The sequence below is a fragment of the Lactuca saligna genome, chromosome 7 (genome assembly GCF_052625555.1).
Source record: "Lactuca saligna cultivar CGN05327 chromosome 7, ASM5262555v1, whole genome shotgun sequence".
Taxonomy (NCBI): domain Eukaryota; kingdom Viridiplantae; phylum Streptophyta; class Magnoliopsida; order Asterales; family Asteraceae; genus Lactuca; species Lactuca saligna.
This window is the reverse complement of record NC_136423.1, coordinates 32536447-32608535: the sequence shown is the minus strand read 5'-3', so window position 1 is coordinate 32608535 and position 72089 is coordinate 32536447. Positions and strand designations below refer to the sequence as shown.

The 72089-nt window shown below is 35.3% G+C and overlaps 2 protein-coding genes, 1 long non-coding RNA gene and 1 pseudogene across 3 annotated transcripts; 1 reads left to right on the top strand and 3 right to left on the bottom strand.

The window, feature by feature from the left end:
• Positions 1-31286: 31286 nt before the first annotated feature.
• On the bottom strand, positions 31287-32293 carry LOC145006127 (protein GOS9-like). The gene is made up of 3 exons (XM_078965216.1): positions 32191-32293; positions 31858-32070; positions 31287-31778 (listed from the first exon to the last, which is right to left on the bottom strand). The coding sequence occupies exons 1-3, from the start codon at positions 32191-32193 to the stop codon at positions 31545-31547; spliced, it is 450 nt and encodes a 149-aa protein (XP_078821342.1). The 5' UTR covers positions 32194-32293; the 3' UTR covers positions 31287-31544.
• Positions 32294-41284: 8991 nt separating this feature from the next.
• Positions 41285-42281, bottom strand: LOC145006430 (uncharacterized). The gene is made up of 3 exons (XR_013662899.1): positions 42217-42281; positions 41872-42084; positions 41285-41777 (listed from the first exon to the last, which is right to left on the bottom strand). It is a non-coding gene; the product is annotated as an uncharacterized LOC145006430 (long non-coding RNA).
• Positions 42282-44362: 2081 nt separating this feature from the next.
• Positions 44363-47943, top strand: LOC145006812 (zinc finger protein BRUTUS-like; annotated as a pseudogene).
• Positions 47944-65332: 17389 nt separating this feature from the next.
• Positions 65333-66887, bottom strand: LOC145006810 (protein GOS9-like). The gene is made up of 3 exons (XM_078965855.1): positions 66780-66887; positions 65666-65878; positions 65333-65566 (listed from the first exon to the last, which is right to left on the bottom strand). Exons 1-3 carry the CDS (start codon positions 66885-66887, stop codon positions 65333-65335), a joined length of 555 nt encoding a protein of 184 aa, XP_078821981.1.
• Between the last annotated feature and the right edge of the window lie 5202 nt (positions 66888-72089).

Below are 72089 nucleotides of genomic sequence, written 5' to 3'. Positions count from 1 at the left end.
GGAAAGGTCGAGGGAAGAAGAGGAAGAGCTCTTCGAAGGGTACCAAGGCTAGGACCCTTGATGGCTCTTCTTCAAGTGGAACCAAGAAAGGTTTCGTCACTCCTTCTTCTTAGCCAAAAGAGGCTGAATGCTTCTATTACCATGAAAAATCACATTGGAAGTGGAACAACCCAAAATACCAGCAAGATGTGAAGGATGGGAAAGTTAACCCCAACCATGCAGGTATTTACATTATCATTTCTAATAACTCACCCCATTCTAAATCTTAGGTCCTTGATATCAGTTGTGGTATTCACATTTGTTGTGACTTGCAGGGACTAAGAAGAAGTGAGAATGTGGAGCAAGGAAGAATAAATTAATCATGGGGAATAGGAAAGTTACACCTGTCACCAAGATTAGAGTTTATACTTTATCGCTAAGTAGTGGGTTAAATTTAGATTTGAATAAATGTTGTTATTCGTCAGAAATGGCAAGAAATATTATTTCCTTTCATGCATTGTATAAACAAGGTTTCACCTTTTCATTTGATAATGAAGTTGGTTCGATTAATGCTTTCTTTAATAATGTTCTTTATTTTAAAGCATTACCTTGTGATGGTGTGTATGAAGCTGTATCTGTTATAGATATCTTAGGAAATAATGTTTTGTGTATTGATTCTCTTAATAATAACTTGGATAAAGCATCATTATGGCATTGTCGTCTCGGACATATAAGTAAGAAACGCATAGGCCAACTCCAAAAGGATGGAGTCTTGGATTCGTTTGACCTAAAGTCAAATGATAGTTGCAAATCATGATTACTTGGAAAAATGACAAAGTCACCCTTCACAGGCTTGTGTGAGAGGGGTGAAGGTTTGTTGGACCTTGTACACACGGATGTGTGTGGCCATTCAAACATGCCACAAGGGATGCTAATCGTTATTATTTGACTTTTACTGATGATTACAGTAGATATGGATATGTCTACTTAATCAAGCATAAGTCAGAGACTTTCGAAAGGTTTAAGGAATTTAAATAGGAAGTCGAGAATCAATTGGGCAGGAACATTAAGATGCTTCGATCCGATCGAGGTGGTGAGTATCTTAGTTCAGAGTTCCTCGACTATCTAAGGGAATGTGAGATTATCTCACAATTGACACCTCCCAGGACACCGCAGTTGAATGGTGTGGCTGAGAGGCGTAATCGAACCTTGTTAGACATGGTTCGTTCCATATTGAGTTGAGCTTCGCTACCAATCTCATTCTGGCGGTATGCCTTAGAGATTGCCGCCCATATCCTTAATCTAGACCCTACAAAGAAAGTTGCCAAAACTCCTCACGAGATGTGGACTGGTAAAGTACCCAAACTAGACCACATCAAGATTTGGGGTTGTGAGGCTTTCGTGAGATGCGAGACTCATGATAAGCTCGAACCTCGAAGCGAGAGGTGTATTTTCATTGGCTACCCACAACAATCCTTTGGTTACCTCTTCTACAGACCTAGTGATAATGTGGTCTTTGTAGCAAGAAGAGGAGTCTTTCGAGAAAGAGAGTTTATAAGCCAAGGAGACAGTGGGAGGCAAATTGATCTTGAAGAAATTCAAGAATCAAGTGGTGAAGGAACTACAAACTCTAGCCCTCAACTTGAGGAGGAAACTCCTGTTGAGCCAATTGACAAATCTGTACCTCTGAGACGTTCCACGAGAGTTAGGAGTGCACCTGAGCATTACTATGGATTCCATATTACTGCAGAAGGTGAGACACTTATTAGTGATGTGACACTAGTAAGCCAAGATGACCCTAACGGCTACGAGGAAGCCATGGTAGGCCCCGAGTCTGCTAAATGGAAAGAGCCTATGGATAGCGAGATACAATCCATGTATGACAATCAAGTTTGGAACTTGGTTGAGAATGTACCAGGTCGTAAGACAGTAGGGTGCAAATGGATCTTCAAGAAGAAGACCGACATGGATGGTAATGTACACACTTATAAGGCTCGACTGGTCGCAAAGGACTTCTCTCAAATTCCTGGAGTGGATTATGATGAGACCTTTTCTCCAGTAGCCAAGATTAAGTCTATTAGGGTTATTTTAGCCATAGCCGCATTTCATAACTATGAAATTTGGCAAACGGATGTCAAAACCGCTTTCCTTAATGGAAAGTTGGCTGAAGATGTTTACATGAGTCATCCAGAAGGTTTTGTCAGTAGCGAGTACCCTAATAGAGTGTGTAAGCTTGAGAAATCCATTTATGGATTAAAGCAAGCACCTCGCAGATGGAATCTTTGCTTTGATGAAAAGGTCAAGGAATTTGGCTTTTCTAGGAGTGAAGATGAATCTTGTGTGTATGTCAAGGCTAGTGGGAGTATAGTTAGCTTTTTGGTATTGTATGTGGATGACATACTACTCATAGGAAACGACATCCCAACCCTGCAGGAAGTAAAGTCCTGGCTTGGGAAGTGTTTCGATATGAAGGACCTTGGTGAAGCTGCCTATATTCTAGGGATAAGGATCTTGAGAGATCGGAGTAACAGACTAATTGGACTTAGTCAGAGTACCTACTTGGATAAGGTGCTGAAGAGATTCAGCATGCAGGACTCCAAGAAAGAAGAGTTACCCATCCAGAGTAACGCCAAATTGAGTAAGACACAAAGCCCTAGCACTGAGGCTGAGATAGCAGAAATGAGTCAAATACCTTATGCTTCGGCTGTAGGATTGATCATGTATGCTATGATGTGTACTCGACCTGATGTAGCCTTTGCCCTGAGCATGGTTAGCAGGTATCAGGGGAACCCTGGCAAGGCACACTGGACCGCGGTAAAGAATATCCTCAAGTACCTACGAAGGACTAAGGACTGGGTCCTTACCCTCGGTGGGAGTGATGACTTGAGAGTTGTAGGGTATAGTGATGCTAGCTTCCAGACTGATAGGGATAATTTCCGCTCTCAGTCGGGCTGGGTCTTTACCCTAAACGGAGGAGCAATTTCTTGGAAGAGTTCCAAGCAAGAGACAGTGGCTGATTCAACTTGTGAATCAGAGTATATTGCAGCAAGCGTGGCGGCAAAGGAGGCTATATGGATAAAGAACTTCATCAGAGACCTTGGAGTTGTACCAGCTATTAAAGAGCCAATGGAAATTTTCTGTGATAGTGAAAGTGTTTTTGCCTTAGCCAAGGAACCAAGGGATCACGGGAGATCCAGGCACATCGACAGAAAATACCATTTTATTAGACATCGAATAGAAGAAGGACTCCTTGTGAAAGAGGGTATCATCGGATGAGAACCCAGCAAATCCCCTCACGAAGGGAATGACTCGGTTAAGCATCTCCAGCATGCTCGGAGCATAGGGCTGAATGATGATATTAGATTTAGTAGTTAGATAACCTCGAAATTTGTAAAGTGTAATTGACATTAGATGATGAAAAAAAGGTGTTTTATTTATGAGTAAAGTGTTGCTACCTCTTGTTAATCGTTTACTATATTTCTTTTGCATGTTTTGACTTCCAGAATAATTTTGTTTGGTGTAACATATTATTCAAACCTCCATAGTCGGTCATATGTCGGAAGTAGGTATGAATCAAGACTGTCATGATTGGTTGCAGAGGTTTAAGGTGTTGGACAAGGCTACAACAATCATGAGTGCTCATAAGTTCTGAGCATTGGACTCAACCCACGCTCACTGGAATCACTTCATGGAATTCTATCTCGAGTGATCGTGAGACGGTATTATCATATAAGTCTTCAAACCTAGAGATATGATTTGCTACTTACAAGTTGGTTATGCATTGATTGTACGAAAACGCATTGGTAACTCGATGTTATAAAACGTGCTTTTGTGTATAATTCAATGAGTGGTAGAACAAACATATGAGTCGAAGTTTATCTGTTCCTTCATGGATTAGAAGCTGATATCTGGGCCCCTCGATGATTTTGTTTTGACCTATGTACCGGGCCCGGTCAGAACTAAGTTGATGTGTTCAATTAAGTTCTTTGTCAAACAAATCGGAAATCGGGAAACAAACTGTTGGACAATAAGTAAGACATTGTTCCATGTATTTGTCCGATTGATATCTAGAACAGAGGATTATATGATCACTTATCTTAAATGGCGTACCATCATCTTCTCAGTTCCGAGAAACCTTGGAAAGAGCTACGACTGTCGATCGATTCCTGAAGTCATACTTGTAGTAATAGTTATTAGACTTATCCAAGTGGGAGACTATTGGATAAGGTGTCTAAGTCCATAACTATTTCTGGTATGTACTTGACCCGACCCGGCATGGTCCATTTGGGTTGCATGGCACCATGCAATTGGATTGACTAAATGAGAGAAATAACATTTGGAGATTATTAATATATTATAAGTTCTAATATATTAATAATATTATTTGATTAGTTTGATCAAGAATTAATTTAGAATTAATTAAGTGATCAAAAGATAACTAATTAAATATATGGGTTGATTATGTAAATCATCCATATCTTGTATAGTGGGCTAAGAGGCTCCATGGATTATCAAGTTGTGTTCCACCCATAAGATGCTCCATGGTAGTTACAAACCCATGGGTCATGGAGATGAAAAGTCATGACACATTAGGGTTTACATGGTGTAACCCTAGATGTGTCAACACTATATAAGGATCCCATTCTCCACCAAAATCGGACACACATATGAAACAAGAGGGCTAGGCCGATTTCTAGTAGTGTGCATTCTCTCAAAAGTCTTTCCAAGAGCATTTGGTGTTGTGTGAAGCATTTGAGGCATCACACTTGGGGTGCTAGGCTCACAAGGTTTCAAGGAACATAAGCAACAACAAGGTAAGTTATTCTATCTATCATTCAAGTTAAAAATTGTTCCCCATGTATGCTAGATAGGAAGATAGCCTTGGAATTCAACTTTGCATGATAATTAGACAAACATAGATCCAAGGTTATTAGGGTTGCATGTACACTTAGGAAGTGTTAGAATGCTCAAAACCCATCACAACCATTACCGAGCATTCCAAAGGAGATCAGCTCCTTGGAAGCATCCTTTTTGCATTAAGTTTCCTAATCTTACACAGATTGAATAATTTCTAACTTTGAAACATTTCGAGATTCCATTTTGACTTTCACTTCTGAACAAGAGTTGCCTCCTTATAGATTATGTCAACTTGGTCCTTCCAGAATCATCACTATACTTCCAACTGTCCTTGAGCAACCAATCCTTGGTAAACCTTAGATTGTCTTCGACAATTGTTTAATCCTTTTAGTCATATCCAATTCTCGACCTTTTCCCTTCTTAATGCCCCAGGCATTTGGAAAATTTTAGAAAGGATGAATATTATAGCACATGCAATCGATCCTATATCTGAAGCGTATGGTACACGATTCAAGATGTCTCGCATAAAGACTAAACCAATATTTTGCTATAATATTTCCATTTTAATTTGTCAAGTTCTCATAATTCAGATTATGAAAAGGGATGCCTTAATCATAATTGAATTTTAGAACGCTAATAATGGACCTATATATAGAATTTTTCACATAAAGACTAAATTTGATTAAAATCTCAATCTAAGCTTTTAGAGTTGACATGAAGTATAATTTCCTCTCCCTTAATTATAGCAAAACAACTTTTTTTTTTCAATTGAGACGTTTTGTTTTCTATAATTAACATTGCTAACTTGCAACCATTATCATAATTATCATGCTCCCACTAACATGATGATTATTAGCATAACACTTAGGCTCCCAATAGCTTTGACATGTACTCAGAAATCATATGGACTTCTAGAAATCAATACTTTATTGACTTTCTTACCGAAGTTCAGATTTCAAGTACTAGATTGCTTCGATAAAACTTTATCATAATCATACACCTTATCTTAAATAGCTCACAAGTGTGTCTAAACAATTTTAAGAACTATCAAAGGGAATGTCATAATCATAGTCTCGATTGTTTAGACCTTTGCCACTTCTCACAAGTCCATGTTAGTGTGCCGGTAAACCACACACGCTCCACTAACGACTTTGAGAATGCAAATATCACAATTTCTATCTAGCTAAAATCTACTTAGTGAAAGTGTTTCCTCACCATCATTTTCATGAATCGGAGAGAAACCTTATAACACTTAGATTTAATGGTGTATGTGTTCTTATCCATGAATTGTCAAAACCATAGTCACAAGACAAGGATAATGACAAATCCAAACTCATATGGAATGAACTCAATCTTAATTTCTTGCCATCTAGCAACTCAAGGGCCTGCCATTGCTTCCAAGTTGTTGTGCAACCAATTGAGAACTCTAAGAACTCATATGTAAAGCCAACTTTAATTGGAATGGGCATAGAATATGTCAACACGATAGGTTATGAACCTCAATTCGTGTGCTAGTGAAGAACTTCAGGTTTTATTCTTGATTAGTTTGAGACTTTCAAGACCTTTAAGACTCCCACTGTCCTCTTGACATATAAGATTTTCTTTTCAGATATTCAAGAGATAATGTGGATTCTAATCAAGACAAACACTTCACACAATTGTCCTTAGTTGGTCATTGTTTTATCCAAAACATCACAACTTACCAATTTCAAATATACAAGAATAGAAAACTTTTACTCTTACATTTGACAAGTGTTTTAAACCTTCTTTAAGACATGTCACTTGTGACATCCCCAAAATCACGGCTAGAAAAGACCGGTTTTGTTTATACTTTATTTCAAAATCAGAGTAACCTTTTAATAAAAGAGTTGCGGAATTTTTCCCAAAACAATACTATGATAAAGAGTTATCAAAAGCATTTCCTTAGAAATGTATTTCATTACAAGACTTGGGACGTCATGTTCGATACAGTACATAAGCATAAACAATACAATATAAGCCTTACTACATTATTTCATATCTACAGGCCTATATCCGTAATCCCTCATCCCAACACATCACAACTATGCTCGAGCGCCACTACCTGGAATACATAAAACTGAGTGGGTCAGGCTTGGGAGCCTGGTGAGCACATAGGGTTTTCAACAAACAATAAATAAGTTTATTAGTTTCATCGACCAACAATAACCCGATGACACGTTCCCGTTATCCTCACATTACGTCCCTAAACACCTATCATAAGGGACCTATCCTAAGGATCATCATCGGGGTGGACACTACTGCTAAGGGGGTTCCTCAGCAATAAATGTCCTAAAGGCAACCATGAGGGGGATGGAGTACACCGGTGAAGACATCGTTCACAAATACCTACCGGTTGCGAGCCTGCCAGCGTTCCACTGGACTGTCTAGAAGAGTCCGTGGTCGTCATCTATACTCCGCTAGATGACTGGCTCAACAACAACAACATTGAGGCCTCTCATTAATTTATCACAGATCGTCTTATTACATCTACACATGTTTTACCCCAACATTTTTGTAGATATAAAATACATATAAAGTTTAAATCATTTAAAAATTGTATAAAAACATTCATCCAGTATAGATAGCAAGTATACAGATAATATGCACACATAGCACATAATATATAAAATACTTCATATCTATGTGTAAGATGAAAGTAACTATGCACTCACCTGAAAAGGTGGTGAATCCGAACTCAGACAGCGCTTCGCTTCTTAAAAATAATTTCCTTCGACGAAACCTAGTATTATTACCACTAGAGTTTAGTCTATTATTCGCCGAGACTAATTAATAATCTAGCTATTATTACTACTATATAAGCGTCAAATAATACTTATATAACCCATAATAATAGCCCAAGTACTTATTATAAGTTGCTAATAACGTTACTATAATTAAATAAATGATATATTAGAAATAGCGTAGACGTAGCTCACTTACAGCGAGTTTTATAGAAAACTGGGCTTTGCTTGGAGCAATGTTCCCGAGCCGAAAAGATCTCTCGGAGCCGTCGAGCAATCCGGGGCTTCCGCCTCGTGCTATGGAGGTTCCCTAGGCTTTTCGGGGGGTTTCGGAGCTAGAGAGAGGTTCTAGAGAGAGAGAGAGAGAGAGTAAAGAGAAGAAAGAATAGGAAAGGTGTGAAGAAAATGAGGGTGGGAGAGGTGGTATTTATAGGGTGAAATGTGGCTGAAATTGGTGCCACATGTCACCATCTGGTGGCAAGCCTTGGTGAGAAAGCAATGGCCAAGATTGTGCCACATCACCCATTTTCGCACAACACACTTCCGACTTCTAAAATCCATAACTTTCAAATACAACCACCATTTTTGATGTTCTTTATATCCACACGTAGGTAATAATAAGATCTACAACTTTCCTTTTGACTCCGTCGGCTAATTCTCGACCAATCTTAAATTTAACAGTACAAGGAGATTATACTGTTAAACGTCCGCGTAAAATTCTTAACTTCTACATACGGACTCTGTTTCTGTCTGTCTTTTGACCGTTGATTTCCTATTAATGAGATCTTCAACTCTCGTTTAGTTCGCGTAAGCCAAAAACCGCTCGATCTAAAATTCGAGTTTCGGGTCGTGTACTACTAAGCCGAATTTTAGAAAAATCATAACTTCCTCATACGGAGTTAGATTTGGGCGTTCTTTTTATGGATGTTCTCGGTTTAACATATACTATGAATTTGGTTTAGATCACTAAGGCTAAAAAGTCATTTATCGTAAATTCACTATTTATGTCTCCCGGTGTCGTGCCGGTTTTACCGTAAAACTTCGGCGAGCCATAACTTCTTCGTTATGACTCGGATTTTGGCATTCTCTATATCCCTGAAATCCTTGTTTCGGCCACTACAAATTTATATAAATATATCGGGCTTATCTCATACTTTAATTTTGACGCATATTTTTATTCTTTATTAATTATACATTTATAATTAAATAATAAGCACATAAATACACATAATTCACATAATACTCAAATGTTTCATCTTTATTACTTCAAAAAGAGTTACAATAGTTGATCTAGACTATTACATTATCAAAAATACTTAGCCCTGAAACCTGGACGTTACAATTCTCTCGCCCTTAGGATGATTCCATCCCAAAATCATGCATCAACAAACATATGTGGGTAGCATCTCATCATGTCACTTTCTGTTTCCCAAGTGAGATTCGGCCAGTCGAATGTTTCCATCAGATTAGCACTAAATCGACCATCTTTCGTCGTAACTTCTTAGTCTTACGATCAACAATTGTCTCAGGCTCTTCGATCAACCTTTTATTCTCAACCATCCTTAATTCTGAGATTGGAATTATGTCTGGAACTTCTCCCGTGAATTTCCTCAGATAACACACATGGAAGGTGTTATGTATACCATCAAGTTCTTCGGGTAATTCCAGCTTGTAAGCTTGGTTCCCAACCTTCTGAAGAACTTTGAACGGTCCAATAAACCTTGGACTCAACTTTCCTCGTTTCCCGAATCGTATAAGTCCCTTCCATGGTGAGACTTTAAGCAAAACCGAATCCCCAACTTCGAAGGTTATCAGTCGTCTTTTCTTGTCAACATAGCTCTTCTAACGATCTTGGGCTGCTAACATCCTTTCCCTAATCACCTTCAACTTCTCAGCAGTCTCATGGACTATCTCGGGGCCCATAAACTTCTTCTCTCCAGCTTCAAGCCAACAAGACGGTGTACGACAATTATGTCCATACAAGGCTTGATAAGGTGCCATCTTGATGCTCGAGTGGAAACTGTTGTTGTAGGAAAACTCTACCAGAGGTAAATGCTCGTCCCAATTCCCTTGGAACTCAAGGGTACATGTTCTCAGCATATCTTCCAGTGTTTGAATCGTTCTTTCGCTCTGACCATCAGTTTGCAGATGGTAAGCAGTACTCAAACACAAATGTGTACCCAACTCCTCTTGTAGACTCCTCCAAAACATCGACGTGAAACGACTATCATGATCTGATACAATCGTAAGAGAAACACCGTGAAGTCTTACAATTTCCTTCACGTAATCATTTGCGAGCTTATTCATAGAACACTTCTCGTTGGCTACTATGAAGTGTGCACTCTTGGTGAAACGATCCACGACCACCCAAATCATGTCGTGTCCGCTCTTTGTCCTGGGTTGTTTAGTCACAAAATACATGGTGATGTCTTCCCATTTACCCATGGGTACATGTAAAGGTTCTAAACTCCCATACGATTTATGATGTTGTGCCTTAACTCTTGCACAAGTCATGCACTCAACCACATGCTTCGCAACATCGAGCTTCATCGGCGGCCACTAGTAGTAGGGTTTTAGGTCCCTATACATTTTATTGCTACCGGCATGAATCGAGTACATGGTATTGTGTGCTTCTTACATCAGAAGATCTCTTATTCCTCCCATCTTAGGTACCCAAATCCGATCTTGGAATACCTTCAGTCCTCGATTGTTTGTACCGAACACTAACGTTTTGCCCAAATGTTCTTCCTTTCGGTCATTCTTCTCTAAAGCTTCTTCTTGGGCTTTCCTGATACTTTCCACAATCGTCGAGACGACTTCAATCCTCAATGCTCTTGGCCTTTTCCTTTAAAGGTTGACTTTCCGACTGAGAGCATCAACAACAACATTTGCTTTACTGGGGTGGTAAAGTATTTCACAGTCACAGTCCTTGATTAGTTCTAGCCAGCATCATTGCCTCATGTTTAATTTTTTCTGATTAAAGAGATACTGGAGACTCTTATGATCAGTGAAAAGCTTGCACTTCGTGCCGTAGAGGTAATGCCTCTATATCTTTAAGGAAAATACTACCGCTGCCAACTCTAGATCATGAGTGGGGTAGTTCTTTTCGTGCTCTTTCAATTGTCGAGATGCGTTTGCTATCACCTTTTCTCTTTGGGTCAGAACACAACCTAACCCGACTCCAGATGCATCACTGTAAATCGCGAAGTCTTCAACTCCATCGGGTAGAGAAAGTATCGGTGCTTCACATAACTTCTTCTTTAGCTTCTCGAATGCCTCATCGTGTTTCTCATTCCACGTATATGTAGCTCCTTTGTGAGTCAAAGTTTTCAATGTAGCAGCTATCGAAGAAAAGCCTTGGATAAATCTTCGGTAATATCCGGCTAATCCTAGAAAGCTTCGAATCTTTGTGGGACCCTTTGGATGTTCCTACTTCATTACAGCTTCGATTTTTGCTGGGTCAACCATTATTCCCTCCTGGTTAACCACATGACCCAAGAATTGGACTTCTCGGATCCAAAAATCACACTTGGAGAACTTAGCGTAAAACTTCTCCTTCCATAACACTTCCAACACTTCCCGTAGATGCTTTCCATCCTCCTCTTGGCTTTTCGAGTAGATCAGAATGTCGTCGATGAACACTATCATGGATTTATCAAGGAATGGTTTACAAACCCTGGTCCTCAAATCCATGAATGCTGCAGGAGCATTGGTTAGTCCAAACGACATAACTAAGAACTTGTAGTGTCCATATCGAGTTCTAAATGCAGTCTTCTCAATATCCTATTCTCTCACCTTCAGCTGATGATATCCCGACCTAAGATTGATCTTTGAGAGGTAGCTTGAACCTTGCAGTTGATCGAATAGGTCATCAATACTCGGCAATGGATACTTGTTCTTCACTGTTGCCTTGTTCAGCTCTCGGTAGTCTATACACATTCTCATACTTCCGTCCTTTTTCTTCAGGAATAATACCGGAGCTCCCCAGGGTGATGAACTAGGTCGAATGAAACCGTTGTCCAACAGCTCTTGAAGTTTCATCATAAGCTCCTTCATCTCCGTCGGTGCTAATCGGTAAGGTGCTTTTGCTATCGGTGTTGTACATGGTAACAAGTCTATCCGAAACTCTACTTGCCTATCAGGTGGTAACCCGGGAAGATCTTCGGGAAAGACTTCCGGATAATCACATACAACCGGTATATTGTGCACCTCTTTATTTTCTTTCTTGGCATCGATTACGAATGCCAAGTATGATGCACATCCTTTGGACAAACATTTCCTGGCTTTCATCATGGAGATGATTCTAGAATTCACTCTGCGTTTGTCCCCGTACACCATAAATGATTCCTTTCCGGGTGGGTTTACCCTTACTATCTTCTTTCAGCATAATATATCGGCATCGTTGCCACTAAGCCAATCCATACCCAAAACGATGTCGAAACCGTTTAACTCTATGGGTAATAGCTCTTCATGGAATTCGTTTCCATTTAGGTCGATGACGACGTTCCTAATACGATTACTAGCAGGTATGAATTTGCCACTAGCAACTTCTACAATCAAGGCATTATCAAGTTTTTCTACAAGCAATGCTAATTTCCCACTAAATTTATTCGATACAAAGGAGTAGTTGGCTCCGGAATCAAATAGTATATTTGCAGGCAAACCATTTACAAGAAAGGTACCTAAAGCGACATCTGTTGCCTCCTTTGCAGCCTTGAGAGTCATTTGGAAGGCTCTCGCCTTTGACTTCGGTGGTATGTTGGGTCTTCCCGTCTCCTTCTTCTTCGGGCAATCCTTTGAAATGTGCCCCTCCTCGTTGCACTCATAACAGACCTTCTTAGTGAACGTGCATTCGTTGGCATAGTGCTCAGGCTTTCCACATTTGAAACAATTGATCCCTCCGTCACACTTCCCAGAGTGCTTTTTCTTGGACTTGTCACACCATTTCTCTTCTGATCCTCCTCCTCTTAAACCAGACATCGAGAATCTACCTTTCTTACCGGACCTCGAGGATCCGTCAAATTTCCTTTTCTCTCCCACTTCCGCTCTCTCCAGACCCTTCTCTTGTATCTGGGTCTCCACATTCTTAGCAGCCTAGATGGCAGATTTCAGTGTGGTAGTTTGCTTGACCATTGGACCGAAGTCCACTGGTAATCCGAGGGAAAATTTGTTAACCTTGGCGAGTTCAGTTGGGACGAGGTGAGGAACAAGCTTCATTTTCTCAGTAAAGCTTGCAGCATATTCAGTAACGCTCATTCTTCCCTTCTTCAGATTCTGGAACTCGTTGTTGATCTCTAGAAGATCCTGCACAGAGCAGTATTGCATCTTCAACTATACCAGAAAATCCTCCCACGACATCTTGCTTGCTTCACCTTTGGGCATTGAATCATCTAGTAGCTTCCACCAGCTTAGTACTCCACATTTCAACAGAGGAACCACGAGAGCGGTCTTCTGCCTATTGCTTCACTCGCAACTCTCAAACATCATCTCCATCTCAGAGATCCAGTTCATGACTTCCACCTGCGTCGGGCTTCCAGATAGACTCGGTGGTTTGGATGCCATGAAATCCTTGTATTTGCATCCACGTCCGTCATTTCCTCCATCCTGATGGTTTTGCCTAACTATCGGTGGGTTGGCTTGACCAACAGTCCCATTGTAGTTTCCTTCCTCAGTCTGCCCTTCATTAAACTTAGGTTGTTCGATCTGTATGGTTGCTTCCTCTCAATTTTGCTGGAGCAAACGCCTGGTTTCCTCCATTTGACGATCCAACATCGCCTGGACCATCGCTTGCACTTCGGCCATCGTTATTGGCCCGACAGCGGCTTCCACAAATTGTATTTGCTCAATCACTGGAGGTTGGTTTATGTTCCCATTTGCATTCACGTTTCCGCTACGGGTCCTTTCCATCTTGATCTATACACCGAATAAGGTGGATTTAGATCTTTATTTAGGACTAATGTTTAAATCATCCTTATCTCTCCGAAACGTTTACATGCTAGTTCTTATATCGTAGTCGTACGTTTAGAATACTAAACACATAAGGTTTCCAGATCCGGTCGGCAACAGACCAAAGATCCGAATAAATAACAACATATAAGGCACAAAACAGTTAGCACATAAAAGCATTTTAGGCATAATTCCTAAAATAAGCTAGTGCTCACACCTCACAATCATTTCTTAATATTCTAAGTTTACGTCTAGAAATCGTACAAATTCCTAGTTCACTTAAACTAATGCTCTGATACCAACTATGACATCCCCAAAATCACGGCAAAAAAAAACCAGTTTTGTTTATACTTTATTTCAAAATCAGAGTAACCTTTTAATAAAAGAGTTGCGGAATTTTTCCCAAAACAATACTATGATAAAGAGTTATCAAAAGCATTTCCTTAGAAATGTATTTCATTACAAGACTTGGGACGTCATGTTCGATACAGTACATAAGCATAAACAATACAATATAAGCCTTACTACATTATTTCATATCTACAGGCCTATATCCGTAATCCCTCATCCCAACAATCACAACTATGCTCAAGCGCCACTACCTGGAATACATAAAACTGAGTGGGTCAGGCTTGGGAGCCTGGTGAGCACATAGGGTTTTCAACCCATAATAAATGTTTATTAATTTCATCGACCAACAATAACCCGATTACCCGTTCCCGTTATCCTCAAATTACGTCCCTAAACACCTATCATAAGGGACCTATCATAAGGATCATCATCGGGGTGGACACTACTGCTAAGGGGGTTCCTCAGCAATAAATGTCCTAAAGGCAACCATGAGGGGGATGGAGTACACCGGTGAAGACATCGTTCACAAATACCTACCGGTTGCGAGCCTGCCAACGTTCCACTGGACTGTCTAGAAGAGTCCGTGGTCGTCATCTATACTCCGCTAGATGACTGGCTCAACAACAACAACATTGAGGCCTCTCATTAATTTATCACAGATCGTCTTATTACATCTACACATGTTTTACCCCAACATTTTTGTAGATATAAAATACATATAAAGTTTAAATCATTTAAAAATTGTATAAAAACATTCATCCAGTATAGATAGCAAGTATACAGATAATATGCACACATAGCACATAATATATAAAATACTTCATATCTATGTGTAAGATGAAAGTAACTATGCACTCACCTGAAAAGGTGGTGAATCCGAACTCAGACAGCGCTTCGCTTCTTAAAAATAATTTCCTTCGACGAAACCTAGTATTATTACCACTAGAGTTTAGTCTATTATTCGCCGAGACTAATTAATAATCTAGCTATTATTACTACTATATAAGCATCAAATAATACTTATATAACTCATAATAATAGCCCAAGTACTTATTATAAGTTGCTAATAACGTTACTATAATTAAATAAATGATATATTAGAAATAGCGTAGGCGTAGCTCACTTACAACGGGTTTTATAAAAAATCGGGCTTTTCTTGGAGTAGCGTTCCCGAGCTGAAAAGCTCTTCTTCTCGGAGCCGTCGAGCACTCCGGGGCTTCGGCCTCGTGCTAGGGAGGTTCCCTAGGCATTTCAGGGGGGGGGGGGGTTCGGTTCTAGAGAGAGAGTAAAGAGAAGAAAGAATGGTAAATGTGTTAAGAAAATAAGGGTGGGAGAGGTGGTATTTATAGGGTGAAATGTGGCTGAACTTGGTGCCGCATGTCACCATCTGGTGGCAAGCCTTGGGGAGAAAGCAAGGGCCAAGATTGTGCGACATCACTCATTTTCGCACAACACACTTCCAAATTCTAAAATTCGTAACATTCACATACGACCTCCGTTTTGACTTTCTTTATATCCACGCGTAGGTAATAATAAGATCTACAACTTTCATTTTGGCTCCATCGGCTAATTCTCGACCGATCTTAAATTTAACAGTACAAGGTGATTATACTGTTAAACGTCCGCGTAAAATTCTTAACTTCTACATACGGACTCTATTTTCGTCTGTCTTTTTACCGTTGATTTCCTATTAATGAGATCTTCAACTCTCATTTAGGTCGCATAAGCCAAAAACCGCTCGCACTAAAATTTGAGTTTCGGGTCGTGCATTGTTAAGCCGAATCTTAGAAAAATCATAACTTCCTCATACGAAGTCAGATTTGGGCGTTCTTTTTATGGATGTTCTTGGTTTTACATATACTAAAACTTTGGTTTATATCACTAAGGCTAAAAAGTCCTTCATCGTAAATTCATTATTTATGTCTCCCGGTGCCGTGCCGGTTTTGCCGTAAAACTTCGGCGAGCCATAACTTCTTCGTTATAACTCGGATTTTGGCGTTCTCTATATCCCCGGAATCCTTGTTTCGACCACTAAAAATTTATATAAAGATATTGGGCTTAGCTCATACTTTAATTTTGACGCTTATTTTTATTCTTTATTAATTATACATTTATAATTAAATAATAAGCACATAAATACACATAATTCACATAATACTCAAATATTTCATCTTTATTACTTCAAAAAGAGTTACAATAGTTGACTTAGACTATTACATTGTCAAAAATGCTTAGCCCTGAAACCCGGACGTTACATCACTCAAGTTACAATCTTGGAGTATGACTCTAAGACTTGTATTGGAACAAAGTATGACTCATCTTCTTGATTTAACCATTCCAACAATTCAAGATTCCTCTTCTTAGTCGTAGGAATGCACTAAGATTTCCTTAGAGAACTAATTGTGATTTGGTTTCTTAATCATTTAGATGATTACAACAACTGATACTAAAGTACTCTCCCATCTTTCCAAATTTGAGAAGCTTTTATCCTTTGGCCTAATTTGATTCTTCTTATTCGCTCTGTCATACATTGGAACCTTTTCCAATGTCTCAGAATTACACTTAAGCTTGTAAATATAACCATATTTATTGAGCTTTAGTAAATTATGATGAATAATCTTATCGATCTTTTGTGGTGGACTTGACCAGTGCACAAGAATGTGTACTCAATCCCTTAGTCCTTCACTTGACTCACATATAAATGTGAACAAGGAACTAGTCTTAATTTTACAAAGATGAAAAATTCTCATTCATCATGCTATACAACTTGCAGGATTCCAAGTTTTGGTCCAATTGAAACTTGGGTGATGAGGATCTTTACTTATTTGGTAAATTTAGACATTGCCACAAATGAAAGAATCAATTTAATATTTCCACTCTTGCTATTAATGGAATCATATAAGCAACAATTTTTTTCACAAACTCCATTGTAAGGATACATAAAATAAATAAAAGCAAAATTTTCCTTTTATTTTTTAAAACTTTGCGGAAAAACTTATCCTTACAATCCATATGAAAACTTGTTGTTATCTATTCCTAAGCAATATCTCATAACTCCTAAGAAGTAGCTCAAGAATCCGATCTTCAAACTATGCGATAGAAATCCATCTACGCAATCAGATTCAATATATTCTTTCTTTAAGTTTCTTCACTTTTCTTTGATTCTTAAAACATCACCATGTGACCCAATTACATCATGTATCAAGAATCTCATAATAGAAACTTAGCAGAGTTAGAGAGTGGACTTTACCTGAAGTAGTATCAAACTTATTGACTTTAACACCCTTAGGTAAATTGGCAGCTTTGCAACCAATGCCCCCTCCTTTGGAAATTTAACACATGGACGCTTTCATAATGGAACATGGGACTATCACATACTTAGCCTTTCTCTTTACCATTTGGTTAACCGGGTTGACTATAACCAATCCCTTTCCAATGGGAAGAGATAGCTTTATTGGATATCCAATGTCATTATTGTCAATGTCCATAAAGTTTTGGTAGTTGATCTTAGCAAATAGATAATATCATTAAGGGTCTTGTCATAGTCTATTTCATAGGAGTCCCAGAGTAACTCACTATGTGGCTTAGAAAGTGGTTGAGCCACCAACTTTCTCAAGACTTTGACACCCAACTCTCTCGGCTTTTCAATATATGACCACATCTCCAAGATGTGATCACACATAGACCTTTGCTTGCCAATAGGGCTTGAGTGACCTTAAATTTTTCAAGAACTTGTGGGTTAGGAAGAATAATTATAGGAGGTGAAAGAAGTATGATATCCATGGGACATCATCTTCATTTAGGAAAGCTTGTTTCAAGAGATTTGGGAAGATCATAAATGTCTAAACTAGACATCTTTTGGGACATATTCAAGATAGTTGATTTAAAGTCCTTAATATGACACCCAATATGAAATATTAAGGCTAGGACCCAACACAATACTTTTATAACTTGGAAGAGGGATGTCGTTATCCAAGCTATAAAATATTTGAAGGTAGGTGAATGACGATTCACCAATTTCCACCAAGATAAACGAAATGTATTATTAAGTTTTAGTTGGATTTGAAACTCCTAGATCTTTTAAGATTCATTGAAATTTTGAATGGCATGTTTCAATCTCGAGTGTGCCCTTCAGGTTTTGTGACTGGGAAGCCGAGGATCACAAAACAAGGTGTGAAGTAACCATGCAAATATACTTGTTACCCTTAATAGTTAACCCTTAATCAATGTGTTGGTTACCCACACACGCTCCACAGATACTATGACAAATATTAAGTTACCATTTGCCTACCTTGTTAAGTCTAGGTTAGTGTGCTGGTTAACCACACACGCTCCACTAACGACTTCGGCAAAGTGCAAAGTGTAATTTCATGGGTTAGCACAAAATTCAAATTTTCCTAAGTAACTAAGATTGGGTATTTATAAAAGGTTTAGTTACTTAGTATTTATCATTAATACTTTTAATGAAGGGAGAATTCTAGTCCTTGTCCTACCCGTTCGGCTAACGACCCTCCAACGATCAAGGAAACGGTGGGTGAGAGTGGACACCCATTAAACTGCCATTTTATACACAGTAACCTTATACCCCGCTTATAGACCGATTTTGTGAATGAGGCATACTAACGGTAAGACTGACTTTACTCTTATACATAAATATAAATATTATTAACTTATAATATTATAAAGTATAAGGTTTGAATTTTAACTTTTAAAATTCTAAGGGCTAACTTGGAATTAATGTATTCATAAGTGAAAACTTTTCAAATTCCAAAACTTGAGGGCAAGTTTTGAAACTATTCAAAACTAATTAATTCCATAACTTATGAGTTTAAAGTAGTTTTAATTAAAAGACTCTTCAGGTTCCATAACTTGAGGACAAGTTATGGAAGACTTTAAACTAATAAAAGAATGTAACTTTTTCTTTATTTTGTAACTTATGGAATTAAGTAAGGTTACACATTTTGATACTTAATGAAGTGACTCTTGAACCTCCATAACTTGAGGACAAGACTCTTTATTTTTGTAACCATTGCCAACTTTTATGAGTTTTATGAAACTTAAATGTGACTTTTCATATAACTTGAGGACAAGTTACAAAAACACATTTTAGAATCAACTCTTAGATTAAAATGGATTGAAAACACATAACCAATTAGCTTTTCTATTAATCTAAGCAACTCATAAGAACAAGATAATTCAAATCAAACTTTTTCATGTAATTAGCCTAATCACTAAACTAATGCAAAACATGAATCTATTAACAATTATCTTTGAAATTGGATTAGTATGAACATTACCACATCAAAAACAAGTTTATAAGTTCAAAAACAGCTTAGAGTAATGTTCCTAGTCCATTTCTAGCCAAAAAAAACTCGAAAATATGTTGTCTGGGGCTCCTACTCGTCGAGTGTATCAACATACTCGACGAGTAGGATGATTTTATTCATGGAATCGGCGAGTTCATCAGTGGACTCGGCGAGTCCAGTGCCCAAAAAGCTAGAAAATCAATTTTTTTTAGCATTTTTCAGCAATTTGCATCAAGTATAATTGAAAACAAACCTGGGATCTGATACCACTGTTGGTTTTTGAGCATTCTAACACTCCTAAGTGTACATGCAACCCTAAAAACCTTTGATCTATATTTTCTCTATTATACATGCAAATATGAACTTTCCAAGGTATTCATCCTAACTAGCATAATAACATTGATTCATATGAATATATTAAGATAGAATTACATACCTCTTTGATGTAGAATGTCTTCATGAATCTTGAGTGCCTAGTGCCCCAAGTGTGACACCTCAAATGGTTCACACAACACCAAATACACTTAGAATAGATTAGAGAGAAATCCACACTTCATAAAAATCGGCTAGCCCTTACTATTACCCATAGTGTCCTATTTTCTCCAAGAATAAGATCATTATATAGTTAGGGTTACACCATGTAAACCCTAATTGTCATGACCTTTCATTTCCATGATCCATAGGTACAAATACACCATGCAGCATCCATGGAGCATCTTATGGGTTTTAGCCCAACTTGACAATCCATAGAGCATTAGCCGACTATATAAGTATGGATGATTTACACAATCAACCCATATATTTAATTAGTATTCTTTTGATCACTTAATTAACCAACCTTAAGTGTTATTTCTCTCATTATAGTCTATCCAAATGCATGATGCCATGCAACCCAAATGGACCATGACGGGTCGGGTCAAGTCTCACAATTATAGTTATGCACTTAGACATTAATCCAACAAGGGCGGCCTACACAACCGTGGTAACGGGGGTTGGGAATGATTCTTGTAACAGAGTTGCCATAAGATATAGTGGCGGGCTGTCGGAATCCGGTGTCGCTTCGAAGGGCAATGGCAAGTCACCAGATGTTGGTGGTATTTCGGATGTTTGTGGATGACCACCGGAAGACGGTGCCGCCAGAGTGTTTGTTACCTCCATCGACCCCATTGGTTGTATCGGGCAATGTGGTGGCTCTGATGGCTCACCCATCGTCTTCTTCGTCATGTGTGATTACGAGAAACAAGAAGAAGAAAGGGTTTGTGTATCTACTGTCACACAAACGGATGGCGCCAAATGATGCGACCTAGCTCCGAACCACCTAAGCTATGGATGAACGACATCCGGCTGGAACCTGAGAGGTCACAGAGAAAAAGAAGGCGTTAGCCTCTCTCCAGGAGGAGGTTCCGGAAAGACACTCTGACGATCAAGTTAGTGAGGTGAATATGGAGTAGGAAGGTAAGTGATCAAGGTTGAATAACTTACCTATCAAGTCAGAATGATTGGCCTTTTATACTGAAGATCTTCCTTGGTCTGTACAAGGGACAAAGGTTGCGGTTCTGACAGGATCTGCGGCTCTTATTGGAGGATTAGCTACTAAATTGATAAATTAGTTTTCCATCCCTACAAGCCCACTGATCCCTCATCATCTAAACACACCGAAATACTACAAACCCAAATTAATGGGAAGCAAATCAACACATAGTCCTCATCGATAGAAAACTCACCGCCATCGCCACCCAACGTCGAGAAAGGTGCATACTGCTGATTTTTGGAACCCATTTAATATCTTATTATATCGATAATGTTGAATACAAGAATTTAATTTTTGATCTCATAATACTCATGGGTGCATATTATTGATATCGAAACTCATTTTGGAACTAGTCATTCCAGCTTAAGTGCTTTTTGTTTATTTTGTTTATTTATTTGTTGTTTTTGTTTATTTACCTTAATTTCGCAATCTATGTGTATAAATAATCAAGTGTGTTTGGTGTTAATATGAAATGTAGATTTCCGTACTATATATTATCACACTCCCGAACCGTCATAAAAAACAATGGCGGAAATGTACGGGGGTGGCGACGTCATACGTAGTATCACAACAATCGTATCATAGTAATCAAAGTAAACACAACCATTACATTACAATATGAATATTTACATCTTTTTGAAAACAAAGTTTGTACATTACATTATACAACGAAAGATAAAGATGAGATTCCAAAAATGCTCCGTCTTCTCCAAAAGCTGATAAGGTACCTGTCTATCGTTGCCCTAAGAATACAAGCGGTTTTGAAAAAGTATCAGCATAAAGCTGGTGAGTTCATAATCATGTTTTTGTATTGAAAACTACTCACTCAATTTGTATAAATGTTTTCTTTCCATTATAAGTAAATATCGTTTGTATCGAAAGCCGTTGTTACCAAGTTCTGAAATATGTACGCATGTTTACCAAGAAAATCCAATATTTTCTAACATGTTTGTTGTTTTCTGTATGAAAGGTACGTTCTGTCTGAAAACTTTGGCTACCACTAGTATGTAATGTATGATCGTTTGGAAACCATGGTTACCACCAGTATGTATAGTAGTTTTATTACTTAAAACAAAGCTACAGCTTTTGTCCCTGGAATACCCTCCAGTAAGTACATAAGTAGTTTTATTACTTAAAATAAAACTATAGAAGAAAGAAATCCCATAAACAATGTTTAGTTTATAATTATTTGAGTCGTACAACCATACTAATTTGACCTGTGACCTCCTTGACGTTCTTCAGGCATCGTACGATTACAAAATTTGTCACCCCAGGCGTGCCCGCCTAACTGTAGCTAACAGTTCAGGTGTGGGATTGTCGGTCCCGAATAGATCTATTCACAAATTCCTCGCTCTCCCTCCAAGAGACTCTGGTTATACTACCGGTGAGGATTTATTGGTACCCCGAAGGGGAAAAGTGAAGATAGTCTCATAATCCTATATTAACTAGTTTACGTGTTTATTTGGTTGTTCTCGAGTTTGAAATCGTTTGTAACGTTGTAGAGTATATATAATTATACATAAAATAATTATTTAGCATGATACTTTAGTTTTGTATTCGTAATAATGGATAAACTAAATCTGACATAGTTTATATGTTTGACTTTGCATGAAGTTTGAATATGTAAGACTGGTAATGAAATCCCAAACTATACCTATTATAGTTTGAATGGTTTTTACGCTCGTGTATGGTTTTGAAAACTATGCAATTATAATTAGAAAACATCCCTTATGCTCTGCATATTACAAAAGGAATAATTGTATCTAAATGTTGGTTAGAAAATAGTTGTAATTGCATCAGTTTTTAAGTTATGAAAACCTTTATGTTTAGCTTGTATTCCCCCTGAAAACATGAAAAAAACTAGGAAAAGTGTAGGGGTATGAACTCACAATTTATCGTAGTATCCGAATGATCGATTGGTTATGAGCGTCGAGTGTCAACCGATGATTTGTTCGCGTGTGGACCCTATTAACATATATCGCACATATATGTATTAAATTAAGTATTCCATGACAAACCATGATGGGAAACCACCCTAAAGACTTGGAATCACTATAACTAAGTGTTCTTTGTCCCATACTTAGTGATCTTTACAAGTTTAAGGCCAAATATGAGCATTAGAGTGGGTGTATGGCCATAAAGGTGAGTGTGCGGCCAGTGTGTGCGGCCAGACAATGTGTGCGGCTGTACAAAGGGTGTGTGCGGCCGTACACAGGAGTGTGCGGCCGTACACTCCTTGTTTCAGCACGAAATGTCGATTTTTGAGGTGTTTCAAGTTCAAAACCAAGTCTTAATTCGAATATAGGGGTCAAAACCAAGTCTTAATTCGAATATATGGACTTAATGAACCAAGTGTGTCGTTCATTCCTGGAAAAATTTGTGATCGTGTTCATAGATGATATACTCATCTATTCGAAGAGTAAAGAGGAACATAGTCAACACCTCCGACAAATCTTGGAAACACTAAGAAAAGAGAAGTTATACACAAAGTTCTTAAAGTGTGAATTTTGGATTCGGAAAGTAGATTTTCTAGGTCACATGGTTAGCAAAGACGGGATACACATTGATCCTTCCAAAATCAAAGCAATCAAGAACTGGTCAGCTCTAAGAACCCCAACGGAAATCCGACAATTACTGGGCCTTGCTGGCTATTACCGAAGATTTATACCAAATTTATCGAAGATTGCTAAACCACTTACCACCTTGACCCAGAAGGGCATAACTTTCAATTGGGAAGAAAGACAAGACGCTGCATTCCAAACACTGAAGCAAGCACTATGTAGCGCACTGTCCTTGCCAAAGGGAACAGAAGACTTCGTGGTCTACTGTGTTACATCTAATCAAGGTCTTGGATGCGTTCTAATGCAACAAGGAAAGGTCATCGCTTACGACTCGAGACAAATCAAGATGCATGAGGTCAACTACACTGCACACGACCTCGAACTGGGAGCAGTCGTTTTCGTCCTAAAGATTTGGAGACATTATCTCTACAGTAAAAAATGCACAAGCTTCACTGATCATAAGAGCCTTCAGCACATTCTCAACCAAAACGAACTTAACATGAGACAGAGACGATGGGTTGAACTATTAAGCGATTACGAATGTGAGATTCATTATCATCCAGGAAAAGCGAATGTGGTAGCTGATGCCCTTAGTCGAAAGGAATACTCAGCCCGCCGAGTGAAATCCTTAACCATGACTATCCATTCACACATGTCCATGCAAATAAAGGAAGCTCATAGGGAAGCCTTGAAAACAGAGAATGTGACGGGTGAAGCCTTAAGGGGAATGGATAAGAATTTTGAAGTCAGGGATGATGGAGTTCGTTATTCGTGGATCGGATTTGGACACAGAAGTTTGGTGGATTTAAAGATGTGGTCATGAATGAGGCTCATAAGACTCGATACTCCGTGCATCTAGGTTCAGACAAGATGTATATTGACCTCAAGAAACTGTATTGGTAGCCAAACATTAAAGCAGAGATCGCTACCTATGTGGGCAAGTGTCTGACTTGCGCCAAAGTCAAGGTAGAGTACCAAAAGCCTTCAAGATTACTACAACAACCTGAAATATCCAAGTGGAAGTGGGAGAGGATAACCATGGATTTCATAACCAAATTACCCAAGACATCAGGTGGGCTAGACACCATCTGGGTGATCATCGATAGATTAACAAAATCTGCAAACTTCCTACCAATAAAAAAAAAAGACAAGATGGAGAAGCTAGCTCGAACATACATTCGAGAGATTGTACGACTACATCGTGTACCAATATCCATTATCTCTGATAGATATAGCAGGTTCACCTCGCGATTCTAGCAGTCGCTGCAAAAATCTCTAGGGATGAGGCTAGACATGAGTACCGCTTACCATCCATAACCCGACGGTCAAAGTGAGAGGAACATACAAACCTTGGAAAATATGCTAACAACTTGTGTAATCGATTTTGGTAAAGCATGGGATAACCATTTACCATTAGTCGAATTCTCGTATAACAATAGCTATCACTCCAGCATTAAAGTTGTTCCATTCGAAGCCCTCTATGACCGTAAATGCAGATCACCACTGCGTTGGGCTGAAGTGGGTGACACGCAACTAGCCAAGGGACAAGTACCTGACAGCGCCCTCACAGGTCAAAAAATTATAAGATAAACAACTGATAAGATTGCTCAAATTCGGGAACAACTAAAGGCTTCAAGAGACAGACAAAAGAGTTATGCGGACAAAAGACGGAAGCCCTTGGAATTTCAGGTCGGGGACCGAGTGCTATTGAAGGTCTCACCTTGGAAAAGGGTTAATATGTTTCGGAAAACGTGAAAAACTAAACCCAAGGTATATCGAAAAATTCGAGATCCTTGAAAGGATCGGCCCGGTAGCATACAAACTTCGACTAACGCGGGAACTCAATAACGTACATCCTACCTTTCATGTATGAAACTTGAAGAAATGTTTGTCAGATGAGACCCTCGTCGTCCCTCTAGATGAAATCAAAATCAACGAGAGTCTCCACTTTATAAAGGAACCAATTGAGATCATGGATAGGGAAATTAAAAGAACAAAACAAAGTCGCATACCTATTGTGAAGGTCCGCTGGATGCAAAACGGGGACCTGAATATTATTGGGAGCGCGAGGATCAGATGAAACAAAAGTACCTGCATCTCTTTCCCTAATCCAAAAATATTTACGTTACATTTAATTTCGGGATGAAATTCCCTCTAATGGGGGGATGATGTGACAACCCGATATTTCGAATCAATGTAATGACCTAAAAAGTCAAGAATTGTAATCTCTTTTGAATTAATAGAAATAACATCAAAAAATGAAATGTTCAAAAGTCTCACTTTAAGTGTACTAAGTGATAGATATCGTAATAAGGTTTCCAAGAATATAAAGAACACTAGAATCCGAGTTATAACGAATAAGTTATGACTGATTTAAAATCCGTAGCAAATCTAGTAAAACACTGTTAAGCATAAAATGAGAAATTTCAATGAAATACTTTTCAACCTTAGGTGTCTAAATGAAAGTCATAGATATCCTTAAACCGTGAACATACATAAAAAGAATACCAAATCTGACTCTGTATGAGGATGTTATGATTTTTCGAAGTTTCAGATATAGCAGCAGACAATAGAAAACTCAAAATAGAGATCGAGCGATTTTTAGCCGAAACAACCTAAACGAGAATCGAATGTCTCATCAATAGTGATACAACGGTAAAAAGACTGACGAAAACAGACATTGGATGAAGAATTTATGGATTTTTAACGGGTTTTTTCAGTCCCGGCCTATTAAAAATATATTAACAAAAATAAACACAAAATTAGCCGATGGAGTATAAACGAGAGTTGTAGAGAATATTCTCACCTTCACATGTATACAAAGAACGTCGAAAACTGAGCTCGTATGCAAAAGTTATGCATTTTATAAGTTCAGGGCACAACTTCCGAGGTTGGTCCAAAGCGAACGCCCAACGCTCCCTAAGGGAACGTCTCGCGTTCGTGCTTGCAGACCTATCCATTCTCCATCCCATCTGAGGTTCGTAAGCGATGACGTATTTCAGCTTCGGAGCACGTTGCGTTCAGGGGAACGCCCTGCGTAGGGGAAACGCCCCGCGTACCCAGCAGGAACGCCCCACGTTCACATCTTTTCGAACCCCTATATAAAGGGTGCGTGGGTGACGGGCAAAGGTTGCTAATTCACCACCAACGCTCCCGATTTTCTCGCTTCTAACCTCTCGAGATTTTCCTGACATTCCGGTTTCATATTCAAGCCTTGACGGAAGTTTTACGCTTCCGAGATTCCTGAGAACCCCGAGAAATCTGCTTTCTCCTGTCGGAGTTCTGCTCGGTTTTCGTCTCACCATCTTCACTCTATCAATTGAGTTCATAACCCTACAAACACACTTTAAATACATTTTAAATGCTTTTTAAATACTTTTAAGGGGGAAGGGATACAAGTAAACACCCAGTTATTATCGTGTGAAAATATCTATCGTTTGCTATGCATTTCATACTGTTATTTTAACTATCATATGAAAACGTTCGCATGCAACACATATTATGATAACACCTTGTCTTTTCAGAAAAAAACATGTTGTTATATAATTATCAAACACTTTAATTATATTTTGAGTATAAATGTTCAATAATGTTATACCTTACATACAAAGTCGACACTACACGAGGGTTTACATTACAAACGAAACACACTTTTGGCAAAACTATAATAGGTATAATTTATAAGGAAATCATGATATTTTACATACTATAAGTACTATACCAAATAAATACTTTCATATACAAGAACAAATGGACTTTTCATACGTAAATCTATTTGATACTAAGTTTTGTGAGACATTCAACTTCACGTACTTTCAAGTATGCAGTTAAAGTCTTGTATTATATACCATAATCTCTTGTAAGGAGAGCATGATACTTGTGTATAGATCTATACGGGATTGAGAATCCCACACCTAAACTGTTAGCTACAATTAGACCGGCAGGTCTGGGATGACAAACGTCATAACCTTCCAACGCCTGAAAAACGTTGTTACAGGCAGTCTGGGTCAATAGCATGGTTATAAAACTCACATGGAGTATTAAAAACACGTTGATTTACGGGGAGTTCAAATTCCTTAGTGATTTTATATACATAAATCCACTATCCTAGGCATGAAAAACATTATTTCATTACAGTTTTGGAACTTTTAAACTACCACACACTTATGGACAAATATTTGATTTCTAGAAGCAAACATTCAAATAGTTGGGTCTTGGTAGGAGACTACTTTTATACTAGTAGGAAATATGAGATTTTCTAGGAGTTTTCAAACATTTACAAACAATTTCAATCAAATATATACAAACATTAACATTAAATACTTATGAACTCACCAGCTTAAATGCCGATCTACTCTTTCAAACTTACTTGTATTTCTCAGGGATTCAGTAATACAGGTAAACTTCAGCTTTTGCAGAAGTGATGCTATGACGTCAATTCAAAACTCATTTGGTCATCATATTGTAATTTGTTTTGAAACAAGTATCATTCAACAATGTAACTTTTAAATTATATATATGATGGTTGTTTTACTTTCTTTACTATGTATTCAACTGTTACGATACTACATGAAGTCATCCACCCTCGAACGATTCCGCCGTTCTGGTTTGGGGGTGTAACAAAAAGTTCATGGAAATGATATATTTAGGCCCATATAGATTGCTCTTGTTTCTACTATAGAGAAACATAACAGTGGAAGAGGAATTGTCCCTCTTATTTGAGTAGGATTGGCCATATCTAGCCATACCACTCATTCACGTATCTACTAGATAGAACTTATACTTTTCATTTAACACTCATGTACTTGACACTTGATGTTTACGTAATATTTGAAAATGCTTACATATATTCAAGAAGAGCAATTAGCAGCCGAGCACAAGTAAGTTGAAATTTCACTCTCGGACTTTGGTTTATTATTTATGTTTAGAACACAAAGTATCGGTATTGTTAAACAATGTTTGTTTGGGAACAAATGTATGTTTTAATTTATATTGAATAAACGAATGTCTCAGTTAATTAGAATTTGATTGTTTACTTAATCGTTTTTTATAGCGATCACTTCATATCCTGAAATGATTAAATTATGTTTTTGAGACTTCTACATTGTTTTTCCTTACCTTCTGGCCTCAGGATTGACATGCACAAGAGTACTCTGATGGGTTTTGGAGTTTAGTTTTTGGTAGGCGAGGATGTGATAGTTTCTATTAGTTGTGTTCCTAGTAAAACATTGTTCTATTATTTAGGTCACACAGTGAGTGGTAATATATATATATATATATATATATATATATATATATATATATATATATATATATATATATATATATATCATATTGCTTCATGGTATGATATGATCCATAAATTTACTTCTATACTTTCAAATTGGAAGGATAAAACTCTTTTAGTAAAGGTAAACTGACATTACTTAACTTAGTTTTGGGTGCTACCCTAACGTACTTTATGTCTATTTTCAGAGCTTTGGAGTATTTTGCGAACCGTTTAGAATGCTTTTGTAATGCTTTTTTCTTGGGGTTGGGAAAAACATAAAATAACTTGGTTTAAACAGAGTTATTAGCTGAAAATCAATATGGTGGTCTCGGGGTTAATAGTCTTTTTTCTCTCAACAGTGCTATTCTTTTTAAATGGATTTGGCGGTTTCTTTCATTTCCCATTGTTCTTTGGGTTAAAGTGATTAAATCCATTAATGGAGGACATGGTTACTTGGTTATTCTTCACTAAGGAGTGTTGGTAACTCCATTTAGGAATCAATAGTTGATTCTTTACTTCGAAAGGTATTGATCTTATGTCTTTTTGCAAAACGGTGATTGGAGATGGCAAGCTTACTTCTTTTTTGGGGGACCACTAGATTGGTAACCACCCTTTAAAAAATTCTTTCCATAGATTATATTCCCTCGCATTGGATAAGCAAATATTTGTTTCTTTGAAGATCCAACAACCGGGTTAGGTTACTTATTCTAGAAGAAACCCGAGAGGGGGTATAGAGAAAGAGTCGTAGTCCAATTTCTTAGATTTCATATCCTTGGTTATCATCTCTTCATCTTCGGATAGGCGGAGTTGGTCCCTTGATGGTTTTGGTTTTTTTATGTGTCTTCTATGAGATCAGAAATTGATAAGCATTTTCTTATTTGGTCTAATTATGCTATTAGATGGTGCCGTGTCACTCCTATAAAAGTTAATGTTTTTTTCCTATTTGCGAGAAGGAAGTCAAGACTGTCACTCACTTATTCTTTAAATGTGAATTGGCTACCAACTTATTGAATTTTTTTTGTAGATGGTCAAATATTCATATGCCTTCTTAGTTTTCAGTGCAACATTTGATTCACTAGGTTGGCTTGCTACGTTTGTCTTCTGTTTGTCAGCAGTTTCTAGAGACTGTTTTTTACACTCTCTCGTGGTCGATTTGGTGCTTTAGATTTTTTTTTCTTTTTGGTAAAATTAAGCCAAAAAAATGTTTGTTATTTGATAAGATGATTTCTCAAAGTTTCTTTTGGGCTGATGGTAGATGTTGTAAAACTAATGCCAATTGTGTTGCCTGATTGGAAGACCCAATTTTGTTTATTGTTTCAATATAATTGTTTATTTTATCTAGATTCTAGCTAGCTTTCAATTATATATTTTTCATTCTAAAAAAATAGTTGTGTGAGTCTAACTAGACTCACAACCGAAGAAACTACATTTCTGAATATATTAGCTTTACTAGTAGTAATTATTTTAAGTTCTCGATCGATGAAAGTACTATAGAATCAGTCACGCATAGTAGATTACTAACCTTGTAGATAAGGGCAATGAAATATTGATTATATCCATTCAAGATCCAAATTGACTTTTTAAACTCATAAATAGCTTCAAACAAAGTCATTTCCAAGAATATCCTAATAATTTCTTAGAAAAATAAAAGAAAACTCATTTAGTGCAAAATATTTTTACCTCCATAATTCACACTATATAGTTCTTTAATTTCAAAAACTCAAATCACAACATTCATAAAGCAACCCCAGATAATATTTTATGCAAAGTAGTAGATTAGAAAGGACGTTAGTTCACCGTTTTGAAAGAAAAAATGACTAAACATCACAATTTTCACCAATTCGGAATGGGAAGTCCAAACCTCATTCATCGGAATGCTATGAATGGCCAACCTATGACTTTTACTAATTAACATAATCTGATGTTTATATTACAATTTACGTATAAAATTTGTTAATTTTGTCTCAAATAGCTAGAATGATCATATTAGCTCAACGTAAACAACAATTCAACTTGCAAAGTATGATTCAACAATGATTTGCAAAGATAAAAACTTATGAATTTGAAGATTTATGTATATGAAAAATCAATATTTAGGTTAGGAAGAAGATGATTGTTCTTTGCGTTCTTAAGGTCATCATGTTTTTAGTATTTTTAATTGGTAAATGAAAATGAACACAAAAGGATAGATGAAAAGACCAAAATACACTCATATGCATAGCACATGAAGGGGCTTAATGGTTCCACCTTTAAGGCAGTTAAGTTTAGGAGGTAATCCCAAAAAACGTATGAAGGATGATCAGTGAAATAAATGAATATTATGGACTAAAAGATGTTATTTTCAACAACCATATGGACCAAACATGTAATTACTTTTAATACAATTTAAGGGAAATAAAGTTTAATATTTTTTTATTTTCCGCTCCTATATTTCATTCCCTCTCCAAGTTCATATTCCAGATATTTGATTGAACGGATTTGGCTGTTGTAAATGAGTCAATTTTGTAGTCACTTTATCCCATAGATTCCATTGAGCGACAGTGCTCATATGTTGATTTTTCCTTATATGGTTACATGTATGAAAAGATAAATTGGTGTCCTCATTAAATACTCCAAAAGAAAAGGATTCCCTAAGAAAAAATTATTGTGTAAATAAAAAGAAAAAGAACTCAACACTAGCTAGAAACTAAAACCAAATAAATTTATGGTGGAAGTATTTGCAAAGAAGAAAGCAAGAAAAATCCATTTAGAAGCTTAAGGGGTACATGAGAAACGTAATGCACATGCACAACAAGGGTGCTTATTGTACTTGACTTGGTATGCTACCTTATTTTAATAGTTTCACATCTGAAGAAACTAGATACGATCTTAAAACATATATAGGATTACCACATTTAGAAACCAAAATGACGTACGACCGACCATCTAACATTTGTTTCCATCAAACACAACATGCATGCATGCATGATGTCATATATCATGTCAAGCCTGAAGAATGACACCCAAAGAGTCTACGGAACTGCCACACTTTCCATAGAATCCCGAAAACTTACCGCGTGTGACCCCAAACGAGAAATCAGTCCCGGGGTTTGTGCCGTATTCCCCATAAGTTCTGATGTTGGTCCGGAAAGTCACTGACGTAATCACGGTGTTGTCACCAAATGATCCGACACGCCCACTAATCCCGATGAGATACTCATTGTCATCGAAGATGATCTGAAACCCAAATATAAATATCATGACTGCTATATTGTAAAAAAATCAGAACCTAACTTCGATACGTGTATAAGCTTACCATATGAGGTGAGCCACCATCACCACCGAATTTTTCAGAAGAATGGGTATGGCCATACCCATCCTTGTAAGTGAAGCTGATGAAATCTAAAGCGTCTCCACTGCTTAAAGCTATCTTGGTAAGTGTTGAACCATCAGGTATTATGAATTCCCAGGTACGGGATCCACCCTTTCCTCCCCAAGTTGTACCCCATACGCATTCTGCATTGGCTGCCTGCATATGGATCCACAATAAAATGTTACTAAAAGAGATGAAAGAATTTTAGCAATGAAGAAACCATGTAAACCTGATATATAGATAACAAAACTCTAAGAATATGGTGAATGTATGTACCATTTTGGTTAGTGTGGAACTGAAGTTGTACGTCTAGTCCGTTAAGTGCTTGACTATATATAGACACTAGCTTGGGGTTGTATAATTGAATAGCTTGGGGTTGTATAACTGAATGGTGGAGTTAGAACGAGGTGAGGTGGCATGTCTAAAACATTTCTCGAGATTCACGTTTTCCAATTCCTAAAAGCTAGAGATGGTTGTTGAAAAAATAATTAATCCGATTGATAAAAAATATTTTCAAAATAAAGCGTTTGATTAAAAACTCACATGATGCATGTGTAAGGAGTCTAGGTGTGATCGTCTTATATTTCCTCGTGCAGTAATTACAAGCAATCAAGCAGACATAAAACAATGATTAGTAACTAACACATTGATATTTGATAAACAAGTGTCAAAACTTTTGTATCTTTGCTTCATGTTTCCATGTCTTGTTAGGCGCTTTTTGTATATTTCTACTTAGCAGGATGACTTTTTATTACACTTTTGCTATTAAAAAAAAAGGCACTATTATATGCACCATTAATTAGTGTAATGCATAAACGTTACTCATCAACAACGTAAATCCACCATTATTTAAGGTACTCCGTCAGAAATCAATGGTATATATTACACCTCTAGCTTTTCAATTTTTTTTTAGTATGGAATCTTATCATACAATTTGTTTATATTTAGACAAACTGCAAATATAATATTTGTGGTTTGCTTTTTTTTTTTTTTTAGAGATTTGGTACTTAAAATTTCAAAATTTGAAACATATTCTTTTCCAACAAATTTTGTTGTTATTTGGTTTGATGTAAAATTGAAATGATTATCTTCTTGTTATTATATTTATTTTTTAATTTTTTTCTTTACTAAATATTTTATTATTATTAAATCAAAAGTTACATGATCATTATGTATGAGAGAGAGAAAGAGAGAGACGTTAACTCCCCATATTCATATAAAAACCATTTATGAATTTTTTTTTAAAAAAAGTCTATTTTATTTTGTATTATTATCGTAAATAAAATAAAAAAGCCAATAAACTAAAACATATAAAATGTAGTATTTATATTAAACGTGCAAATTTTAAACAAATAAAGGACAGTTCGAGCTAATTTTTGAAATTAAAGACCGAACATTTCTTTTGACACTTGCACGAGAAACGATTCGTATAATTACCCTAAACTAAAACATATAAAATGTAGTATTTATATAAATAAAAATAGAACAACTTTAATCACCATGGAGATACATTTTATTTAATATATGTTATCTAAACTTTATCTAAAATATTTAATTAAACCACAATACATAGTAAATATTTTTTGGAAAAACTGCAATAAAATCCCTACATATTGGCCTCATAATCGATTTAGCCCTTATATATATATTTTTTATTCAATTAAGTTACAAATACCGGTAATCGTATTCAATTTAACCCTTTGACCCGGTCAACAGGTCATCCAACTTTCAAAAATTACATTTTCGGCCCAGATTAAAAAATTTATTACAAATTTAGTCCAAAATTTATATATTTGGCTTAAATTTTAAATTTTTTTACAAATTTGGTCCAAAATTTTACCCTTTTTGCTCAAATTTTAGGATTTTTATTATGAATTCATGCTAACTTTAGTTTTTTTACAACTTTTTTCTCAAAAGTTTGTTTCTAATATGTTTTTTCTTTAAAACTCATATTTATACAAAAAAAACATATTTTCACATAAAAATCTTATTTTTTCTATATAAAATTATTTTTAAAAAACTTTTTTTGTATATGAAATATCTAATTATAAAAATAGGTTTGGATTATTTATGTGATTTCTCTTAAAAAAAATCAATTAAGAAATTAAATGTAACCATAAATTATACTATTATAGTTTGTCAAAACTAGTTACACTCATTTTAATATTATTTATTTGTTTTTTAATCACATTTATAGGAAAAGTTTAAATAATAGAAGATGCTACATATCGAAAACTTCATATTTTTTGTTTCTCGTTGAATACATGTTTATACATATACATCATCATCACTTTGGATCTCTTTATTTAAACTTCTTTGTAAAATCGGATTCATGTGTCAATTTTGTTTGTTGTAATAACAAAAAATAACTATCTAGAATGGAGCAATTGTCATTAGTCGATAAGGAGGTTTTTGGCAGAAAATGGTATTTACCAAATATAAAAAGTATTACAAACGTTGATAGTTACAACTCCTATTGAAATCAATATGGATTGTCATATATGAGATTAGAACAACTTTACATACCTTTTGTCATATATATGTGATCGAGTGTATGATCTAATTTTACAAAGATGCAACAGATTGAAAAATATATATAAACAACTATATTAAAATCTCATAGAAAAAAGAATACACACTAAATACAACACATATTAAAATATCTATATTAATAGTATAATTTAGGGTTACTTTTAATTTAGGGTACCTAGTGTAACTAGTTTTTGACAAACCATAATTTAATAGTATAATTTAGGGTTATTTTTAATTTCTTAATTGATTTTTTAAGAGAAATCATACAAATAATCTAAACCTATTTTTATAAGTAGATATTTCATATACAAAAAAGTATTTAAAAACAATTTTTATATAGAAAAAATAAGATTTTTATGTGAAAATATGTTTTTTTTTTGTATAAATATGAGTTTTAGAGAAAAAACATATTAGAAACAAACTTTTGAGAAAAAAAGCTATAAAAAGACAAAAGTTAGGATGAATTCAAAATAAAATTTTAAAATTTGGGCAAAAAGTGTAAATTGTGGACCAGATTTGTACAAAAAATTTAAATCTAGGCCAAAAATGTAAATTTTGGACCAAATTTATAATAAATTTTGAAATCTGGGCCGAAAATGTAATTTTTGAAAGTTGGATGACCTGTTGACCGGTCAAAGGGTTAAATTGAATACGATTACCGGTATTTGGGAAATAATTGAATAAAAAAAATATATAAAAGCTAAATCGATTATAAGGCCAATATGTAGGAACTTTATTGTAATTTTCTGTACTTTTATTTTATATTTTCTTTGTCTAAATTATAGAAATGTCATTTTTGTTTATTTTTAATTTTTACCTGATAGAATTTGAGTGATCTATCTTAATATGGTTAGTTATGTTAGGATGGTGTAGGTGAAAAAAGAGGCTAAAGTGATTATAAGCATTTAAGTATTTTATTATAAGCTAACAAAAGTTTTTAATTTTGCATTGAAAAATTTATATCTTTATATAAAGAGTATGTTCAAAATTTGATAAAACTAAATAATTTTATTAAAAGAAAATATTAAAAAAAAATTGACATGATAAAAAACTTATCGTATGTTATACCTATTTAACTTTTAACCATACCAATTAAACGATTAGTTGAATTTTATTTTGTTGTATTTCAGTTAATATTTTTAAAATCAATAGTTTGCATCGATTTTTTTTAGTTGAAGACAAAAATTTATTTGTATTCTGAAATCAAAATAGAAATATACTTTTAACTTTTACTCAAACTACATACTTATATTTTTAAAACAAAATAACAAAATAATAGTATTTTTATACTAATATTTTTTTATATTAGCTGATCATATATTTATAAAAATAAATATATTTAAATAAGAAAAAATAAGGATAAATCTCTCAAATTACCTATAACGTCCTACAAATACCGAGTAAAATTTTCATTTTAAAATAAGTCCAAATCATTCGTTTCTTTTTTTCAAAAACAATCAGAGTAAAAATATTCTCAAAAAATCAGAATAAAATCATAAATAGTTAATGCAGAATAAATCTTCAGGGGATGCAGTGCGATCAAGCCGAACCCTTCCTTTTGAAACCAAAAAGTACCTGAAAGTATTTGAAATGTAAACTGTAAGTACATGGCTTACTGAGTTCTCCCAAAATACTATATATCAAATAAGAATGGGCCCAGCCAAACATACATGCAACAGCCCAACCCATATCATTCGGTAGCAACCCATATCATCCTGTCCCAGCCCATATTATTCTGGCCTAACCCATATAATCGGGCGTAACCCATATAAAACATACATAATTGGGCCCAACCCATATAAAACATACCTAATCGGACCTAACCCATTTAAAACATACATAATCGGACCCAATGTAACATCCCAAAAATCAAGGATAAAATTTTCATTTTTATTATAATCAAAACATAGCTATGACTTGACCCAAACATTTAAAAACATTTCTATGTAACACAATTATCATAGTTGAATCCCGAAATCACGTATAGCGAAAACACAGGTGTATACGCTGTGATCGCCCCGAGCTCTTTCATTTGAAAACTAGAGTACCTGAAACATAAACTGAAAACTGTAAGCACAAAGCTAAGTGAGTTCGCCAAACACCATATATAATGCAAACATATTGTTAGGCATATGTGGTAGCATAAGCATATAAGCACATAACAATTGTCAAAATATATCAGAGTATAATGCAAACATATTGTCAGGCATATGTGATAACTTTTTTTATACTCCGATGCAGTGGGTAAGGCCCAGTATGTGCTTATATGCTTATGCTACCACATACCATACAATAACATATAAGCACATACTGGGCGTTGCCCACTGCATCGGACTGAAGTCCGGAAACTGCATCGAACCGAAGTTCGGAACTACTAGGGCCTTGCTCTCTGCATCGGACCGAAGTCTGGAATCTACATCGGATTGAAGTCCGGAACTAACCAGGGCCTTGCCCTCTACATCAGACCGAAGTCTGGAAATTGCATCGGACCAAAGTCCAGAACTGACTAAACATGGCATAGCATAGGCATAACATAGAATATAAACACATATACTGCATACTGCATCGAACCATAGTCTGAAACACATAACACATAATCCTGCCTGAGTCACGAAGACATCAAACATACTACTACTGCATCGGACCGAAGTCCGAAACTGACTCAACATAACATAGCATAAGCATAACATAGAACATAAACACATATACTGCATACTACATACCTTCCAAAGAATGTCAATTGATGTATATTAAAGATGAGATGAGCCAAAGAGACAGCTTAATACCTTCCAGAGAATGTTAATTGATGTATATCCTTGCTTCCCATGAGTTCCTAACTTTGATTTACTTGTTTCCCTAAGTGTTCCTCACCAAGATCTCTCTTCAAATCTCTATCACACCAAAGAAACACACACACACACACAATTAGGATTTAAGGGTGCCAACAAGCTGTAAAGGGAGGCTGGGGAAGGCCAATCATTCTTTAAGTAGGGTGCGAAACCCCGAGATTTAGGGTTTCATCTGTCAGCTCCAACTCGTCGAGTCCGTTCTTGGACTCGGCGTGTAGATCACTAAAACACGCGGGGCATGCCAGACTCACACTGAGGACTCAAGAGTATTCCAGATATGAGCTGAGGGCCGAGCGGGGCATGCCAGACTCATACTGAGGACTTGGGAGCCTTCCAGATACAAGTTGAGGGCCGGGTAGGGCATGCCAGACTCGTACTGTGGGCTCGGGAGCATTCTAGACTCGTATTGTAGGCCGGGAAGGGCATGCCAGACTCATACTGTGGGATCAAAAGCATTCCAGATACAAGCTGAGGGCCGGGTAGGGCATACCAAACTTGTAATATGGGCTCAGTGGCAATCCAGATGTGAGCTATAGGCCTGGAAGGCAATCCAGACTCACACTATGAGCCTAGGGGTAATCAAGTTTGTAAAGCTGTGTACCCAGTACATGTTGTTATTTGTATATATGTTAGTTGCAGTGTATCATTATTTTGGGGGAACTCATTAAGCTTTGGGCTTACAGTTTCAGTTTTTGTTTCATGTACATCAGATGATCGCAGGAAGTTAAAGGCGTGATCGTACAACTCCTCATTTTTATGTCTTTTTTTCTGGGATACTTTGATATTATACTATTTTGAAAACAAGTTTTGTAATGATTAATGGTTTTGATACATTTTTAAAAGTTTAAATTTGGCATGATTTTTATGGGTGTTACAGCTAGGTCCAAGGGTATGTATGGTATGTGGTATTTTGGGGAACCCACTAAACTTTGTGTTTATGATTTTTATGGTTATGATTTCAGGTACTTCCAGTTTGAAAGGGAAGGGTTCGGCTTGATCGCAGCGCATCCACCCATGTTTCCACAACTATATGATTTTGGGATTGTACTTTGATAACTTTTTTTATTCTGAATTGTTTTTTGAATGATGGGAAAAAAGGATAATTGGAGTTTCTGGTTGAATTAAAATGAAAATTTTACCTTATAGTTTTTGTGTCGTTACATCTTCGTTGTTTTTCCTTACCTTTTGGCCTCATGATTAACGTGTACAAGAATACCATGATAGGTTTTGGAGTTTAGTTTTTGGTAGTGGAGGATGTGACAGTTTCTATTGGTTACCTTCCTAGTAAAACTTTGTTATATTATTTAGGTCACATAGTGGTTGGTAATATGTATTGGATTGCTTCATAGGACGATATGATCCTGAAATTTACTTCTAAACTTTCGAATTGGAGGGATAAAACTCCTTCGGTAGGGGAAACTGATGTTACATAAGTTAGTTTTGGGTGCTACCCTAACGTACTTTATGTCTATTTTTTGAGCTTCGCAATTTGTTGTTAACCGTTTAGAATCCTTTCGTAATGTTCTTTTCTTGGGGATTGGGAAGAACGTGAAATGAATTGGGTTAAATGGAAGAATGTATTGGCTCAAAAAACAATATGGTGGTCTCAGGGTTAATAGTCTTTTTTTCTCTAACCTATGCTATTCTTTTTAAATGGATTTGGTGGTTTCTTTCGTTTCCCATTATTCTTTGGATTAAAGTGATTAAATCCATACACGGAGAACATGGTTACTTGGTCATTATTCACTGAGGAGTGTTGGTAACTCCATTTGGGTATCAATTACTGATTCTTTATGTTCTAAAGGTATAGATCTTATGTCTTTTTGCAAAATGGTGATTGGAGATGGCAAGCTTACTTCTTTTTGGTAGGATCACAGGATTGGTAATGACCCTTTAAAAATTTCATTCCACATATTATATGCCCTCGCGTTGGATAACCAAATCTATGTTGCTTTGAATATGCATCAACCGGGTTGGGTTACATATTTTAGAAGAAAACCGAGACCGGGTTTAGAGAAAGAGCAGTGGTTTGATTCTCATATTTCATATCCTTGGTTATCCTCTTCATCTTCGGATAGGTGGAATTGGTCCCTTGATGGTTTTGGTTATTTTTTTGTGTCTTCTATGAGATCAAAAGTTGATAAGCATTTTCTTATTGGGTACAACTATTAGATGGTGTTGTGTCACTCCAATAAAAGTTGATGTTTTTGTCCTATTTGCGAGAAGGAAGTCGAGATTGTCACTGATTTATTCTTTGAATGTAAATTAGCTATCAACTTATTAAAACTTTTATACATATGGTGGAATATTCATATGCCTTCTTTGTTTTCAGTGAAAGACTTGATTAACTGTGTTCGCTTGTTGTGTTTGTCTTCTCTTTGTCAGGAGTTTCTAGAGGTTGTTTTTTACGCTCTCTGGTGGTCGATTTGGAGCTGTAGAAATTCTATTATTTTTTGTAAAATTAAGCCTAAAAAATGTTTGTTGTTTGATAAGGTGGTTTCTGAAAGTGTCTTTTCGGCTAATAGTAGGTGTTGTAAAACAATGTGAATTGTGTTGCCTGATTGGAGGTCTCAATTTTGTTTATTGCTTCCATGTCGTAGTTTCTTTTGTCTAGATTTTTGCTAGCTTTCAATTATATATTTGCCGTTCTAAAAAAACATTTTTCTATCCTAGTTCTAACTAGACTCTCAACCGAAGAAACTACATCTCTGAATATATTTGCTAAAATTTTTGCAATTGTTCTAAGTTCTCAATCGATGAAAGTACTCTAAAATTAGTCATACATAGTAGATTACTATCCTTGTAGATAAGAGCAATGAAATATTGATTATATCTATTCAAGATCAAAATTGACTTTTTAAACTCATGGTTTCAACAAAGTCATTTTAAAGAATATCATAATCATTTCTCAAAAAAAAAAACAAAAAAACTCATCTAGTGCAAAATATTTGTACCTTCACAATTTCACATTATATAGTTCCTTAATTTCAAAAACACAAATCACAACATCCATAAACTAACGTCCAGATTAGATAATATTTTAAGCAAATTAGTAGCTTAGATAAAACGTTAGTTCATCGTTTTGAAAAAAAAAACTACTAAAAATCGCAATTATCACCTATTCTAAATGAGAAGTCGAAACCTCATTCATCAGAATGCTATGAATGGTTAACCTACGACTTTTATTAATTAACATAATCTGAAGTTTATATTACAATTTGATTACATATAAAATTTGTTGATTTAGCCTAAAATAGAATGATCATATTAGCTCAACATTAAACAATTCAACTTGAAAAGCCTGATTCAACAACGATTTGCAAAGATCAAAACTTATGGATTTAAAGGTTTATGTATACGAAAACTTAGTATATAGGCAATGAAGAAGATGATTGTTCGTTGTGTTCTTATTGTCATCGTGTTTTTGGTATTCTTAATTGGTAGATGTTAATGAATGTAGAGGGATATACACATAAAGGGTATTAAATGTTCTCCCTTCAAGGAGGTTAAGTTTAGGGGCCAACAGAACAGCCAAAAAACGAATGAAGAATCAATAGTGCAACAAATGAATCATATGGACTAAAAGATGTTATTTTCGACAACTCTAATTACTTTTACTATAATTTAAGAAAAGTAAAGTTTAATATTTCTTTTATTTTCCCCTCCTATATTTCATTCCCTCCCCAAGTTCATATTCCGGATATTTGATAGCAACGGATTTGGCTGTCGTAATAGGTCAATTTTGTAGTGACTTAATTAAACCCATAGATTCCATTGAGCGACACAGCTCACTTGTATGTTGATTTTTCCTTATATGGTTACATGTATGAAAGGATAAATTGGAGTTCTCATCAAATACTCCAAAAGATATGGATCTGTCTCTAAGAAAAAATTATTGTGTGAACAAAAAAAAAAAAGAAATCAACACTAGCTAGCTAGAAACTAAAACCAAACAAATTTATGGTGGAAGTATTAGCAAAGAAGAAAGCTAGAAAAATCCATTTAGAAGCTAAAAGCTTAAGGGGTACATGAGAAACGTAAATGTACGTGCACATGCTTATTGAACTTGACTTGGTATGCTACCTTATTTTATTAGTTTCACATCTGAAGAAACTAGATACGATCTTAAAACATATAAAATACATATATAGGATTACCAAATTTAGAAACCAAAATGACGTACGACCGACCATCTAACATTTGTTTCCTTCAAACACAACATGCATGCATGCTGTCATATATATCATGTCACGCCTGAAGAATGACACCCAAAGAGTCGACGACACTGCCACACTTTCCATAGAATCCCGAAAACTTACCGCGTGTGACCCCAAATGAGAAATCAGTCCCGGGGTTTGTGCCGTATTCCCCATAAGTTCTGATGTTGGTCCGGAAAGTCACTGACGTAATCACGGTGTGGTCACCAAATGATCCGACACGCCCACTAATCCCGATGAGATACTCATTGTCATCGAAGATGATCTGAAACCCAAATATAAATATCATGACTGCTATATTATAAAATAAGAACCTAACTTCGATACTTGTATACATGACAGTTGAATTACAAGCTTACCATATGAGGTATGCCACCATCGCCACCGAATTTTTCAGAAGTATGGGTACGGCCATACCCATCCTTGTAAGTGAAGCGGATGAAATCTAAAGCGTCTCCACTGCTTAAAGCTATCTTGGTAAGTGTTGAACCATCAGGTATTATGAATTCCCAGGTACGTGATCCACCCTTTCCTCCCCAAGGTGTACCCCATACACATTCTGCATTGGCTGCCTGCATATGGATCCAGAATAAAATATTACTAAAAGAGATGAAAGAACTTTAGCAATGAAGAAACGATGTAAACCTCACATTCCCTATTCAAATATGGATAACAAACTCTCAGAATATGGTGAAAGTATGTACCATTTTGGTTAGTGTGGAACTGAAGTTGTACGTCTAGTCCGTTAAGTGGTTGACTATATATAGACACCAGCTTGGGGTTGTATAATTGAATAGCTTGGGGTTTATAATTGAATGGTGGAGTTAGAACGAGGTGAGGTGGCATGTCTAAAACATTTCTCGAGATTCACGTTTTCCAATTCCTAAAAGCTAGAGATGGTTGTTGAAAAAATAATTAATCCGATTGATACAAAATATTTTCAAAATAAAGCGTTTGATTAAAAACTCACATGATGCATGTGTAAGGAGTCTAGGTGTGATCGTCTTATATTTCCTCGTGCAGTAATTACAAGCACTCAAGCAGACATAAAACAATAATTAGTACCTAACACATTGATATTTGATAAACAAGGGTCAAAACTTTTGTATCTTTGCTTCTGTTTCCATGTCTTGTTAGGCGTTTTGCAGACTTTTTATTACACTTTTGCTGTTAAAAAAAAAAAGGTGCTCCTATGCACGATTAATTTGTCTCTCCGCCCGCTCTTTTTTCCTTGTTTTTTCTTTTTCTATGTCGAACTTCAAACGTTCGGAGAAATTAAGATTATATCGATCAAACGACGATGTTATTGTCTGCATTTCGTCAATGTCCCTGCTGAAATCAGATGCACCCGAAGAAGTCCCTTTTCCCTTTCTCTCCGTCTTTTTCTAGCTCCTCTCGAAACCGTTCTAAAATGTGAAACCAAAAATATTCTCCCGGTTGTGCGTTTCTTTATATCGAATCTTCAGAAATGTCAGCCTAAGCTTTGACCAAAACTAGCTCTTCGTGTGGAAGCCATACAGTAGGGTTTTGTCTTCCCGGTTGTGCGACACCCTCGCACGCACTACAAGATATACGGGTATTAGCGGCGACAGCCGTCGCCGCAAAAGAGTAGGTTTGTTGCCGCTAAAAATATTAGTGGCGACACGTCGCCGCTAATGTTTTGTTGCTAATGTCCTTCTTGTCGCCGCTTATACTTACATTTCGCTGCTAAAAACCTGTTGCTGCTAATAATTATATGTCGCTGTTAAAAGCGTCGCTGCAAAAGACCCTTTTCATTTTTTTTTGTTACAATTTTATTGAATATAAATCTACAATTTTATAAAATCAGTTATATTTAACTCATACACAACCAAAAACAATATAACAATTATAAAATATTAATCCACAATCAAAAATATTATTTTATACAACCTAATTAAAGTATTCTTCTAAACAAACATTTCATAACACTACTAGAAAATAGCCCTTTAATGACGCGCAAACAATGACACGCGGTGATTTAAGATACGCAAAAGCGTGTGCCCTAAAAATAATGTTATCTCTTCTAAAATTTGAAGGATAGTGGACACGCTTTTATGCGTACCCTAAAATTAATGTCGAACAAAAAAAAAAAAAAACACGGAGGGCACTTATTTTAAAATGGGTGTCGTCTAGAAATGTCACTTTATATTTTTTTAATGAAAGGCGCGTTCTTTTCTTTTGCAGCTGGGGGGAAACGAAAATCCCAAAAGTTTGAAAGACCGCCATTGTTTCCCTCTGCCTTATTTCCATCTCTCTTCTCTCTCTATCTTTCTCACTATGATACCCAAAAAAACCCTAATAGCATCACCAATCCTCTTTTTTCCCACAACAAAATCGCAATATAATCCCGTCTTTTGAACAGATCAAACCCATAGGGGTTCTCGACGGAAGAGATACAACTTCATAGGAGCCCTAATTTCTCATCTGAATTCGTTAACTTCTTCAAATGGTTCTCAGACTTTTTTTCTCTCTCTCTACATTTTCTTCTCGTTCATTTCTCAATCTCCAGAAGGTCAGGAGAACACTGCGTCTGCAATCGGATTGCTTAGTCGTAATCATGAGAGTGTTGAACACCGGTGTATGCTCGTTATTTGTTAAAATTCTCAAAGAAAGTCCCATGAAAGAGCAATCAGTTATCTCCTAGGATGTATCGTTCGATTAACACAATTCATCAAACCCTAGAATCATAAAGGAAACCTAGCCCCCACAGCTTTCTTCACACTTCACCTCCTCAAAGATCTATCGGTAATAAATCAAATTATTCTTTGCTGTATACTATTTGTATGCGACCTTCTAATCTCTTTGATCCAAATTCTATTTAGGCTCCATATGGAGGAAGTATCTTCGTATGTGACATTCTAATCTCTTTCATCTTTTTTTACATCTCAACGTGTTTCCCAGAAGCATCATAACTGGAACCGCGCTTCAGCAACTAAAAGAGTTCTTGAATCAGTCACCATCCCGGCGAAGACAGAGGAAACCACGGATCTTGGTTCATTGCTTTGGCCTGTAACCGAGCCTCGATTACACTTTCTTGGACTCGTGTACTCAACCATCACCCCTCTTCTCCTTCCATTTATCATCGTCTTCTTTGAGTTTGCTTATATGTTTATTCATCATATGAACACAAGTCAAGATTCGAATTTGATGCCTTCTGTTGACCTCAAGAATGCAATATCAGTGAATAGAAACTTAGAAGATTCAATGAATTCAGGGAAGATTATGTTTTTGCGATTTGCACATCTATTATTGATTTCATGGATGTGTAAGTTGTTAGGGTTTTTGTATGTTAACTTGGTTATGTTCGAAATATTGTGTTCAGGGGATATTCCAGCTACTACAGAAGAATTGCACTTTCACATAATAATCCTACTAATTTTCTTATCAGTGGCTTCATTCTAAAATGATATGGTGCTATGCTGCATAAGATTTGTAACATGTTTATTTCTTTCGTACTTTCAGGTTATTTTTCCAGCCTTAGACGACCGTGTCAAGAACATGGCTAGAATGTATTCTCTTGAACACGAGGGCGAAAGTGTCATCTTTGATCAACTGTTCACATTACTGGATTCAGACATGCAAAATGAAGAAAGCTTCAAAAGAGAATTAGCATCCTGCACAGGTGCCCTTCAAACATCAATCAATCAACACATGTCCAAAGAAGAAGAACAGGTAATAATGTCTAACAAGTTTATCCAAGAATCATGTTATTATCTCAATACTCAAACAAAAAAATTGTTAATTCTCATTTTAGGTGTTCCCCTTGCTCGTTGAGAAATTTTCATTTGAGGAACAAGCTTCGTTAGTTTGGCAATTTTTATGCAGCATTCCTATAAACATGATGGCAGAGTTTCTTCCATGGCTTTCAGCTTCTGTATTTTCTGAAGAACGCCATGAGATGCATAATTGTTTATGCAAAGTAATCCCATAAGAAAAGCTACTTCAACAGGTGAGCAAGGGTATTTTTATCCATGTTCATCTTTTACTCATTTTCTCGTTCCTATTTGACAAATTACTTCTTATACTAATTTAATATTATATTCATGTGGATGGATGGTACAAATGGTTTTAAAAAGCGAAAAAGCTCTGAAGAGTGTGAGGAAGGGCATTATTGTCCATGTTTATCTTCCAGACCTAAAAAACGAGAATCTTTCTTGAGGTCAATTGACGATTCCATAGATTCACTACCTGATCGCCCTGTAGATGAAATATTACACTGGCACAAAGCTATAATAAAAGAATTAATTGATATAGCTGAAACAGCTAGAAGGATACAGTTATCTGGAGACTTTTCAGATATATCCGCGTTTAATAAAAGACTCCAATTTATTCCAGAAGTTTGCATATTCCATAGGTACCCTTCTGTAGCAATCACGTGAATTTGACAAGTTTGCATATTGAAACATTGATACTTTGATATTAATTTTATCCTTTTGAATGCATTATTGAAGAAGATAAAGTTATATTCCCTACTGTAGATGTTGAGCTGTCATTCGCCCAAGAACACACAGAAGAAGAGAGTGACTTTGAAAAATTTAGATGTTTGATTGAAAGCATAGAAAAAGATGGAGCAAATTCATCTTTATCTGAATTTTGTTCAAAGTTATGCTCACACGCTGATCATATCATGTCCATCATTGAGAAACATTTCAAAATGAAGAACTTCAGGTGAATGAGTGAAATAGTGAATCACTAGTCTTTCTTTTTATGACTTTTATTTACCATAACGCCCTTATGTGATTTCAATTTCAGGTTCTCCCACTTGCACACAAGCATTTTACTCCTAAAAGACAACGAGAGCTCTTATACCAAAGTTTATGTGTAATGCCTTTTAGAGTAACTGAATGTGTTTTACCATGGTTAGTTGGATCACTTACTAAAGAGGAATCAAAATCATTTCTCCACAATATGCATATGGCAGGTTTGTCTATTTTTGTCAAATTTTTCTCAAACCATTGTTTATTTATTTCTTCATTGTGAAGTCTAAGTTTCTAACTCTTAACACATGGTTTTTGTTAGCTCCTCCTTCCGATATTGCCCTTCTCAACCTGTTCTCCGTTTGGGCTTGCAAAGGGCGTCCAAGGAAAATATGCTTGTCTCCAGGCACAACAGGTTGTTGTCCTGCAAGGGCATTTTTGGAATCCAGTAATGGTTGCAATCCACCTTGTTGTGCAAGGGTATTTTTGGAAATATGCTTGTCTTCAGGCACAACAGGTTCTTTCTCTCTCTCTCTCTCTATATATATATATATATATATATATATATATATATATATATATATATGATGGAGTTTCACTTGATTTCTTTCTTGTTTAAATTAACACTACACGACACATGCAATACTCTTTAAAATTAATAGCCAGTTGGCAGTATGTTCACTCATTATGTAACCTTTTTAAAGTTGTTTAATTATATGTATAGCTAAACAAGCTAGCCAGGTGCATAATACGATTCATTTGAATCTTGAGTTTTCTACCGAATATTGCTTTAGACTCATAACAGCAAGTTGGGCAAGTTTTACACCAATGGGCTATAAGGTGGACTGAGGTGATAGATCAACCAGAGGGGTCATCCTTTTTAAAAATTGATTTTATCCCCTTTATATGTTAAAGGACTTGGTAGATCATCATCTAGTGGAATCTTGAGTTCAATTAGTTATGGAGCCAATGAGATTGCTTCTTCTGTTCTAGCAAGTATCACAAGTTGAAGTAAGAAAAAGAAAGGGAAATTCAATCGAGTGAATTTAGATAAAGATAAAGGTCATTATCATTTTTCCCTGAAAACCCTGAACCTCTGAATATTTAGTGAGAAAGCAAAAGGGTTGGTAATTATTATTATTATTATTATTATTATTATTATTATTATTATTATTATTATTTAACTTTAATAATGTTTGCAGATAAAAGTGGAAAGAAAGAAAAGGGGGGAACTATGGTGTTGGTGAAAAAGCAAAAACAAAGGGAGTGGTTGTGGAAAAGGAAGTAACAAAGGGAGAGGATTCTTTTCTATTATTAACTAAAATTACATGAAGTTAAAGTTAGGTCCTCTTCTTTGTGTTGAGTGCTTGTTGCTCTGATTTTGATGTATGTGTTGAGTGCTTTTCTGTTGGTGCTGAGGTTTATCCTCATAAAAGCAATCATCCATATAGAGTTACAGTTAGTAATTTCTTGTTGGTATACAATTGTTGAAGTTTGTTGATGTGTTCTAGTATATCCCCGACGACCACAAGCCACCACCGGAGGACCACTGTTGAACACCCCAAAAATCTGGTGGCCACTGCCCACAGAACAGGTAAGGATTCTTTGATTTGTTTTTTTTACTGATGTGTTGTTTTTCGGTGACCACCAGCCACCACCGGAAGACCACCTTTAATGCCAACCCGGAGAAATCCTGCTGCCACTGCCATATAACAGGTATGTTTTTTTTTATGTTTTTTTATTTTGGTTGGATAATCTTATAAATTTTTCGATATCTTGTATGCCTCCTATAATTATTTGTATAATTGTTTGAAATTGATTGCGTGAAAGTCATTTACTAAAGCAAGGTTGGTGTAAGAGTTGATGATGAGAACATTGTTCCAAGACCTTTAGTGAGTTATGATGATGTTCTTTAATAACAATGTAGTACTAGGTTATATAGTTAGCAATGATTATTTGTATTTGACATTTTAGTGCAAAGAATTATCTTTCTTATTTATTGTATTTTATTTTGTATTTTGTATGACATTAACTTTTGTGTAATGGATTGTATTTTTTGTATATGGTATTTTATTTTCTATTATGAGACATGAAATGCAAATTTAATTTGAAAAATAGTAAATCTATAAATAATTTTTTTTTAAAAGAAAAATAAAAATTACGATACGCAAAAATGTGTGTCATCTTCATTTATGACATGGCCTTTCTTGACAGGGGTTTTAATGATACGCATTGTGTGTCATTAACACACGCGTCATAAGGTTACGACACGCGAATGCGTGTCATCTTCCTTTATGACAGGGCCTTCCTTAATACGCATTGCGTGTCATAAACGCGAGTCGTAATTGTGCGTCGTAAATGAGCGTCGTAAATGCGCATCGTCTATAGACGACACGCAAAAGCGCGTCGTCTCTCTTTATGACAGGGCCTTCCTTGACGCGCATTTGCGCGTCGTCTGAGCCTTTTACGACGCGCAATGAGCGTCGTAAAAGGTTGTTTTTCTAGTAGTGTAAAATCCTAAAATTCCTACTCATCGCCATCACTCTCATCATTTCCTTCATTATTTGGTGGTGGCAATGAACGAAACCACTCTTCTAATACCGCAGAACATGTCGGGTCCTTCAGTATCGTTTGCAACATTTCCATCTATAATCAAAATATATTACCAATATATCATAATAGTATTATACTTTTCAAAAACTATCAGCATATCATTATAACATTATAGCATTATAGTTTTCAACTTAAACAAACAATTTCCTGTAATTGTGGTGGTTCTTGTGTCATCAGTTGTTCTTGATCGTACATAGACACAACGGTAGGGGGTTTATGCCCAATGCCTCTAATATGTCCGCGTCGAACACCCAATATTTTTTCAAAACATTTTCTTGTATCACTTGGCGTTAGACTGCTTGCTGAAGAAGAATTTTGGGTTTGTTGATTGATGTCCTGAAGTAAAGCATTCTGTATTTTCAAAAAATGAGAAACATCATAAAAATAGATTACTAGATACCCATGACGATATAAACACTTATATGAAAATACAAATTAACCACTTACGTATTGTTGCTCGACTGCAGGACTATAAAACACTCCTTGGCGATTGGAATTAGCCTTACGGAATGCTTCGATTCGAGTCATATCCTATTTAACAAAAAATAGATTTATTATACTTTAAATAAACATTTAAATATATCATAACTTACTTCTCTGAAACATGCATTACTGTACGAGCTCGACCCCCATCTTTTTACAACCAGTTGTTTCGCACAGACTTCTTTGTTTGACGCCGAACGACTTAAAAATTCGGGCGATTGAAAATGTTCGACTGCCTTCGTCCAATTTTTTGGTGACATACCATTGGGGGGGGGGGGGGTTGTTTAGTGCCATTGGGATATCTGCAGGCCCCCCGATATCCTTAAAATAAGAATGGGCTTTTCTTTTTCGGCCTCTGTAAACTTTTGCAAGACTCGAATCAATGCTCCGCAATAATTGTGCACGCTCCGGATCCATGTTAACCTTAGCCAAATCAAACTTATTCTACAAATACAAAAAATTTAGTTAATTAAATAACAATCACAATGAAACTTAAAATATTATGCAAGTTACATTTATATGCACAACCGTCGCATTCCTTAACGCGGGAGAAACATTGTCCCAACTAGATACGTTTAAAGGGACGTTATTCCACAAATACCTCCCAATTTCATGTGTGAACCAATTGGCAGGCTTCCCGACAAGGGAATATGTGATCTCCCAGTCAAAATTCAAATCCACAATCTTTCCCTTGTTTGCCCTTATCCACTTTCCTAGCTCTATATTCTTTGACAAACCCCTTCTTTTCTTTGGAAGCTCGACTGAAATAATACAATTAAGAATATTAGTCACGATAACTTATAATAAATTAATTAAAATAGCTAATAAATATATCATAATAAAACATATCAACTTGTTCATCTTACCCGTGACCAAAGCCTCCTGGAGATGGTGGATACCTAGTACCTAGCTCCATCATCTCCGTGACCTAGGCCCATAATATCGGTCATCGTAACAAAGAATATCGTCCATGTAAACCGCATTTTTAGCCTATAAAATTAAAAGATGTACAATATAGAAATACAATATGAATAAAAGTTAGTTATAAAACAATTTATGATTATGAATAACTATATTTAATATCTAAATTAATAATATAAAATTTAATTTAATAGTTTTACAAAAAAAATTTATGATTATGAATAATTTTAAAATTAAAATACGACATAAATATTAAATTTGATTTGAAAATTACTCTTTGTAATAGACACGCTTTGTTTTTCACACATTACATACATAAATACACACATTATACATACAAATACATATAAACATTTTCCTACACATATTCATTATAACATCATACTTATTTTTTGTTATAGCAACCTAATTCCAAATAATAACCATATAAATAACACACAAAAACATATAAATAACACACAAACACAATTCCGGCGACAATTCATTCCAAATTCCAAATAATAACCATACAAATAACATACAAAAACATACAAATCAAATATATAAATTCAAAAGTCAAGAAAAGGAACCTGTGCTAGTGTAATTTAGCGATTTTCCGATAAAAAATCCAGTTTTCCGGCAACAATTTCGGCAACAGATTCGGCATAAGTAAATTTTCCGACAAGGATTCAAAAAACATTAAATTAAACACTTAAAACCAGTAAACAAAACTCCAAAACAGAAGTTGAATAGAAAATAGGGAAGAAATCGGACCTTAAATCGAACTTTTGTCGTCGGAAATGAGTGTGGTCGCCGGTAATAATGGAGCTCCACTAGTGGCCGGCGGTAATGGCTGCCGGAGACGAGTCTTGTGGCGCAAACGAGGTAATCGTCGGAAGTGAAGTCACCGATAATCATTGGAAGAGTGAAAGGAAGCAGAACCAACAGGAAAGTGACGCAGTGGGGGGGTTATCTGCAATGAGTATTAGCAGCGACGCGTATTAGCGGCGATGCTAGGGTTTTAGTGGCGATAATAGGTTATTAGTGGCGACACCCTTAGAGGGAAAACACAGCACCCTTTTTCCTCATTTCCCACCATTGGATGAAAAGCAGATCGAACGGACTTGGTTGATTTGATGCGGATCGACGATGTAGCATCATTAGCGATGACACCAACTATTAACGGCGACATTTAACGCGTTAATTACATGTCGCCGCTAATAGCTGGTGTCAACGCTAAAGGTGTCGCCACTAATATCGATATTTCTTGTAGTGGCGCTTGTTTTCTCCCTTTACGTCTTTGTGGGGGTGGTGTGGGTTGAGTTTCGGGAATCATCTCTTCTTCTTCCGAGTCATCCAACTCGTCGACAAGTTGGCGTTGTTGGTGGGATTGGGTTTGAGTTTGAAAACATTTGCGGCGAAACATTTGCATCGGGTAATATTGTTCAACAGTTTGGTATTGGAGTTGTATTGGGGATTGAATGTGAGCATCGAGTTGGGGGCGATAAACTCCTTGTGGTGATGAATCGATAGCAAAAATGTTTCGAGAAGCGATGTTTATATTCGAACCATGGTTTTTTTTTCCTTCGATCGGAAAGTAAGGTTTGATTTTCGGGATTATTATTTTTTTTTTTTTTTATGAGAAGAAAGTGAAGAGAGAGTAGAAGATTTGTGTGAATTTTGTTTGATGGTTAATAGTAGTGTATTTATAGATGACTAAAAAGGTTATAAAAAAAAAAAAAAAAAATTAGATTTAAATCCATTATGTTGCAGCCCCTAAAAAAATTATAAAACTTTTTTTACCGTTGAATAATGTTGAATATCAAAATAAAAAATAAAAAATAAAAAATAACACCCAATCACAGCAGTAGAGAGAACGCGGGAGAAGTTTCCCTCACCCATTCCCGCACCACCGTTCTCCGCGCCGACGGTGCGGTGTTCCGCCGGGCGGGAACCCCCCTACGACTCTTCCCTGCTCCCACTCCATCCAGCCCAATGCATAGAAGTTACTCATCAACGTCAATCCACCATTATTTAAGATCCTCCGACACAAATCAATGGTATATATTACACCTCCAACTTTTCAATCTTTTTTTTACTATGGAATCTTATCATACGATTTGTTTATATTTAGACAAAATGCAAAAATAATATTTTTTGTTTGCATTTTTTTTAGAGATTTAACACTTTAAATTTCAAATTGAGAAACATAGTCTTTTCCAAAAAAAAATTGTGGTTGATTTGGTTTCACGTAAAATTGAAATGACTATCTTGTCATTATTGTATTTATTTTCTAATTTTCTTTCTTTTCTAGGTATTTTATTATTATTAAATCAAAAGTTACATGATCATTATGTATGAGAGAGAGAGAAAGAGAGAGACGTTAACTCCCCATATCCGTATAAGAAACATTTATAAAAAAAAAATATTTTAAAAAATCTATTTTATTTTGCATTGATTATCATAAATAAAATAAAAAAGTCAATAAACTAAAACATATAAAATGTAGTATTTATATTAAATGTGCAGGTTTTAAACAAATGAAGGACGGTTCAAGTTAATTTTTGAAATTAAAAACCGAACATGTCTTTTGTCACTTGCACGAGAAACGATTCGTGTAATTACCTTAAACTAAAACATATAAAATGTAGTATTTATATAAATAAAAATAGAACTTTAATCACCATGGAGATACATTTTATTTAATATATGCTATCTAAACTTTATCTAAAATAGTTATACTAAAATACATACTTAAATATTTTTATTTTATATTTTCTTTGCCTAAATTATAGAAACATAATTTTTGTTTATTTTTAGTTCTTACATGATAGAATTTGAGAGATGTATCTTAATATCTTAATATGGTTAGTTATGTTAGGATGTTGTAGGTGAAAAAAGAGGTTTTTTTATTATTAGCTAACAAAAGTTTTTTATTTTGCATTGATAAATTTATATCTTTTATATAAAGAGTATGTTCAAAATTTGATACACTAAATAACTTTATTAAAAAAAATAAAAAAAAACTTATCGTGTTTTATACATATTTAACTTTTAACCATACCAATTAGACGAATTAGTTGAATTTTATTTTGTTGTATTTCAGTTAATATTTTTAAAATCAATAGTTTGCATCGATTTTTTTTAATTGAAGACAAAAATTTATTTGTATTCTGAAATCAAAATAGAAATATACTTTTAACTTTTACTCAAACTACATACTTATATTTTTAAAACAAAATAACAAAATAGTAGTATTTTTATACTAATATTTCTTTATAATAACTGATCATATATTTATAAAAATAAATATATTTAAATAAGAAAAAATAAGGATAAATCTCTCAAATCATCTATAACGTCCTACAAATACCGAGTAAAAATTTCATTTTAAAATAAGTCCAAATCATTCGTTTCTTTTTTTCAAAAACGATCAGAGTAAAAGTATTCTAAAAAAATCAGAATAAAATCATAAACAGTTAATGCAAAATAAATCTTCAAGGGATGCAATGCGATCAAGCCGAACCCTTCCTTTTGAAACAAAAAGTACCTGAAAACATTTGAAATATAAACCGTAAGTACATGGCTTACTGAGTTCTCCCAAAATACTATATATCAAATAAGAATGGGCCCAGCCAAACATACATGTGATGGCCCAACCCATATCATTCGGTAGCAACCCGTATCATCCGGTCCCAACCCATATTATTCTGGCCTAACCCATATAATCGGGCGTAACCCTTATAAAAGATACATAATTGGGCCCAACCCATATAAAACATACCTAATCGGACCTAACCCATGTAAAACATACACAATCGGACCCTCTGTAACATCCCAAAAATCAAGAATAAAATTTTCATTTTTATTCTAATCAAAACATAGCTATGACTTGACCCAAACATTTAAAAACATTTCTAAGTAACACAATTATCATAGTTGAATCCCAAAATCACGTATAGCGGAAAACACAGGTGTATACGCTGCGATCGCCCCGAGCTCTTTCATTTGAAAACTGGAGTACCTGAAACATAAACTGAAAAATGTAAGCACAAAGCTAAGTGAGTTCCCCAAACAGCATATATAATGCAAACATATTGTCAGGCATATATGGGTGCTCGACCTATGCCTTTAGTCTGTTTCAACCGGATACTGCCGAGCATATCTAAGTGCTCGACCTACCCATGTCAGGCATATCAAGGTGCCCAACCTACCCTTATCACTTTATCAGATATATCTGGGTGCTCGACCGACCCTCCGGTTTATTCCAACCGATTATGGGGTCTATCTCACCCCGTACCACTACCATATAAAATCATGAATATCTCACATAAACATCAAACAATACATATAGCCTTAATAATTATCACAAAGACAATTATTAAGCCATAATAATACTAGTGGGTCGGCCTTGGTGCCTTCGACCCACGGATTCTACGAAGGGAGACCCACCTCGAATGCAGAAGCTTACTGAAAGAAAATCCTAGCTGCTACGTTGATGCATTGCCGATCTATCAACACTAAAATAACACCCAATTATCAATTGGATTCCCAAACCGAGATCCATAATCCATGCTTGGTCTAAAATAACCATTTTACCCCTTGTAACATCCCAAGAAAACAGTCTAAAAATTTTGTTTTAAATTAATAATAAAACCATAGTTATCGAACATCTTATAAAAACCATAACCAATGTTTCTCAAAATATCATAACAATTATCAAAATATATCAGAGTATAAACATCCTAGGCTGAACGGATGGTATGTGCACTGCAATCTTCTCGAGCTCCTCTTTTGAAAACTGTGTACCTGAAACCAAGACTGAAACTGTAAGCACGAAGCTTAGTGAGCTCCCCCAAACTACTACACACCATACAATAACATATAAGCACATACTGGGCCTTGCCCACTGCATCGGGATAAAGTCCGGAAACTGCATCGGTCCGAAGTTCGGAACTACTAGGGCCTTGCCCTCTGCATCGGACCGAAGTCCGGAATCTACATCGGACTGAAGTCCAGAACTAACCAGGGCCTTACCCTCTACATCAGACCGAATTCTGGAAACTGCATCGGACCGAAGTCCAGAACTGACTGAACATGGCATAGCATAAGCATAACATAGAACATAAACACACATACTGCATACTGCATCGAACTATAGTCCAGAACACATAACACATAATCCTACCTGAGTCACGAAGACATAAAACATACTACTACTGCATCGGACCGAAGTCTGAAACTGATTCAACATGACATAACATAAGCATAACATAGAACATAAACACATATACTGCATACTGCATACCTTCCAGAGAATGTCAATTGATGTATATTAAAGATGAGATGAGCCAAACAGACAGCTTAATACCTTCCATAGAATGTCAATTGATGTATATCCTTGCTTCCCACGAGTTCTTAGCTTTGATTTACTTGTTTCCCTAAGTGTTCCTCACCAAGATCTCTCTTCAAATCTCTATCACACCAAAGAAACAAACATACACACACACAATTAGGGTTTAAGGGTGCCAAGAAGCTGTAAAGGGAGGCTAGGGAAGGCCAATGATTCTTTGAGTAGGGTGTGAAACCCTGTGATTTAAAGTTTCATCTGTCAGCTCCAACTCGTCAAGTCCGTTCTTGGACTCGGCGTGTAGATCACTATAACACATGGGGCATGCCAGACTCACACTGAGGACTCAAGAGTATTCCAAATATGAGCTAAGGGCCGAGCGGGGCATGCCAGACTCATACGGAGGACTTGGGAGCATTCCAGATACAAGCTGAGGGTCGGGTAGGGCATGCAGACTCGTACTGTGAGCTCGAGAGCATTCCAGATACGAATTGAGGGCCGGGTAGGGCATACCAGACTCGTACTATGGGCTCAGTGGCAACCCAGATGTGAGTTATAGGCTCGAAAGGCAATCCAGACTCACACTGTGGGCCTAGGGGTAATCCAGTTTGTAAAGCTGTGAACCCAGTACATGTTGTTATTTGTATATGTGTTAGTTGTAGTGTATCAGTATTTTGGGGGAACTCATTAAGCTTTGGGCTTATAGTTTCAGTTTTTGTTTCATGTACATCAGACGATCGAGTGAAGTCAAAGGCGTGATCGTACAACTCCTCATGTTTATGTCTTTTTTTCTAGGATACTTTAATATCATACTATTTTGAAAACAAGTTTTGTAATGATTAACGGTTTTGATACATTTTTAAAAGTTTAAATTTGGCATGATTTTTATGGGAGTTACAGCTAGGCCCAACGGTATGTATGGTATGTGGTATTTTGGGGAACCCACTAAGCTTTGTGTTTATCATTTTTATGGTTATGATTTCAGGTACTTCCGTTTTGAAAAGAAGGGTTCAGCTTGATCGCAGCGCGTCCACCCATGTTTCCACAACTATATGATTTTGGGATTGTACTTTGATAACTTTTTTATTCTGAATTGTTTTTAGAATGATTGGAAAAAAGGATAATTGGAATTTCTGGTTGAATTAAAATGAAAATTTTACCTTATAGTTTTTGGGTCGTTACATCTTCATTGTTTTTCCTTACCTTCTGGCCTCATGATTAACGTGTACAAGAATACCATGATAGGTTTTGGAGTTTAGTTTTTGGTAGTGGAGGATGTGACAGTTTCTATTGGTTACCTTCCTAGTAAAACTTTGTTATATTATTTAGGTCACATAGTGGTTGGTAATATGTATTGGATTGCTTCATAGGACGATATGATCCTGAAATTTACTTCTAAACTTTCAAATTGGAGGGATAAAACTCCTTCGGTAGGGGAAACTGATGTTACATAAGTTAGTTTTGGGTGCTACCCTAACGTACTTTATGTCTATTTTTTGAGCTTCGCAATTTGTTGTTAACCGTTTAGAATCCTTTCGTAATGTTCTTTTCTTGGGGATTGGGAAGAACATGAAATGAATTGGGTTAAATGGAAGAATGTATTGGCTCAAAAAACAATATGGTGGTCTCAAGGTTAATAGTCTTTTTTTCTCTAACCTACGCTATTCTTTTTAAATGGATTTGGCGGTTTCTTTCGTTTCCCATTGTTCTTTGGATTAAAGTGATTAAATCCATACACGGAGAACATGGTTACTTGGTCATTATTCACTGAGGAGTGTTGGTAACTCCATTTGGGTATCAACTACTGATTCTTTATGTTCTAAAGGTATAGATCTTATGTCTTTTTGAAAAATGGTGATTGGAGATGGCAAGCTTACTTCTTTTTGGTAGGATCACAGGATTGGTAATGACCCTTTAAAAATTTCATTCCACATATTATATGCCCTCGCGTTGGATAACCAAATCTATGTTGCTTTGAGTATGCATCAACCGGGTTGGGTTACTTCTTTTAGAAGAAAACCGAGACCGGGTTTAGAGAAAGAACAGTGGTTTGATTCTCAGATTTCATATCCTTAGTTATCCTCTTCATCTTCGGATAGGTGGAATTGGTCCCTTGATGGTTTTGGTTATTTTTTTGTGTCTTATGTGAGATCAAAAATTGATAAGCATTTTCTTATTGGGTACAACTATTAGATGGTGTCGTGTCACTCCAATAAAAGTTAATGTTTTTTCCTATTTGCAAGAAGGAAGTCGAGATTGCCACTCATTCATTCTTTGAAAGTAAATTAGCTATCAACTTATTAAAACTTTTATACAGATGGTGGAATATTCATATGCCTTCTTTGTTTTCAGTGACAGACTTGATTAACTGGGTGTGCTTGTTGTGTTTGTCTTCTCTTTGTCAGGAGTTTCTAGAGGCTGTTTTTTAAACTCTCTCGTGGTCGATTTGGAGCTGTAGAAATTCTATTATTTTTTATAAAATTAAGCCTAAAAAATGTTTGTTGTTTGATGGTGGTTTCTGAAAGTGTCTTTTAGGCTAATTGTAAGTGTTGTAAAACCAATGTCAATTGTATTGCCTGATTGGAGGTCTCAATTTTTTTTACTGCTTCCATGTCATTGTTTCTTTTATCTAGATTTTTGCTAGCTTTCAATTATATATTCGTCGTTCTAAAAAAAACGTTTGTCTGTCCTAGTTCCAACTAGACTCTCAACCGAAGAAACTACATGTCTGAATATATTTGCTAAAATTTTTGCAATTGTTCTAAATTCTCAATCAATGAAAGTAATCTAAAATTAGTCATACATAGTAGATTACTATCCTTGTAGATAAGAGCAATGAAATATTGATTATATCCATTCAAGATCAAAATTGACTTTTTAAACTCATTAATGGTTTCAACAAAGTCATTTTAAAGAATATCATAATAATTTCTCAAAAAAAAAAAAAAAAAAAAAAAAAAAAAAAAAAAAAAAAACTCATCTAGTGCAAAATATTTGTACCTTCACAATCTCACATTATATGGTTCCTTAATTTCAAAAACACAAATCACAACATCCATAAACTAAACTCCAGATCAGATAATATTTTAAGCAAATTAGTAGCTTAGATAAGACGTTAGTTCACCGTTTTGAAAGAAAAAAATACTAAAAATCGCAATTATCACCTATTCTAAACGGGAAGTCGAAACATCATTCATCGGAATGCTATGAATGGTCAACCTACGACTTTTATTAATTAACATAATCTGAAGTTTATATTACAATTTAATTACATATAAACGTTGTTGATTTAGCTTAAAATAGAATGATCATATTAGCTCAATGTTAAACAATTCAACTTGCAAAGCCTGATTCAACAATGATTTGCAAAGATCAAAACTTATGGATTTAAAGGTTTATGTATACGAAAAATTAGTATATATGCAATGAAGAAGATGATTGTTCTTTGTGTTCTTATTGTCATCGTGTTTTTGGTATTCTTAATTGGTAAATGTTAATGAATGCAGAGGGATAGATATATAAAGGGTCTTAGTTGTTCTCCCTTCAAGGAGGTTAAGTTTAGGGGCCAACAGGGCGGCCAAAAAACGAATGAAGGATCAATAGTGCAACAAATGAATCATATGGACTAAAAGATGTTATTCTCAACAACTGTAATTACTTTTAATATAATTTAAGAAAAGTAAAGTTTAATATTTTTTTATTTTCAACAAATGAAGGATCAACTGTAATTACTTCCGATTTTAAAAGGAAGGGTTCGGCTTGATCGCAGCGCATCCACCCATGTTTCCACACCTATAGGATTTTGGGATTGTACTCTGATAACTTTTTTCATTCTTAATTGGTTTTTGAATGATTGGAAAAAATGATAATTGGTGTTTCTGGTTGAATTTAAATGAAAATTTTACCTTATATTTTTGGGTCATTACATCTTCACTGTTTTTCCTTACTTTCTAGCCTCATGATTAACATGTACAAGAGTACTATGATAGGTTTTGGAGTTTAGTTTTTGGTAGCGGAGGATGTGACAGTTTCTATTGGTTACCTTCCTAGTAAAACTTTGTTATATTATTTAGGTCACATAGTGGTTGGTAATATGTATTGGATTGCTTCATAGGACGATATGATCCTGAAATTTACTTCTAAACTTTCAAATTGGAGGGATAAAACTCCTTCGGTAGGGGAAACTGATGTTACATAAGTTAGTTTTGGGTGCTACCCTAACGTACTTTATGTCTATTTTTTGAGCTTCGCAATTTGTTGTTAACCGTTTAGAATCCTTTCGTAATGTTCTTTTCTTGGGGATTGGGAAGAACATGAAATGAATTGGGTTAAATGGAAGAATGTATTGGCTCAAAAAACAATATGGTGGTCTCAGGGTTAATAGTCTTTTTTTCTCTAACCTACGCTATTCTTTTTAAATGGATTTGGCGGTTTCTTTCGTTTCCCATTGTTCTTTGGATTAAAGTGATTAAATCCATACACGGAGAACATGGTTACTTGGTCATTATTCACTGAGGAGTGTTGGTAACTCCATTTGGGTATCAACTACTGATTCTTTATGTTCTAAAGGTATAGATCTTATGTCTTTTTGCAAAATGGTGATTGGAGATGGCAAGATTACTTCTTTTTGGTAGGATCACAGGATTGGTAATGACCCTTTAAAAATTTCATTCCACATATTATATGCCCTCGCGTTGGATAACCAAATCTATGTTTCTTTGAATATGCATCAACCGGGTTGGGTTACTTCTTTTAGAAGAAAACCGAGACCGGGTTTAGAGAAAGAGCAGTGGTTTGATTCTCAGATTTCATATCCTTAGTTATCCTCTTCATCTTCGGATAGGTGGAATTGGTCCCTTGATGGTTTTGGTTATTTTTTTGTGTCTTATGTGAGATCAAAAATTGATAAGCATTTTCTTATTGGGTACAACTATTAGATGGTGTCGTGTCACTCCAATAAAAGTTAATGTTTTTTCCTATTTGCAAGAAGGAAGTCGAGATTGCCACTCATTCATTCTTTGAAAGTAAATTAGCTATCAACTTATTAAAACTTTTATACAGATGGTGGAATATTCATATGCCTTCTTTGTTTTCAGTGACAGACTTGATTAACTGGGTGTGCTTGTTGTGTTTGTCTTCTCTTTGTCAGGAGTTTCTAGAGGCTGTTTTTTCAACTCTCTCGTGGTCGATTTGGAGCTGTAGAAATTCTATTATTTTTTATAAAATTAAGCCTAAAAAATGTTTGTTGTTTGATGGTGGTTTCTGAAAGTGTCTTTTAGGCTAATTGTAAGTGTTGTAAAACCAATGTCAATTGTATTGCCTGATTGGAGGTCTCAATTTTTTTTACTGCTTCCATGTCATTGTTTCTTTTATCTAGATTTTTGCTAGCTTTCAATTCTATATTCGTCGTTCTAAAAAAAACGTTTGTCTGTCCTAGTTCCAACTAGACTCTCAACCGAAGAAACTACATGTCTGAATATATTTGCTAAAATTTTTGCAATTGTTCTAAATTCTCAATCAATGAAAGTAATCTAAAATTAGTCATACATAGTAGATTACTATCCTTGTAGATAAGAGCAATGAAATATTGATTATATCCATTCAAGATCAAAATTGACTTTTTAAACTCATTAATGGTTTCAACAAAGTCATTTTAAAGAATATCATAATAATTTCTCAAAAAAAAAAAAAAAAAAAAAAAAAAAACTCATCTAGTGCAAAATATTTGTACCTTCACAATCTCACATTATATGGTTCCTTAATTTCAAAAACACAAATCACAACATCCATAAACTAAACTCCAGATCAGATAATATTTTAAGCAAATTAGTAGCTTAGATAAGACGTTAGTTCACCGTTTTGAAAGAAAAAAATACTAAAAATCGCAATTATCACCTATTCTAAACGGGAAGTCGAAACATCATTCATCGGAATGTTATGAATGGTCAACCTACGACTTTTATTAATTAACATAATCTGAAGTTTATATTACAATTTAATTACATATAAACGTTGTTGATTTAGCTTAAAATAGAATGATCATATTAGCTCAATGTTAAACAATTCAACTTGCAAAGCCTGATTCAACAATGATTTGCAAAGATCAAAACTTATGGATTTAAAGGTTTATGTATACGAAAAATTAGTATATATGCAATGAAGAAGATGATTGTTCTTTGTGTTCTTATTGTCATCGTGTTTTTGGTATTCTTAATTGGTAAATGTTAATGAATGCAGAGGGATAGATATATAAAGGGTCTTAGTTGTTCTCCCTTCAAGGAGGTTAAGTTTAGGGGCCAACAGGGCGGCCAAAAAACGAATGAAGGATCAATAGTGCAACAAATGAATCATATGGACTAAAAGATGTTATTTTTCAACAACTGTAATTACTTTTAATATAATTTAAGAAAAGTAAAGTTTAATATTTTTTTTATTTTCAACAAATGAAGGATCAACTATAATTACTTCCGATTTGAAAAGGAAGGGTTCGGTTTGATCGCAGCGCATCCACCCATGTTTCCACACCTATAGGATTTTGGGATTGTACTCTGATAACTTTTTTTATTCTGAATTGGTTTTTGAATGATTGGAAAAAAATGATAATTGGTGTTTCTGGTTGAATTTAAATGAAAATTTTACCTTATATTTTTGGGTCATTACATCTTCACTGTTTTTCCTTACCTTCTAGCCTCATGATTAACATGTACAAGAGTACTATGATAGGTTTTGGAGTTTAGTTTTTGGTAGCGGAGGATGTGACAGTTTCTATTGGTTACCTTCCTAGTAAAACTTTGTTATATTATTTAGGTCACATAGTGGGTGGTAATATGTATTGGATTGCTTCATAGGACGATATGATCCTGAAATTTACTTATAAACTTTCGAATTGGAGGGATAAAACTCTTTCGGTAGGGGAAACTGATGTTACATAAGTTAGTTTTGGGTGCTACCCTAACGTACTTTATGTCTATTTTTTGAGCTTCGGAATTTGTTGTCAACCGTTTAGAATCTTTTCATAATGTTCTTTCTTGGGGATTGGGAAGAACATGAAATGAATTGGGTTAAATGGAAGAAGGTATTGGCTCAAAAAACAATATGGTGGTCTCAGGGTTAATAGTCTTTTTTTCTCTAACCTATGCTATTCTTTTTAAATGGATTTGGCGGTTACTTTCATTTCCCATTGTTCTTTGGATTAAAATGATTAAATTCATTCATGGAGGACATGGTTACTTGGTCATTATTCAGTGAGGAGTGTTGGTAACTCCATTTAGGTATCAATTGTTGATACTTTATGTTCTAAATATATAGATTTTATGTCTTTTTGCAAAATGGTGATTGGAGATGGCAAGCTTACTTCTTTTTGGTAGGATCACGGGATTGGTAATAACCCTTTAAAAAATTCATTCCACATATTATATGCCCTCGAGTTGTATAACCAAATCTATGTTGCTTTGAATATGCATCAACATGGTTAGGTTACTTCTTTTAGAAGAAAAATAGACCGGCTTTAAAGAAAGAGCAATAGTTTGATTCTTAGATTTCATATTCTTGGTTATCCTCTTCATCTTCAGATAGGTAAAATTGGTCCCTTGATGGTTTCGGTTATTTTTTTGTGTCTTCTGTGGGATCAAAAATTGATAAGCATTTTCTTATTAGGTACAACTATTATATGGTGTCGTGTCACTCCAATAAAAGTTAATGTTTTTGTCCTATTTGCGAGTAGGAAGTTGAGATTGTCACTCATTTATTCTTTGAATGTAAATTAGCTATCAACTTATTAAAACTTTTATACAGATGGTGGAATATTCATATATCTTCTTTGTTTTCAGTGAAAGACTTGATTAACTGGGTTGGCTTGTTGTGTTTGTCTTTTCATTGTCAGGAGTTTCTGGAGGCTGTTTTTTACACTCTCTGGTGGTCGATTTGGAGTTGTAGAAATTCTATTCTTTTTTGTAAAATTAAGCCTAAAAAATGTTTGTTTATTGATAAGTTGGTTTCTGAAAGTGTCTTTTGGGCTAATAGTAGGTATTATAAAACAAATGTCAATTGTGTTGCCTGATTGGAGGTCCAAATTTTGTTTACTGCTTCCATGTCATTGTTTCTTTTGTCTAGATTTTTGCTAGCTTTCAATTATATATTTGTCATTCTAAAAAAATGTTTGTCTGTCCCAGGTCTAACTAAACTCTCAACCGAAGAAACTACATGTCTGAATATATTTGCTAAAATTTTTGCAATTATTCTAAATTCTCAATCGAGGAGAGTACTTTAGTCACACGTAGTAGATTACTATCTTTGTAGATAAGAGCAATGAAATATTGATTATATCTATTCAAGATCAAAAATGAATTTTTAAACTCATTAATGGTTTCAACAAAGAATATCCAAATAATTTCTAGAAAAAAGAAAACTCATCTAGTGCAAAATATATGTACCTTCGCAATCTCACCTTATATAGTTTCTTAATTTCAAAAACACAAATCACAACATCCATAAACTAACCTCCATATCAAATAATATTTTAAGTAAATTAGTAGCTTAGATAGGATGTTAGTTCACTGTTTTGAAAGAAAAAAAAATATACTAAAAGTCACAATTATCACCTATTCTGAATGGGAAGTCGAAATCTCATTCATCCGAATGCTATGAATGGTCAACCTACGACTTTTATTAATCAACATAATCTCATGTTTATATTACAATTTAATTACATATAAAATTTGTTGATTTAGCTTAAAATAGAATGATCATATTAGCTCAACGTTAAACAATTCAACATGCAAAGCCTGATTCAACAATGATTTGCAAAGATCAAAACATATGGATTTGAAGGTTTATGTATACGAAAAATTAGTATATAGGCAAGGAAGAAGATGATTGTTCTTTGTGTTCTTATTGTCATCGTGTTTTTGGTATTCTTAATTGGTAAATGTTAATGAACGCAGAGGGATAGATGAAAATACCAAAATACTCTCATGTGGATAGCACATAAAGGGTCTTAATTGTTCTCCCTTCAAGGAGATTAAGTTTAGGGGCCATCAGGACGGCCAAAAAACGAATGAAGAATCAATAGTGCAACAAATGAATCATATGGACTAAAAGATGTTATTTTCAACAACTGTAATTACTTTTACTATAATTTAAGAAAAGTAAAGTTTAGTATTTTTTTATTTTCCGCTCATATATTTCATTTCCTCCCGAAGTTCATATTCCAGATATATTGATAGCAACGGATTTGGCTGTCGTAATAGGTCAATTTTGTAGTGACTTAATTAAACCCATAGATTCCATTGAGCGACACAGCTCACTTGTATGTTGATTTTTCCTTATATATATGGTTACATGTATGAAAGGATAAATTGGAGTCCTCATCAAATACTCCAAAAGATAAGTATCTGTCTCTAAGAAAAAATTATTGTGTGAAAAAAAAAAAAAATCAACACTAGCTAGAAACTAAAACCAAACAAATTTATGGTGGAAGTATTAGGAAAGAAGAAAGCAAGAAAAATCCATTTAGAATCTAAAAGCTTAAGGGGTACATGAGAAACGTAAATGCACATGCACATGCTTATTGAACTTGACTTGGTATGCTACCTTATTTTACTAGTTTCACATCTGAAGAAACTAGATACGATCTTAAAACATATAAAATACATATATAGGATTACCACATTTAGAAACCAAAATGACGTACGACCGACCATCTAACATTTGTTTCCATCAAACACAACATGCATGCATGCTGTCATATATATCATGTCACGCCTGAAGAATGACACCCAAAGAGTCGACGACACTGCCACACTTTCCATAGAATCCCGAAAACTTACCGCGTGTGACCCCAAATGAGAAATCAGTCCCGGGGTTTGTGCCGTATTCCCCATAAGTTCTGATGTTGGTCCGGAAAGTCACTGACGTAATCACGGTGTGGTCACCAAATGATCCGACACGCCCACTAATCCCGATGAGATACTCATTGTCATCGAAGATGATCTGAAACCCAAATATAAATATCATGAGACTGCTATATTGTAAAAAAATAAGAACCTAACTTCGATACGTGTATACATGACAGATGAATTAGAAGCTTACCATATGAGGTGAGCCACCATCACCACCGAATTTTTCAGAAGAATGGGTATGGCCATACCCATCCTTGTAAGTGAAGCTGATGAAATCTAAAGCGTCTCCACTGCTTAAAGCTATCTTGGAAAGTGTTGAACCATCAGGTATTATGAATTCCCAGGTACGGGATCCACCCTTTCCTCCCCAAGTTGTGCCCCATACGCATTCTGCATTGGCTGCCTGCATATGAATCGAGAATAAAATATATTACTAAAAGAGATGAAAGAACTTTAGCAATGAAGAAACGATGTAAACCTCACATTCCCTATTCAAATATGGATAACAAACTCTCAGAATATGGTGAAAGTATGTACCATTTTGGTCTGTGTGGAACTGAAGTTGTTTGTACGTCTAGTCCGTTAAGTGCTTGACTATATATAGACACCAGCTTAGGGTTGTATAATTGAATGTAGGAGTTAGAACGAGGTGAGGTGGCATGTCTAAAACATTTCACGAGATCCACGTTTTCCAATTCCTAAAAGCTAGAGATGGTTGTTGTAAAAATAAAATTAAATCCGATTGATACAAAATATTTTCAAAATAAAGCATTTGATTGAAAACTCACATGATGCATGTGTAAGGAGTCTAGGTGTGATCGTCTTATATTTCCTCGTGCAGTAATTACAAGCACTCAAGCAGACATAAAACAATAATTAGTACCTAACACATTGATATTTGATAAACAAGGGTCAAAACTTTTGTATCTTTGCTTCTGTTTCCATGTCTTGTTAGGCGTTTGGCAGACTTTTTATTACACTTTTGCTGTTGAAAAAAAAGGTACTCCTATGCACGATTAATTTGTCTCTCCGTCCGCTCCTTTTTCCTTGTATCTTCTTTTTCTATGTCGAACATCAAATGTTCGAAGAAATTAAGATTATATCGATCAAACGACGATGTTATTTTCCGCATTTCGTCAATATCCCTGCTGAAATCAGATGCACCCGAAAAAGTCCCTTTTCCCTTTCTCTCCGTCTTTTTCTAGCTCCTCTCAAAACTGTTCTAAAATGTGAAACAAAAAATGTTCTCCCGGTTGTGCGTTTCCTTAAATCGAATCTTCAGAAATATCAGCCCAACCTTTGACCAAAACTAGCTCTTCGTGTCGAAGCCATGCAGTTGGCTTTTGTCTTCCTGGTTGTGCGACACCCTCGCACGCACTACAAGAAATACAGGTATTAGCGGCGACAGCCATCGCCGCAAAAGTGTAGGTTTGTCGCCATTAAAAGTATTAGTGGCGACACGTCGCCGCTAATGTTTTGTTGCTAATGCCTTTCTTGTCGCCGCTAATACTTATCTGTCACTGCTAAAAACCCGTCACTGCTAAAAACCTGTTGCTGCTAATACTTATATGTCGCTGCAAAAGACCATTTTCATTTTTTTTTGTTACAATTTTTTTGAATATAAATCTACAATTTTATAAAATTAATTATATTTAACTCATACACAACCAAAAACAATATAACAATTATAAAATATTAATCCACAATCAAAAATATTATTTTATACAACCTAATTAAAGTATTCTTCTAAACAAACATTTCATAAAATCCTAAAATTCCTACTCATCGTCATCACTCTCATCATTTCCTTCATTATTTGGAGGTGGCAATGAACGAAACCACTCTTCTAATACCGCAGAACATGTCGGGTCCTTCAGTATCATTTGCAACATTTCCATCTATAAAGAAATCAAAATATATTACCAATATATCATTAATAGTATTCTACTTTTCAAAAACTACCAGCATATCATTATAGCATTATAGCATTATACTTTTCAACTTAAACAAACAATTGCCTGTGACTGTGGTGGTTCTTGTGTCATCAGTTGTTCTTGATCGTATATAGACACAACGGTAGGGGGTTTACGCCCAATGCCGCTAATATGTCCGCATCGAACACCCAATATTTTTTCAAAACATTTTCTCGTATCACTTGGCTTTAGACCGCTTGCTGAAGAAGAATTTTGGGTTTGTTGATTGATCTCCTGAAGTAAAGCATTATGTATTTTCAAAAAAATGATAAACATCATAAAAATAGATTACTAGATACCCATGACGATATAAACACTTATATGAAAATACAAATTAACCACTTACGTATTGTTGCTCGACTGCAGGACTATAAAACACCCCTTGGCGATTGGAATTAGCCTTACGGAATGCTTCGATTCGAGTCATATCCTATTTAACAAAAAATAGATTTATTATACTTTAAATAAACATTTAAATATATCATAACTTACTTCTTTGAAGCATGCATTACTGTACGAGCTCGACCCCCCTCTGTTTACAACCAGTTGTTTCGCACAGACTTCTTTGTTTGACTTCGAACGACTTAAAAATTCCGCCTTGAAAACGTTCGACTGCCTTCGTCCAATTTTCTGGTGGCATACCATGGGGGGGGGGGGGGGGGGTGGTTGTTTAGTGCCATTTGGATATCTGCAGGCCCCCCGATATCCTTAAAAAAAGAATGGGATTTACTTTTTCCGCCTCTGTAAACTTTTACAAAACTCGAATCAATGCTCCGCAACAATTGTGCACGCTTCGGATTCATGTTAACCTTATCCAAATCAAACTTATTCTACAACTACAAAAAATTTAGTTAATTAAATAACAATCACAATGAAACTTAAAATATTATGCAAGATACATTTAGATGCACAACTGTCGCATTCCTTAACGCGGGGGAAACATTGTCCCAACTAGATACGTTTAAAGGGACGTTATTCCACAAATACCTCCCAATTTCATGTGTGAACCAATTGGCAGGCTTCCCGACAAGGGAATATGTGATCTCCCTGTCAAAATTCAAATCCATAATCTTTACCTTGTTTGCCCTTATCCACTTTCCTAGCTCTATATTCTTTGACAAGCCCCTTCTTTTCTTTGGTAGCTCGACTGAAACAATACAATTAAAAATATTAGTCACGGTAACTTATAATAAATTAATTAAAATATATAATAAATATATCACAATAAAACTTATCATCTTGTTCATCTTGCCCGTGACCAAAGCCTCCTGGAGATGGTGGATACCTAGCTCCATCACCTCCGTGACCAAGGCCCATAATATCGGCCATCATAACAAAGAATATCGTCCACGTAAACCTCATTTTTAGCCTGTAAATTAAAAGATGTACAATATAGAAATACAATATGAATAAAAGTTAGTTACAAAACAATTTATGATTATGAATAACTATATTTAATATCTAAATTAATAATAGAAATTTTAATTTAATAGTTTTACAAAAAAAAATTATGATTATGAATAATTTAAAAATTAAAATACCAAATAAATATTAAATTTGGTTTGAAAATTACTCTTTGTAATATACACGCTTTGTTTTTCACACATTAAATACATAAATACACACACTATAAATACAAATACATATAAACATTTTCCTACACATATTCATTATAGCATCATACTTATTTTTCTGTTATAGCAACCTAATTCCAAATAATAACCATATAAATAACACACAAAAACATACAAATAACAAACAAACACAATTCCGGCGACAATTCATTCCAAATTCCAAATAATAACCATACAAATAACATACAAATCAAATATATAATTTCAAAACTCCAGTTTTCCGGCAACAATTCCGGCAACAGATTCGGTAGAAGTAAATTTTCCGACAAGGGTTCAAAAAACATTAAATTAAACACTTAAAACCAGTAAACAAAACTCCAAAATAGAAGTTGAATAGAAAATAGGGAAGAAATCGGACCTTAAATCGAACTTTTATCGTCGGAAATGAGTGTGTCGCCGGTAATAATGGAGCTCCACTAGTGGTCGGCGGTAATGGCTGCCGGAGACGAGTCTTATGGCGCAAACGAGGTCATCGTCGGAAGTGAAGTCGCCGATAATCGTTGGACGAGTGAAAGGAACCAGAACGAACATGAAAAGTGACGCAGTGGGGGGGGGGGGTTATCTGCGACAAGTATTAACAGCGACGCGTATTAACGGTGATGCTAGGGTTTTAGTGGCGATAATAGGTTATTAGTGGCGACACCCCTGGAGGGAAAACACAGCACCCTTTTTCCTCATTTCCCACAATTGGATGAAAAGCAGATCGAACGGACATTGTTGATTTGACGCGGATCGACGATGTAGCATCATTAGCGGTGACAGCAACTATTAGCGGCGACACGTAACGCGTCAATTACATGTCGCCGCTAATAGTTGGTGTCGATGCGAAAGGTGTCGTCACTAATATCGATATTTCTTGTAGTGGAGCTTGTTTTCTCCATTTACGTCTTTGTGGGGGTGGTGTGGGTTGAGTTTCGGGAACCATCTCTTCTTCTTCCGAGTCATCCAACTCGTCGACAAGTTGGCGTTGTTGGTGGGATTGGGTTTGAGTTTGAAAACATTTGTGGCGAAACATTTGGAACTTCTATCGGGTAATATTGTTCAACAGTTTAGTATTGGAATTGTAGTGGGGATTGAATGTGAACATCGAGTTGGGGCGATAAACTCCTTGTGGTGATGAATCGATAGCAAAACTGTTTCGAGAAGCGATCTTTATATTCGAACCATGGTTTTTTTTTTCCTTCAATCGGAAAGTAAGGTTTGATTTTCGGGATTCATTATTTTTTTTAGAAGAAAGTGAAGAGAGAGTAGAGGGTTTGTGTGAATTTTGTTTGATGGTTAATAGTAGTGTATTTATAGATGTGTGGAAATGTTTAAAAAAAAAAAAGATTTAAATCCATTATGTTGCAGCCCCTAAAATATATAATTTTTTTTACCGTTGAATAACGGCTGAATTTCAAAATAAAAAATAAAAAATAACACCCAATCACAGCAGGAAAGAGAACGCGAGAGAAGTTTCCCTCACCCATTCCCGCACCACTCTTCTCCGTGCTGACGGTGCGGTGTTCCGCCGGGCGGGAACCCCCCAACGACCCTTCCTCGCTCCCACTCCGTCCGGCCTAATGCATAAAAGTTACTCGTCAACGTCAATCCACCATTATTTAAGATCCTCCAACACAAATCAATGGTATATATTACACCTCCAACTTTTCAATCTTTTTTTTACTGTGGAATCTTATCATACGATTTGTTTATATTTAGATAAAATGCAAAAATAATATTTTTTGTTTGCATTTTTTTAGAGATTTTGACACTTTAAATTTCAAATTGAGAAACATAATCTTTTCCAACAAATTTTGTTGTTGATTTGATCTCACGTAAAATTGAAATGACTATCTTGTCGTTATTGTATTTATTTTCTAATTTTCTTTCATTTCTAAGTATTTTATTATTATTAAATCAAAGTTACATGATCATTATGTATGAGAGAGAGAAAGAGAGAGACATTAACTCCTCATATCCGTATAAGAAACATTTATAAAAAAAATATTTTAAAAAGTTTATTTTATTTTGCATTGATTATTGTAAATAAAATAAAAAAGTCAATAAACTAAAACATATAAAAAGTAGTATTTATATTAAATGTGCAGGTTTTAAACAAATAAAGGACGGTTCGAATTAATTTTTGAAATTAAAGACCGAACATGTCTTTTGTCACTTACACGAGAAACGATTCGTGTAATTACCTTAAACTAAAACATATAAAATGTAGTATTTATATAAATAAAAATAGAACAACTTTAATCACCATGGAGATACATTTTATTTAAGGGAAATCTCCAATAAAGTCCTAAAATTTTGGTCCGGTTTACGTTTTAGTCCTAAACTAATTTTTGTTTACGAAAAAGTCCTAAAAACCGGTAAAAACTTGCATTTTTACCCTTTTTGACCGGTTGGAACCGGTAACAAATTAATTTGGGACTATTTTATAAACTGAACCAAAATATTGGGACTTCTCCGCAAAAAAAAATATTAGGACTTTCCTGCAAACAAAAACTTTATTATTATTATTATTATTATTATTATTATTATTATTATTATTATTATTATATTAAAAATATAAACAAGTGTAATAATTTTTAAATTCGTTATTATTAATATTTTTAATAATACATATAAATACACATAAAAAAATATTAAAGAAATTTTTTAAAGGTGAAAGTGGTGGTGATGGTAATTATTTAAGTATTGAAATCATGAATATATACTTGTATGTTCTCATTTTGTATATGATCATTTGACATTTCTTATTATTGTTTTCATTCAGAATATTAACACTTAACAATTTAAAAGAAGTGTCTTATTTGTAAAATTGTTTATAAATAGTTTAAGATAAAAGTATTTCTCACTTTGTATATAAATTTTTTTAAGATAGAAAGATTTCTTTTCAAATCCAACAAATCCAATATAAATATTTACATTGGTTGCCAATATCAAATTTCAAAAGTATTAATTACAATATCTTATTTAGTATAAATTAATATGACTTGTTTTGTTTTATCACATT

What these genes read in the sequence shown, in the direction of transcription:
- LOC145006127 (XM_078965216.1), bottom strand. An exon ending in ATGGTGGCTCACCTCATATG is followed by an intron (nt 31,779 to 31,857) that starts GTAAGCTTATAC and finishes TTTGGGTTTCAG; the next exon opens with ATCATCTTCGATGACAATGA.
- LOC145006810 (XM_078965855.1), bottom strand. Translation starts at nt 66,887, where the DNA reads ATGGCTGTCGCCGCTAATACCTGTATTTCTTGTAGTGCGTGCGAGGGT. An exon ending in GACACGAAGAGCTAGTTTTG is followed by an intron (nt 65,879 to 66,779) that starts GTCAAAGGTTGG and finishes ATTCATATGCAG; the next exon opens with GCAGCCAATGCAGAATGCGT. An exon ending in ATGGTGGCTCACCTCATATG is followed by an intron (nt 65,567 to 65,665) that starts GTAAGCTTCTAA and finishes TTTGGGTTTCAG; the next exon opens with ATCATCTTCGATGACAATGA.